This window comes from Hemitrygon akajei, chromosome 15 (genome assembly GCF_048418815.1).
Source record: "Hemitrygon akajei chromosome 15, sHemAka1.3, whole genome shotgun sequence".
Classification (NCBI taxonomy): Eukaryota; Metazoa; Chordata; class Chondrichthyes; order Myliobatiformes; family Dasyatidae; genus Hemitrygon; species Hemitrygon akajei.
The window spans coordinates 19,506,067-19,578,155 of NC_133138.1; positions in this window are offsets into that span (position 1 = coordinate 19,506,067).

The window sequence follows — 72,089 nt, forward strand, 5'->3', positions numbered from 1 at the left end:
GACATGGCATCAAAGGTTATGAGACTAAATGAATGAATGAAATTAATTTATTTTGGTCACTACAAACATAACAAAAAGCATCATTTACAATGATTTCATAGTACAAAATTACAACAAATAACATAAATATTCTTTAAAACAGACTGAAAGGGTGTAGGCTGAAGCTACAGCTTATTACACCTACCCCTCTTACTTATACAGCAACATATTTGGCATTAATCATCACATCAAAAACAAAAAAATTTCTTAATCTTTTAACACAAAATCCAATTCCAAATATCATTTATTTACATTACTCCCATTTATTTTAAATCATGTATTTTATATTTGTTCATTAAATAATTTTTAAATAATTTTTAAAACTTGTTAAGTATGGTGCAGGCTTTTAAATTCTTACTACAACTGTTCCATAGGTTCATCCCTCTGACTGAAATACTATGATTTTTACATTTGTTCTTATCCTTTGTTTTTGAAATATACATGTTCCTCTCAAATTGTGTTGACTTTCTCTCATTTTAAGCAACATTTGGATACTTTGTGGTAGCTGTTTATTTTTTACTTTATACATAATTTGTATTTTAAAATCTACAAGATCTCTGAATTTTAAAGTGTTGAGTTGAATGAAGAGTGGATTGGTTGGCTCATAATAACTTATTTACAATTCGTATAACTTTCTTTTGGAGTAGAAAAATTGAATTTGTATTCATTTTGTATGTATTTCCCATACCTCTACACAGTAAGTCATGTATGGGACTATAAGTGAACAGTATAATGTATACAAAGATTCTTGATTTAAGAAATCTTGCGCTTCGTACAGTATTGTAATAGATTTTGACATTTTTGGTTTGACATAATTTATTTGTGGTTTCCAGCTTAATTTACTATCTATTACCACTCCTAAAAATTTTGTTTCAGATACCTTATCAATTTCAACATCATTTATTCCAAGTTTACTCTATGAATTTGGCACACGGTTTCCAAATATTATGAATTTAGTTTTAGTTAGATTCAGTGATAATTTGTTAGTATCACTTCTTTTAGTACCATTTCTTTATAATTTTTAGTTCTTTCTCCACTGTATCCAAAAGTTGTTTCAGATGTTCCCCACTACTAAATATGGTTGTATCATCAGCAAATAATGTCTGAGAGACTATACGTATATCACTTATATACAAAATGAACAGCAATGGACCAAGCACTGAACCTTGTGGAGTCCCACAAGTTACCCTCAAAAGTTCTGAATTTGAGTTGTTTATCTGTACATACTGATATCTGTCTTCCAGATAACTACTTAACCAGTCATGTGCCACCCTTCTAATACTATATCTTTATAATTTTGTTAATAATAGTTTATGGTCAATGGTGTCAAATGCATTTTTTCGATCACGGAATATTCCGACTGTGCATTCATTTCTTTCTACAGCGTTTGATATTTCTTCTACAAAATCTGTTAATGCTATTGTAGTGGTTCTGTTTTTTCTGAAACCATATTACTATTCACCGAATATATTATGTTTTGTTATAAAATCTTTTAACCTTCTTACAAATATTTTTTCCAATATTTTGGAAAACTGTGAGAGCAAAGAAACTGGTCTATAATTTGAAAAAAACATGTTTATCTCTAGCTTTGTATATTGGAATGACCTTGGCCATTTTCATTTTATTGGGAAATTTTCCAGCAATCAAAGACTGATTACAAATATGAGTCAGTGGTTTCACAACAGTCAATGATGTTTTTAATTAAATACATATCATATCCATTCCAATCTGTTGATTTCTTACTCTTTGATTTATATACTATATCAATTATTTCTTTCTCCTCGGTTGCTCTAATAAACATAGTCTAAGTGGTTATATTGATAATATTGCTATTTACTCCATCTTTATTGTAGGGATCAGTAATTGATTTAGCTAATATAGTTCCCACATTAACAAAGAAATTATTAAACCTGTCTGCAACCAAATTACTATCTTTTATTACCATATCATTGTTTAAATTAAAGTAATATGGTTAAATTATTTTTCTTTTATCCTTTTTAATAATTTCATTTAAAACTCTCCAAGTAGTAGGGAAGAAGGCTAAGGAGGGGGGAGAAGGATCAGCCATCATTGAATGGTGGAGCAGACTCAATGGGCCAAGCAACCTAATATCACTCTTGCATCTTATGGCTTTATGGTCTTATAACAATGCAGGACTTGATTGACTATCGGGTCAGAGTAGTAGGGGGAAAGGGAATTAATGTAAACTTATTTCTACTGTTTTGTGACAGCTGCACATCCATAATGATGAAATCCATAATTTGTCATTTGCTGTAACCACAGTCACAAGCTCAGAGTAAGGCACAGAACTTCTACCAGTGGCTGCCAATGAACTCTTCAGTATCTTGCACTTCTACTCAGGAATATTTGCAATGTTTGGCTGTTTGTATAAGCTGTTGCAAAAGAGAAAGTCACTGAAGCTCATTTTTCAGATGCTGATTTTGACAGCACATATCATTTTGTAAGCAATATATGAAAACTGTGTTCAATATCGGAACCAAAGTAGATTCCACAGCCTCAATGTCTAGTTGGTTTGTGTCAGGCCTGCTCCTGCTAACACCTCAAGACCTGCACAAGCGGGCACCTCACAGTCTCCACACAGCCTTACCTACTACTTGTTCCAGACTCATCGCCTATCCACTCCATAATGTACTGGTTAAGCACAGGAGTACATTCAGCCAGAGACTCATTCCACCGAGATGTAACACTGAGCGTCATAGGAAGTCATTCCTACCTGTGGCCATCAAACTTTACGACTCCTCCTTCAGAGTGTCAAACACACTGAGCCAATAGGCTGGTCCTGGACTTATTTCCACTTGGCATGATTAACTTATTATTATTTAATTATTTATGGTTTTATATTGCTATATTTCTTCACTATTCTTGGTTGGTGCGGCTGTAATGAAACCCAATTTCCCTCGGGATCAATAAAGTATGTCTGTCTGTCTGTTAACCCAAGTACTCATCGGCAGTCTTTGTTCAGCAAGCAATCACTTAAAATCACGATGTAAGTGTATTGGTGCCTATGCATCAAGGGGACGTGAAAGCCATAATTGAAATGTCCATTTTATCACTGTGGCATCAAAGTTAGGATGAGGAAAAGAAGGACAGCATGTATATAAAATTCAGAGGGTGCTGTAAACTCAAGTGTGATATGGGTATAAAAGCTGGGAAGGTTATATGTACAATATTCACGTATTGTACATATCAAGTTGAAGAACTCCTTGTTCAGAATTACAGTACTATGCAAAAGTCTTAGACACATATATATGGCTAGTGTGCCCCAGACTTTTGCACAGGGCTATATTAATTTTATGTATTGGACAGTATTGCTGCTGTAAAACAAAACATCAAGTTTCATGATATGTGAATGATGATAAACCTGATTCTGAAATGGGTCTCTATTATGGACTGAGTGTGCAGAGGACCCCGGGAGAAGGAGAATCATATTTGGGAAAAGGGGAAGGGAGAGGGAAGCACCAGAGAGGCATTCTGCAATGATCAACAAACCAATTGTTTGAAATTGAATTACCTTGTTTAGTGTCTCACAGTTGGGTATGTCTGCACCTGCACCACCTTAAGCCCTTGGCACTCCCTGTCTGCCACCTGTCCCACACCCCTCCTGCGTTGCTCCATCCTCACATTCCCAGCATCCTTTGCTCCCACCAGATTTACAACCCCACTCTCCGCTCTATGTTGAGAATTGCAGTACTGTGCAAAAGTCGTTCTAGCATTTTATATGTGCTAAAGCCTCTACACAGCTCTGTAATATGCATAATGTGAGCATTTTGTATGGTGCACCTGTCAAGAAATTGTGCAGCATATATTGTTTGAATGCAGTTCCTATGAGGTGCAAAGGAAATATCTAATTACTAAATTGAGATATTTGGGACGGACGAAGACTAACATAGAAAGTTTGTGAGGATATTACTGTCCTCGTAAAGTATATAAGTGTGTATCTGAAAAGCAGTAGAATTTTCGATATCATTTGAGTTTTTTGGGATGGGGGAAATTAGTGGGTCTACTTCCTGTCTCTTTGCTCCACACTGCACCTCAGTAGGTAGTGGTGATGCACCTTAGGCTGGTCTAACAGCCACCATTAAACTTCACAACAACAAAAAGAAAAAGAGCAGTCATTGTTCACTCATTGAACCAGCCGGCCTGAACAAATTGTTCCAGGCTTTCACCCTCACAGCCTAAAGTTTACCTTGTTGCCTGTGATGTTCAGCTTCTATCTTCTTTTTTTTCTGGCCATCGTGGCTTGTTATTTTGCAGTCTATTATTACAGTTGTCGTTTACTGCTAAATCGTTCCCACTGCTCTGCTTTTGGGTCAAGCTTCCTCTAGATTTCCCAACTCATCTAGCAGAATATGCTCACCTAAAGGACGTCGTCCGATGACACGAGCACATGAACCTGAAGCAGCAAGAAATCATAGTCCATCTGTCTCCAACTCTCCCCCTCGATGCAGCAGCTCTATATAAGCCAAACTCCTCCCTCTGAGATCAAGCCTCCCATGCCCGCATACTTTGACGGATCTCCAAACTGATAACTCAAGTTTCTGTCCCAGTGTGTCTTACACTTCAAACTTCAGCCATCTCTGTATTCCACAAGGTCACCTTCCTCATCTCTCTCTTGACCAGGCAAGCTCTGATCTGGGCCACTGCCAAATGGGACAATAAAGCCACCATTTACAATAAGTGGGAAGTGGAAGAAGGAAGGCAACAGATCTGATAGTTTGCCTGTGTAAAGACTCACATTCTGTGCTAGATTACACCATGGAACTGAAGACCCTCGTGGTGAAGTGCAGTTGGAAAGATGAAGTGCTGCTGGCCCACCACCATCACAGCCACTTCAGAGTGCTTGAAAGACCAGCTGACTACTTGGGAGATGCCCAACAACCTCAAAAGCCTTATCGATCTGGTGCTCTGCATTGACAAGAGTCTTATGGAATGATTCTCTAGATTATTAACCCCATTTCTTCCCAGAACTATTTCAGGGTGCAGGACCCTCATCACAAATGCCTCCCAGAGCCTATGCTGTTACGGGGAGCTCCCTTAGCCACCACCTACCCCCACTCCCACCTGAGCTTGAGTGTCAGTGGAGAAGCAACTTGTAAGTTTACTGCGGAGCATACGCCCACTGCATTTGGGGTCTGTGGCTCCAGGTAGAGATGAGGAGTTTGCAATCTGGCAAGCTCTCCCAGCCACTTCTTCCAGCATCATAGACCATCCCACTGTCTCTGTCCTCTTCCACACTGTTAGCTCTAAACGCCCAGGAGGCTAAGGAGGATTCTGACACAATAGACAACTTTCTGGATCAAACTCTATGTACGCAGCTTGGACTCCGTACTGAACTTATTTCTCAGATTAATGGCCATTGATATCCCCTGGAATCTGGGATAGTCAGGGCGCACACGTGGCCTGTGCACATGAGGGCACCGTGAGTCCATCCAATTCCTTTTGATCGACTCACCCAATCACTCCTCACATCCTGGATTGCTACTTTTCTCCACTCGCAACCCTCACCTCGCCTGGTCATCTAGTGTGCTGCTGAGTTGGGAATCCACATGCCTGCAATCTCAGTTGACTTTGCCACGTAAATCCGTGGAGGTGAAGGAAACCCTCAGCCTTATCAAACTCCCACAGGAATATCACGACTTGGCCATCGCCTTTAGTAAACAGGAAGCCAGCACCTGCCACCTCAGAGACCACGTGGCTGCTCAATCAACTTCCCCCAGGGCACCAACCCTCCCTGAGGCCATCTATTCTCCCTCTTTCCTCCTCAGACCCAAGCCATAAATGACTACGTCACCAAGTTGCTACAGCATGGCTTCACTTGTCTATCCCAGTCTCCATCTGATGCAGGGTTCTCCTTTGTCAAAAAGAAAGATGGGGGTTTCATCCTGCATTAACTACCATGGACTCAACAAAATCACCATTAAGAACTGCTATCCTCTCTCCTTGATTGATAGTATATTTACAGCATACTATGTGGCCCAGATCTTCACCCAAACTGGACCTAAGGGATGCATACAACCTGATAAGCATTCACGAGGGGATGAGGGGAAGATAACGTTCATAATGCCCAATGGCCACTACAAGTACTCGGTGATGCCCTTTGGACTTTACATCAGTCCAGTCATTTTCCAAGCCTTCATTAATGAGATACACTGAAGCGTGCTACACAGGTATGTGTTCATCTATCTCAACAACATCCTCATCTTCTCCAAGGACCCCAAAGACCAGGCCTGTCACATTATTCTGTTGAAAACCAACTGTACTGCAAGTTAGAAAAAAGTTATTTCCTTCCTGGGTTATGTCCTTTCACCCAAGGTCATAACCATGAACCCCAAGGAAGTGTGGGCCATCGTTGCATAACACTGACCATGCACCCTCAAACAGCTACAGCACTTCCTGGGCTTCTACAAATTCTACCATCATTCATCAGGAAGTACAGCCAAGCGCCACTCTTCTCTCCTCCCCAGCCAAATTACCATCCTTGCCGATAGTCTGATCTGTTGCAGCAGACCACACTATTGAGGAGCTGAAGAGACACTTCATCACAGCTCCCATTCTCCGCCATCCAAACCACTACAGATTTTTAGGGGTTTAGAGGATGTATTTGACATACGCACTGGGGCCACCCTCTCCCAGTGAGGACTGGATGGGAAGACACACCCTTGTGCCGCCTTCTCGTGCAAGTTCAACCCTACACTCTGCCATTATAGATTAGGAGAGGGGGAGCTACTCACTATTAAATGGGCCTTTCAGGAATGGAGATACTGGCTGATGGGAAACACCAAGCCATTCCTGATCTGGACTGACCACCAGAACCTCATATCCATACCAAACACCCACCAACTCAACCCACATCAGGCTGGCTGGGCCCTCTTCTTCGAACAATTTAACTTCACCATCTCCTACCAGCCTGGTTTCAAAAACTTAAGGGCAGGCATCCGGTCACGACAGATCGACCCAGCTGAAATGGAGACCAGCCTTCAGCCCATCATTCCCTTCTCTCAGATCCTTGTCCCTATCATCTGGGACATTGAGAACCAAATCTACCAGGCCCAATAGCACAAGCCTGCTCTGGCCAACACACCTAACATCCGCAATTATGTGCTGCCAGCCATGCACTCTGATGTATTCCAGTGGACCTATTCCTATTCCTCACCCATCTCCAGCCATGCAGGCACACGATGGATTCTGGGTTTTCTGCAATGTTGGTTTCTTCTGTCACCCACCATGACCACAGATGTATATTAGTTCATCATTGCCTGCCCTCAGTGCACTGTGTCCAATTTCTTCAGGCCGCTGGGCTCCTGCAGCCCTTACCAGTCCCCTGACACCCATGGTCCCACATCACCATAGATTTCTTCATGGGTTTGCCACCTTCCAGTGAGGCCTCAGTGATCATGACACTGTGGTGGACCAGTTCTCCAAGGTGGCTGAGAAGGTGGTCGTGGTTCTCCAGCATGTAGTCCACCTCTACAGCTTCCCTTGAACATTGTGTTGGATCAGGGCCCACAATTCGTCTCCTGCTTCTGGTGACCCTTCTGCTTTCTCCTTGGTACCTCAGTGACTTCGTCCACTGGTTATCATCTGCAGACCAAAGGTCAGTCAAAAAGGGCCAATCAGCAAGTAGAGAAGTTCCTGCGATGCTTTGCTGCCTCTTTCCCTTCCACATGATGCAAGTATCTGCTCTGGGCCAAGCTACATACTTCCTCTGCCATGGGTATGTCACCCTTTGAAGTACTTCACAGTTACCAGCTCCCATTGTTCCCCATGGAAGGGTCCAAGGTCAAGACCCCATCCACCAGAGTCCTGGTTTGCCACTGCTGGAATGCTTGGAGGAGAGCACAGAGGGTCATCCTAGCCATCATCCCTGCCTATCTCTACCAGGCTAATTGCCAATGGTGCCCAGGTGGACTGCTCTGCCCTGAGGACCATGTCTGGCTGTTCACCGGAGATCTGCCCCTATGCATTGACCTTGCAAGCTCTCACCCAGTTGATTGATCACATTAATCCAGTCACATTAATCCAGTCACTTGCTGTCTCCAGCTGCCACCATCCCTAAGGATCACACCTAGCTTCCATGAGTCCTGTCTGAAGCCTGATGTTCATGGACCACTCAACCCACGTGAGCATGCAACTCCAGAACCTAGGATGGTAGAAGATGATCCAGTATACAGGGTCCGCTAGTTGCTGGATTCATGTCACTGTGGGCGGGGTGAGCAGTACCTGGTCAACTGGAGGACAGGTCTTGAATTCCATCCAACTACATCTTGAATTGATCACTGGTTGATAAGTTCCACCAGACTGGATCATCCTGGGCCATCGGGTGCCAGCTGTAAGGGTGGGGAGTGTCTTGCCAAGCCTGCTCCCGCTGACACCTCTCAGTCTGTGCATGCAGGCACCTCCCAGTCTCCACCCAGCTAATAGGATAAACCTGCAGCCTATTTAACCCTAGCTTTCATCCACTATCCTTGTTCTGATTGAACCAGCCAGACTCAATCAGTTGCTCCTAGATTTCATTCACTTAGCCCAAAGTTTATCTTGTTGCCTGCTGTTTAGTTTCTGTTCCCATGTGACTTGTTATTTTGCTGTCTATTATTAAAGTTATCATTTACTGCTCAATTGTCTCCCATTTAAATCTGTTTTTTGGGCCAAGCCTCCTCCACATTTCCTCACAGTTTATGTCCACACCCAAGAAAATTGAGTCAATTGTTGAATGGCACCATTTAGAGAGCATGTAAAGGAAAGAATGCTGAGAAGATTTAATAGCAGTACTGCTGACAAGGATTTGTGTGTGACAAGACTAGAGAAACCATAATAGTTCTTAGAGTAGAAAAGTTTAAGATATAGTACAATCACAGTCTATATGAACCCAACCATAGGAGGAGAATAAATCATTTATCATGCTGAGGACAAATATTTTTTTGCTATCCGATGTGAAAAACATAATACATGAGGAGGGATCTCACTGAAACTTATCGAATGTTGAAAGGCCTCGATAGAATAATTGTGGAGAGGATGTTTCCTGTGGTGGGAGAGGTCTAAGACCAGAGGACACAGTCTCTGAATCGAGGGATGCCCATGTAGAAATAAAATGAGGAATTTCCTTAGCCAGAGAGTAGTGAATCTGTGGAATTCTTTGCCACAGATGACCATGGAGGCGAAGTCATTGGGTATATTTAAGGCAGAGGTTGATAGATTCTTGATTAGTCAGAGCATGAAGGGATATAGGAGAAGGCAGGAGTTTGGGGCTGGGAGGGAAATAGGTCAGCCATGATGAAATAGTGTAGCAGATTCAATGGGCCAAATGGCCCAATTCTGCTCCAATATCTTATGGTCTTATCTGGTGGTGCACTACCAGGGTTAAGTTGGGTAGCCAGACTCTAGCTGATACTGAACTTTAATCAAAAATACGCTTCAATAGAATGAAAGGGGGAAGTTTTTTTTTTCTATATGCATTCAGTTAAAGAAAAGGAAACTTCTTGCTGGAGCTATATTTATAAGTTGTATCCCTGTTCAAAAGTCACTCTATGGCCTTTTCAGCAAAGAACTTTAGTTCAACGGGAGCTTAAATATAAGAAAGTCTGTAACAGGTAAAACAAAGATGTTAGAGCATTTATTGGAGAGAGAATGTGGTGCTCACTGCTATTTAGTATGTTTAAAGCAGTCGAGGCGTCAAAGTAGAATATTGATTCACTCATGATGAAATAGATGGATTAAGAGGCAGGTTTGCAAGAGACAATTACCTTGGGAGAATGCTCAGGTAGGACATAAATATCAATGGCCCAATTAGGATGAATGATCTGCCATGGCTTCAGAGATATTTTATACAACTGCAGCCACTATAACATGCAAATGACTAGCCTTCAAAAATGTAATTTTGTGCAGTAAATTGGTAAGAGATTTGAATAAATTGGTAAATGACCATAGGACATTACAGATGATCTTGATTCTCTGCATACTCAATAGCCACATCTACAGATATCCAGCAAGTATCAATGGGCAACAATCAAAGTCAGTATCTGGGTCATTTTCTCTATTATGGGAGTACAGATAATCTGTGTCAATGTCCCTATTGAGACCTTACTCATCTGCATCACAGTGTCATATGCATTTATCACTTCTTCCTTTTGCAGATAGTGGAAAAATATTGCAAAGGAGACAATCAAATGCATTTTACAATAAGAATCAATATTTGCTCTATTTATAAGATTTGCATTAAAATTCATTTTCCCATTTTCCTTTATAAGCTTTGATAGTTATTGAAGCCATTGTAGTCAGAAGCAGTAGAGAGTTGTGGCTGTAATAAGGCTTCCAGACAAACTATCAAATTACCTTCTACTTTTCCATTGACCTGCCAACTGCCATTGTTATAGCTCACAAGGATTATTTTGAATATTCTATATTCACTCTTTCAATAGTTTGCATAAAACTATTAGAAATTTTATTTCATGTAATAGACTTAATGTGTTAAATGGCAGTGAGTGACTAATTTAACTGATGTAATTAAATAGTTGGATTTGGAGAACCCAGCACATGTTGTGAATTTGAGCATTTGAACCAGAACCGGAAATGAGATGAGAATTGTTTTCCTATAATTTATCAGTGTATTCATTTGTTCCCTCCTGAAATGAACATTGTATTTTCAAACATCTAATCCTTTGTTTAAAATCACATTGCTTAATAGTTTTGGAGGAAGAACTGGTCCTTAGAATCAGTGCCTAAGGGGCCAAAACAGATGGTCTATCACATTTCAGGAGCATTGTGTCATATTTGTTCATTAATTTTAACTTTAATATTATTGAATACCTATTTTGTTTCAGTAGGACTACATCACACTTCTTTTCACACTATATATCAATGATTTGGATGAGGGAATTGATGGCTTTGTGGCCAAGTTTGCAGACGATACAAAGGTAGGTGGAGGGGCAGGTGGGTTGAAAAAGCAAGGTGTCTGCAGAACGATTTTGACAGATTGGTGGAATGGGCTCAAAAATCAGAGGTGCAAAGGGACTTGTGAGTTCTCATGCAGGATTCCCTAAAAATTAACTTGCAAGCCGAATCAGTGATAAGGAAGGCAAATGTAATGTTAGCATTCATTTCAAGAGGACTTAAGTACAAAAGCAAGGATGTAATGCTGAAGTTTTACAGGGCATTAGTCAGATTGCACTGGCAGTATTGTGAACAGTTTTGGGCCCAGATGTGCTGATATAGAAGTGTGTCCAGAGAAAACTCACAAGAATTATCTAACGAATGAAAGGGTTAACATATGAAGCACATTTAATGGCTCTGGGCCTGTACTCACTGGAATTTAGAAGAATAAAGGGCGATCTCATTGAAACCTATTGAATATTGAAAGGCCTAGGTAGAGTTGATGTGGAAAGGATGTTTCCTGTAGTGGGGGAGCCTTGGACCAGAGGAACAGCCACAGAATTGAGGGACATCCGTTTAGATTGGAAATGAGGAAAATTTTTTTGGCCAGAGGGAGGGTGGTGAATCTGTGGAGTTCATTGCCATAGATGGCTGAGCAGGTCAGTTCATATTTAAAGCGGAGATTGTTAGGTTCTTGATTAATCAGGGCGACAAAGGTTAAGGGAAGAAGGCAGGAAAAATGGGGTTGAGAGGGATACTAATTCAGCCATGATGGAATGGGGTAGAAGATTTGATGGGCTGAATGGCCTAAGTCAGCTCCTATAAACTTATGGTCTTGTAATATTAATACATGACACAAACTTCCTCTTCACAATTGATATTTTGTGAAGTCGGCATTGCAGTTGCAAGTAATGACCTATGATGTGTCCTCTGTTATCATTGTTGACCACTCATTCAACATAACTGAATTTTCCTTTTCATTTCCCTTTGCAATTTGTCATATCTTTACTTCAGTGGATGCGGCCAAGTCAATCACAGGTAAAGCCATCTGATGATGCAGACAATCAACATTCGTCATCGGGGACACTCACTAGCCAGGACAGGGGAATATCTTCACTCAACTTCACTTGCTCTATCAGAGAAATGTTCCCACAAACTATGGTCTCACGTTCAAGGACTCTTCATCTCATGTTCTTGATATTTATTGCTTATTTGTTTTATTATTTCTTTATTTTTGTATTTGCACAGTTTGATGTCTTTGTCACAGCGTCCAACACCAGTTGAATACCCAAGTTGGTGCAGTCTTTCATTGATTCCATTATAGTTATTATTCTAGTATGGACCTATTGAGTATGCCTGCAACAGAATGAATCTCAGAGTTTTATATGGTGACATATATGTACTTTGATAATACCTTACTTTGAACTTTTTGAAAAGAAATGACCTAAGCAGATAAAATGTAAACTGGATCACCGACCGATAATTTCTAGGTTAAGTGTCGAGCTTTTTGAAACGGGCTTTGTAATTCCACTACTTAAGAAAAGAGAAGGTGAGGAAGTAGGGAACTACCAATCCTTTAGCTGAACAACATTAGGATGGTAAGTGCTGGAATCAATAAAGAAGCATGTAATAATAGAAGGACAGGACAGAGTCAAAATGGATTCATGAATGGAAAATCATGTTTGATAAATGGCTTTTTGAGGAGATGACTCGTGGAAAGAATAATGGAAAACTATTGAGACTAGTGCACAGAGAAACAGGGGAGATATACTGAAATGGAATGAGAATTAGTTATTTGGACAGAACTTAGAGTTATCTTTCTCTGGTTAGCAGTCTGTGACCAGTGGGGTACAGCAGAACCCCACATAGGTATGTATGATCAATATCTATGATTTGTTTGAGGACACAAAGCAGCATATTTCCAAGGTTGCAGATGATAAGTGAGGTAATTAACACTGGAAGTCAAAAAGGCTAGAAAACAAAATTGTATTTTTCTCTGCTTCATTTAATACATGAAGTACCATGGGATAGAATGCACAGGGTTTAACCTTGATAATATTGCCAGTGAATCCTTATTGAAAGAACTCTATTGACTTATGGTTTTATAATTTGTATTTTTAAAGTGCTGTGTATTTACCATGATATAAATTAAATCTATAATTATTGAGCACACAAATACACAAGCTGATGACATGAATGTAAACAAAGACAGATGACCTGGTTTTCAGTTTGCACGAGTAAGAGCTTTGCCATCCTGGATTCTCCATTCCTGCAGACTTCTGACCCCTTCCCTCCACCCCCACTTGTGAGAGGAGGGGAATGGCACATGTTGTTGCCATAGGTACCTAGAATATTACTGACAATCAGCGCATTGTGAAATCTGGCCCAATGTAATTAGTTACTGACTGATCAGCTGAATATCCTGGCTCTCGTGGTCCTAGCCAAGCTCTGATATTTAAACCTGCTCTTTTCTGACCATGCCTGAAGATATAAATAAACTTGATGGGATACGTGACACAAACTGGAATGTTTTTGATCAGTAAGCATAAGAAAGTTCAAATTAAGTTCTGATAAGAGGGTTCTGACATGTTGGATTGAAGCCTCATGGTCATTTAATTTAAGTAACACGCACAAAATGCTGGAGGAACTCAGCAGGCTAGGCAGCGTCTGTGGAAAAGAGTACAGTCGATGTTTCAGGCTGAGACCCTTCAGCTGGACTGGGAAAAAAAATATTAGGAGTAGATTTAAAAGGGGCGAGGCGGGGAGGGAGAAACACAAGGTGAGAGGTGAAACCGGGAGGGGTGAAGTAAAAAAGCTGGGAAGTTGAGAGGTAAAAGGGGATGGGGAAGGGTGAAGGAGACCGGGGAGGGGTGCTGTAGCATTACCAGAAGTTCGAGAAATCGATGTTCATGCCATTAGGTTGGAGGCTACCCAGTCTGAATATAAGGTGTCATTCTTCCAACCTAAGTATGGGCTCATTGTGACAGTAGAGAAGGCAATAGATTGACATATCAGAATGGGAAGTGGAATTAAAATGGGAAGCCACTGGGAGATTCCACTTCTTCTGGTGGACAGAGTGTAGGTGCTCGGTGAAGTAGTCTCCCAATCTACACTGGCTCTCACTGATATAGAAGGAGCACCGGACACAATATATGACCCCAATAGACTCACAAGTGTAGTGTCGCCTCACCTGGATGAACTGCTTGGGACCCTGAATTGTAGTGAGGGAGGAGGAGCATTTCACCTGTGAATCTGTTGGGGTCGTATATTGTGTTCAGTGCTCCCAATGTGGCCTCCTGTACATCGGTGAAACCTGACATAAATTGGGAGAGTACTTTGCCGAGCACCTACAGTCCATCCGATAGAAGAAGCTGGAGTTCCCGATGGCCATCCATTTTAATTCCACTTCCCATTCTCATTCTGATATATCTTTCGATGGCCTCCTCTACTGTCACGTTGAGGCCAAACCTAGGTTGGAGGAACGACACCATATATTCCATCTCGGTAGCCTGCAACCTGATGGGATGGATGTTGATTTCTCGAACTTCTGGTATTGCTCCACCTCCTCATTCCCCATCCCCTTCTCCCTCTCTCACATTATCTCCTTGCCCATCCATTGCCTCCCTCTGGTGCTCCTGTCCCCTTTTCTTTCTTCCATGGCCTTCTGTCCTGTCCTATTAGATTCCCCTTCTCCAGCCCTGTATGTCCCAGCTCTTTCCTTCACCCCTCCCTTCCTGGTTTCACCTATCACCTTATGTTTCTCCCTCCCCTTTTAAATATACGCCTCATCTTTTTTTCTTCAGTCCTGCTGAAGTTTCTTGGCCCAAAACATCGACTGTACTCTTTTCCATAGATGTTGCCTGGCCTGCTGAGTCCTTCCCACATTTTGAGTATGTTGCTTGTATTTCCAGTGCCTGCAGATTTTCTCTTATTTGTCATTTAATTTGATTTATTTTGTGATACAGCGTGGAGTAGACCCTTCTGCCCTTTGAGCCATGCTGTTCCAGCAACCTCACAACTCCTATTAACTCTAACCTAGTCACAGAACAATTTACAATTACCAACCAATCTACCCACTATGCCTTTGGACTGTGAGAGGAAACTGTATGACCTGGAGAAAACCTATACATTCCACAGGGAGGACTTACAGAGGTCCTTACAGATGGTGTCGGAATTGAACACTGAACTCTGGAATGCCCCAAGCTGTAATAGCGTCGCATTGATTGCTATGCTACCATGGTGCCCACTTACAGACGTACATACATACATACATAATTACTTCACTGTCTGACACAATCAGGCAAGGAATTGATGCTCAATGTTCTGTGCTGGGGAAGGAAAAGGAATGCTCATATCTACACCTCCTTGAGTTAACTCCAGGAAATTGTACTCAGGAATTTAGAAAATACTTTGGCTTACCTTGGCAATCCAGTACTGTCTGAAAAAGGCTGTCCATTGGATTTGATACAAAAACGCAACCAAAAGAAAAGTGATAATGTGAAAAATGCTGCAGATGCTGGAAGTCCAAAATAAAAGAAAAGAGGCAGATTCTGCAGCAAGGGGAAGAGTGTTAACCTTTCAGTTTGATAACAAAAAATTAGAACTATTGAAGTGTCTTTCCTACCTGCTTAAGTGAGTGAAAAATATCGCGTGGCTCTTTTTAAGAGGGTTTCCCAGAGTTTACACTGAGATTTATCATTCAATCAGTACACTAAAATTGATCCATTCATTTATATGGGAAAAATTTTCATAAAAGCGAAAATCCTCTTTGTAATGCGAAAATAGGTTACTGATGTAGGTCTTTTGTAAAAGCGAAGTGGCATAAAGCGAACATTTGTAAAGCGGGGGACACCTGTATCTAACTTCTATGGCATAGAAGGAAGCCATTAAACCCAGTTCCCAGAGCTTTATTATCAACTACTTACCCCATTCCTGTGCTTCCTGCACAGCAACTATAATAATATTTTAGAAAAGGGATGTAGAACATTTTATGGTGACCAATTGTATTAGGCTAGAGTTCAATTTGGAGATAAGTTGTATGTAACACAGATAATAGTTGATAAAGAGAAAAGAGAACCAAAAATAGCAAAATTTCTGTTGAGTAGCTCTATTCTGCAATTTAGAGCAAAAGATGTTTTTGATTATTTCAGTTTCTCTGATTCATTTTATTTTGTAGTTCTATAGAAGTCAAATAGAAAGACCAAGAAACTCATGATGACAAAATATAAGAACTTAAAATTTCACATAATCAAAGCACAAATACCAGATGGTTGGGATCCCTACATAATGAATTTGACACTGCTTTCAGCCGAGTTAATCAAGAACATTTAGTAGCATATATCAATATTAATAAAATTACTGACACATCTCATTGACATCCTGTAAATTTGAAAAGATGTATGTCATCCTACTTCATCTCCATCAACTCTTCTCTCTGACAATGAACCAACAAAAAAAAAGCCTTTCTTCCTTCTGTAGGAATCATGATAACAAGTTAGAAATGCTTTATTGGAATTGAGAGAGCAAGAGCCAGTTGTCAATAAAAGAGTCCCAAAGTGACTATTTGCAGCTACTGTCTTGGGATGCATGACCGTAATCCATCAAGTTGATGCATTGTTGGCAGTTGCAGAATGAGATAGCTTTAAAGAAGCTTTTTTGTGCTCAGACATAATCATGAGCTGGAAATTCCTTTCATATAATTCCTCTCAGATGACAGAGAAGGAAGCCATTAAATCTAGTTTTCAGAGCTTTATTATCAATCTCATTACCCCTTCTCTCCACTTATTTTGCTATAACCTATCTTCTGTCATGTGTCTATAAACACTCTATCCAGCTGCACTGAAGTAATTTGAACAAGCCCTCCCCACCATTGAGCATACTTACAAGGAGAACTGCTACAAACGAGCAGCATCCATTATCAAGAGCCCCACCATCCAGGCCATGTACTCTTCTCACTACAACCATTGAGAAGGAGATACAGGAGCCTTGGGTACCACACCACCAGGTTCAGGAACAGTTATTGCCCTACAATTACCAGGCTTCTGACCTAGTTTGGATAACTTCACTCACCTCAACTCTGAACTGGTTCCACGCCCTACACACTCTCTTTTAAGGACACTTCAATTCATCTTCTCTGTATTTTTTTTTTATTTTCACAGTCTGTCTTTTGCATGTAGGTGCATGTAAACCTTTGCTTATGTATAGCTTTCATATATTTGATTATATTTCATTAGTTTCCTGTAAATACCCAAAGAAAATAAATCTCAAGGTAGTGTATGGTGACATTATTGTAATTTGGTATTAAACTCCCTTCAGCAGGACAATCCTGGTCAGTAAATAAGCACTTGGATCTAATTGGTCGCCTGCTTATTTTCTGCCAGATTGAAGATAAAATCCACTAATTGAATAATGTGTTTATAGAAACATAGAAAACATACAGCACAATACAGGCCCTTTGGTCCAGAAAGCTGTGCTGAAAATGTCCTTACCTTAAAAATCACCTAGGGTTACCCATAGCCTTCTATTTTTCTAAGCTCCATGTACCCATCCAGGAGTCTCTTAAAAGACACTATCGTATCCACCTCCACCACCATTGCCAGCAGCCCATTCCACACGCTCATCACTCTCTGCGTAAAAAAACCTTACCCCTGACATCTCCTCTGTACCTAATTCCAGGCACTTTAGACCTGTGCTCTCTCGTGCTAGCCATTTCAGCCCTGGGGAAAAAACTCTGACTATCCACACGATCAATGCCTCCCATCATCTTATACTCCTTTATCAGGTCACCTCTCATCCTCTGTTGCTCCAAGGAGAAAAGGCCGAGTTCACTCAACCTATTCTCATAAGGCATGCTCCCCAATCCAGGCAACATCCTTGAAAACCTCATCTGCACCCTTTCTATAGTTTCCACATTTTTGACCAGAACTGAGCACAATATTCCAAGTGAGGTCTGAACAGGGACCTATATAACTGTACCATTACCTCTTGGCTCCTAAACTCAATCCCACAGTTGATGAAAGCCAATGCACCGTATGCTTTCTTAACCACAGAGTCAACCTGCGCAGCAGCTTTGAGTGTCCTATGGACTCGGACCCCAAGATCTCTCTGACCCTCCAGACTGCCAAGAGTCTTATATTAATATTATATTCTGCCATCATATTTGACCTACCAGAATGAACCACCTCTCTCTTTTCTGGGTTGAACTCCATCTGCCACTTCTCAGCCCAGTTTTTCATCCTATCAATGTCCTGCTGTAACCTCTGACAGCCTTCCATGCTATCCACAACACCCCCAACCTTTGTGTCATCAGCAAATTTATTAACCCATCCTTCAACTTCTTCATCCAGGTCATTTATAAAAATCACAAGGAGTAGGGCTCCCAGAACAGATCCCTGAGGCACACCACTGGTCACCAACCTCCATACAGAATATGACCCGTCTACAACCATTCTTTGCCTTCTGTGAGCAAGCCAGTTCTGGATCCACAAAGCAAGGTCCCCTGGATCCCATGCCTCCTTACTTTCTCAATAAGCCTTGCATGGGGTACCTTATCAAATGCCTTGCTGAAATCCATATACACTACATCTACTGCCCTTCCTTCATCAATGTGTTTAGTCACATCCTCAAAAAATTCACCCAGGCTTTGTCAAAGCCAGGCTGACTATTCCTAATCATATTATGCCTCTCCAGATGTTCATAAAGCCTGCCTCTCAGGATCTTCTCCATCAACTTACCAATCACTGAAGTAAGACCCACTGGTCTATAATTTCCTGGGCTATCTCTACTCCCTTTCTTGAATAAGGGAACAACATTCGCAACCCTCCAATCTTCTGGAACCTCTCCTGTTCCTATTGATGATGCAAAGATCATTGCCAGAGGCTCAGCAATCTCCTCCCTCACCTCCCATAGTAGCCTTTGGTACATCTCATCTGGTCCTGGTGACTTATCCAACTAGATGCTTTCCAAAAACTCCAGCACATCCTCTTCCTTAATATCCACATGCTCAAGCTTTTCAGTCTGCTGCCAGTCATCACTATACAATCAGCAAGATCCTTTTCCATAGTGAATACTGAAACAAAGTATTCATTAAGTACCCCTGTTATCTCCTCCAGTTCCATACACACTTTTCCACTGTCACATTTGATTGGTCCTATTCGCTCACATTATGCTTTAATTCACAAGGAGAAAGCTAACTCGTTTGGATCCAAAATTGTCTGAATGGTACAATAAAAATATCTAATTTTAAAAATACTATAATTGAATTTTGTTATTACTTGTTAAGATAGACATTCTTCTTCATCTTCATTTTCTTTGGCAAACCTTTAAGATTGAAGATAACTTTCTTCCGCTGTTTATTCTGAGGTGACTAACATGGAACTCACTGAGCCTACCACAGATGGAGCAGGAAATGTCAAGTGCAATAAAAGGTAATAGTGGTGAACTCTTAATGCCATGTACTGAGAGATCTAAGAGCTTCTGAAAAAGGACTTCAGGTTCTTAGTGAACATTCCCTCTTTCCATATCATTATAGGTCCAAAGAAATTTCTGAGATCATCCCTGAACTTTTCTGTTGTCCACTTCCTCACATTTTGCTGTGACAGAGATCAGAACAGAGCATTTCTTTCAGCAGTCAGGTGTCGTGCATGCAAAAAAATGCGCAATAGGACTTCAGTGTTGACTATAATGGCCTAGTAGAGGATGCTGCCATTGGTTCATGGCAGAGGATATTGGGATGTTTACAGAGCTAGTGCTGGTGGTGTCACTACAGAACCTTAAAGTGTCTGCTGTAAATAGTTAATCTCCAAAACATTTATGGAGGCAGAACACAATAACAGTAGAAAATAGGGGCTAGAATAGGTGACCAGATCCCTCAGATATGACCCCTTACCCTATTCAATACGATTATGGCTGATCAACACTGGCTTCAAGTCCTTCTCTGTGCCAGTTCCCCATAATCCTCAATTCCTCCATCTTTCAATGATTTTATCAATCTGTACCTTAGTTCTTTCTAATGACCTGGTCTCTGCCATCTTCTGGAGCAGAGAGCTCAGCGATTCACTTCTGACAAAAATAAAAAGTTTCTATTCGCCTCAATTTTAAATGACAGTCAATGCATTAGTAAATTTTCTCAATCTGTCATCTATTTTATACCTCAATACATTGTCATTTCCTTAGTTCGGATTCAGGACCCTTAGTTTCTGTTTCTACAATTCAAATTTTAATCTTAATGAAGAATTCTATCATTAGATTGCTCTTCCATAAAACACCACAACCACCAAGATTATGAATTATTCCTTTATTGTAACTATTTTCTCTTGTGACTCTCCCGCTGTTGAAAGTACCTTAAAATCCACCCTGTCAAGTGCTTTTTGGGTCTTATATGCTTCTCTGATTGGCGAAGACTGAGCTCTGTGACCTGCGGACAACAAATGATATAATGCTAGCTTGAACTGAACTGAATATGTCTGGACTCTTGTGGTTTGGTGTTTTATATTCTGTGTTTTTCTCTGTTTTTTTGCGGTTAGCATGAATTGTTCTTTGTGTGTTGGTGGTTTGATGTTTTTCTTTCAATGGATTCCATGGTTTTCTTGTTTCATGACTCTCTGTGGGAAGATGAAACTCAGGGTTGTTTACTGCATATATACTTTGATAATAAATGTTCTTTGAATCTTGAATTGTCGAATAAGATCACCCAAGGCAGGGATCACTTATGCCAGTAGATGGTAACTATTGACATTGTTATCAGATCATAATAAAACTTAAAACATCCAATGTTTTGACATGAGTCTGCTTGCAATAGTTTTAATGTTTGATGTCAAACTATATCTAGTGACATTGGAGAAGCTTCAAATAATGCTGTCACCGTTTAAAGGACATTCGCATCCCCTCAGACTTAGCTCCTTGTATCTGCTGAGAAAAAATAAATAAAATAAAGCAGCAAGCAAAAATGTGTTTGGTAGGCTAGTCAGCCTGACTTCAGTGGTTGGAAAGTTGTTCGAATCTATTACTAAGGATAAGTTTTTTGGAGCACTTGGAGTACTTGAAGACACATGATAAAATAAGCCAAAGTCAGCATGGTTTTCTAAAGAGGAAATCTTGCCAGAAAAATCTGTTGGAATTCCTTGAGGAAATAATAGGCAGGAAAGATTGGCTGACTGGTAGGAGGCAAAGAGTGGTAATAAAGTGGGCCAGTTCTGGTTGGCTACCAGTGATTAGTGTTGTACAACAGAGATTGGTGTTGGGACAGCTTCTTTTCTTGTTATATGTCAATGATTCAGATGAAGGAATTGATGGCATTGTGGCCAAGTTTGCAGAAAACACTAAGATAGGTAGAGGGGCTACCCTGAGGAAACGGTGTCTGTAGATGGACTTAGACATTTTGGGGAAATTGGCAAAGATGTGGCAGATGGAATATAATGTAGTGAAGTGCATGATCATGTCCTTTGGCAGAAGGAATAAAGGTGTGAACATTTTCTAAATAGGGAGAAAATACAAAAAACAGAGGTGCAAAGGGACTTGAGAGTCCTTGTGCAGGATTCCCTAAAAATTAACTTGCAGGTTGAGTCAATGTTAAGGAAGGCAAATACAATGTTAGCATTAATATCTCAAGGGCAAGAATACAAAAGCAAAGCTGTGAAGCAGACAGACGAATGGCTGAAGAAGATGGACATATCCGGACTTCCCGGTAAATTCAAGACCTGGCTGTACCAATATGGCCTGCTGCCCAGGCTTCTCTAGCTCCTCACACTTTTTCTGCTAATTCTGCCCCTGTGTCTTAATGTTCCTCCAGACCATGGGGCACCACAATACATACATCAGACGTAGTACATAAAACCAAATACTACCACAAATAATTTACTATAATTCAAAATGCTTGTGAAATATGCAGTACTGCTCTCTGTAGTAGTGATAAACAGTAAACAGTTTGCGGTACTAGTTTAACAAACAACTAATGACATTTCCTAGAACATGGATCTAAAAAAATGTAAATATAAACAGAACGCAATAACTTGGTTTGCATGTATCACATATCATCTTTACTTTATTGTCACCAAACAATTGATACTAGAGTGTACAATCATCACAGTGATATTTGTTTCTGCGCTTTGTGCTCCCTGAAGTACAAATCGAAGTAAATATAATAAAAATTTAAATTATAAATCATAATTAGAAAATAGAAAAGGGAAAGTAAGGTAGTGCATGTCAGGTCCAGATATTTGGAAGGTACGGCCCAGATCCGGGTCAGGATCTGTTCAGCAGTCTTATCACAGTTGAAAAGAAGCTGTTCCCAAATCTGGCCATGAATAATCATGCTCCTGAACCTTCTCCCAGAGGGAAGTGGGACAAAAAGTGTGTTGGCTGGGTGGGTCTTGTCTTTGATTATCCTGGCAGCACCGCTCCGACAGCGTTGTTGAGACATTGAGAGCCCAGAATAAGGCACTGAGTTTGAGCTCAGTTTGTCCTTGGTTTCTTCAGTGAAGCCTGTAGGTCTGAATCTCAGTTAAGTCTAGGATTACATTCTTCATATCTCAAAGCTCCAATGTACAGACATTGTTCAGTAACCCTGCCCATCAAACAAATTGTGTTACAGGGATTAAAAAGAAGTCTCATGGCTCAAAATGAAGAGAGGAGGCAGTGACAAAGCTTCCCATGAAAATACATCAATTGTGGAGCCATTACATCTGAGAAATGGTGTGGATAATTCTGCTACTATGGTACAGCTTGCTAAAGGGAAAAAAGAGACACAGTTCATCATCTTTTAAAATGTTCGTACTTCTGGCCTGCCCCTTTAAATTTAGAAATTAGCAATGTCACTTCGCTATAGAAAGAAGATAGGTAAACATAGAAATTCTAGGTCTATTAATCTGATATCAGTTGTGGATAAATGAGTATGATCTGTTTTCTTGCAGTCTAAAAAATTATTTCCAGCTGGAATCATTAAATGTGACTGTGCTTCCTTTTCTGCTTCTGATACTCAAATGCTGGCAAAGATGGGCAAGTAGCCTGTTTGCAGGGTTCTGGCAAAATCTCTGTATAATCAGGCCCCTAAATAGCATACATAAATGTTAACTGGGGAACTTTTGTCCTTTCAGTTTAGGCACTCTTCATCAGGGAAGCATAAGTGGCCTCATCTCAAAGTCTTTCCTCTAATGAGAATGAACTCACCATCTGGTGAATAATAGTCGCAAACCGAAGTAGCATGGAGGAGAATACAGCTAATTTGTGTTATTTTATTAACAAAATATCGAATGCTGCAAACACAGAGCATTTCTACCAACAGCTGTATTGAGAAACGTTAAGTTTTAATACAGGCAATTCAACAGAATTCTCAATTCCCTGGTGCATTGATTCAGTAAATTATGATTCACACATTGAAAGTTGGATTATTGATTGTCATTTTTTCAGGATCTGTGCGTCATTGGAGCAGCCAGCAATTATGCTTACCCTAATTGCTCCTGAACAGGATGGCTTGTATGGCCATTTCAGGCCATGAGACTACTGAACTCCCTGCCACCCCCCAGGTCTCATCACTTATAAAACACCAGTAGCTTTTTACTGTTTTCTTTTTAACCTGTGTCGTAAATGCACCTTATGCTAGATATCAATCTTCTGGAACATATTTTGCTATTAGTTAAGTTATTTTTGGGGATAATATTTTGGGTGTTGTGTGAGAAATGTGTGTACTCTCTTTTGCCTCTTTGCCCAGATGAATGTTGCTTCATTTGGCAGTATTCATGTACATGATTGAATGTCAAAAAACTTGAACTTGAACTTGGATTACATTTAGGTAGGCCTGGGTAAAAGCAGCAGGTTCCTTTGCCCAAAGGTTCAGAAAACTATAGGCTTTTAATCCAATATAATAGTTTTTGGTCGTATTTTTATAGTCCAGACTTTTAACAGAATTTAACTTCAACAGCTGTCGTGGGCAGTGAGATGTAAAATCAATACCTCTGGATTGTTAGTTCGTGCCTCTGGATTACCAGCCTGTGACTTAACTGCTCTTCCAACACCACAACAAAAGCATTCTGACAGCAGAAATAAGTATTATGGTAACGCTAGCACAAAAGTGATAAAATAAATTCCAAAGTTTTACATTAATTAGTTACATTTCCATTTCAAAGCACAATTCTTAATTAGTCCCTTGGAAATACTTAAAGAATCAAAGCAAAAATAGTAAAAGACAGCATACGGATGTAAAAATATTTTTAATTAAGTAGAATTAAAAAGAAAATCTGTGTTATTGTTCTTGGGCTTATTTAGAAGAAAAGCTGTTGGAAATCTATTGATGTCTACAATCATAACATAGAAAAAGCATTTGAATAAAATGCATGTTTTATCTAAATATGAAACCAACTAATGTTCTGTATAGTTGAACTTTGATTATCTGCCAATTTTAATAAACTCCATCATTATGTCAATAATTCAGTCACTATTCTAAACAGAATTCCCACATGCAATGATAATCTGGTGTTTTTCTACAGAAGCATAAATAAATTGGTTTCATATTATTGATAAACCCATCTTCAGTAAAAATTTTTGCTAAACCCTTTCTCTTTTTTATATTTTCCTGTTTGTAATCATAACAAAATTGTGTGGGAAAACATCATTACATTAATTTCACAGATTATTTAATGAACAGTGTTATTAAGAGTCAAGCTTTGGTTCTATCTCCTTTCAATGAACAAGATCCAAGTACATCTTCTTAAAAAGGCTGTTTCCTCCAAAAGTAAGCACGAGATAGAATTTACGAGGAAATCTGCAGATGCTGGAAATCTAAGCAACACACACAAAATGGTGGTGGAACACAGCAGGCCTGCAGAAACGTCGACAGTGCTTCTTCCTATAGATGCTGCCTGGCCTGCTGTGTTCCACCAGCATTTTGTGTGTGTTGATGAGATGGCATTTTGATGTTTTCAGTAGGCACTTCTTTGTTACTGCCTTCATTAATGATGAACCAAGCGGTTACATCAAATTAAAGCATACTTTTTCACGTTTAACATGAAGATAGATAGATAGATAGATAGATACTTTATTCATCCCCATGGGGAAATTCAACTTTTTTTCCAATGTCCCATACACTTGTTGTAGCAAAACTAATTACATACAATACTTAACTCAGTAAAAAAAAATATGATATGCATCTAAATCACTATCTCAAAAAGCATTAATAATAGCTTTTAAAAAGTTCTTAAGTCCTGGCGGTAGAATTGTAAAGCCTAATGGCATTGGGGAGTATTGACCTCTTCATCCTGTCTGAGGAGCATTGCATCGATAGTAACCTGTCGCTGAAACTGCTTCTCTGTCTCTGGATGGTAAAATAACTTAATTTTACCTTTGATGTGGTGAGCCTTTGTGGACATTACTTGTGCCTACTTTGCTACAGGCATCAAAATTTACCACTAATTTTATTTAATCCATTCTGGATGCATACACCAATGGCAAGGTCAGAATTTATTGCCAGTTCCTAATTGTCCTTGAAAGTATCAGAGTGGACTAGTTTCTTGGATGAACTATTTTGCTTTTGTAAGTTCAGCTGTAATTCTGTTAACTACCATGGTCAGGATTGTTATGTACCAACAGCAATAGATATGAAAATTGAGTCAGGTTTTTATAAATAAACAATGAAATTTATTAACTTCTACACAAAAACATAGAAAAATAAACAAATGACTAACTTAAATGGAAGTTAACAGTGTTATGCGTCTATAGTTATCCAATAGTTGAACTTAGAGAAAGTTCTTAACAGATCTTACTGAAACACAGTCTTAAAGTAGTAGTTTAAGAAGTCCAGATGATTCATAAAGTAAGTGAGAGGAGCGACTTCCCGAACCAGCGATGAGCAATTCTTGAAGAAAAGACGAAACTGTTAACGCAGATCCCAGCCGAGAAATGCCTTTTCCGAAGAGATCATGAAGAATAAGATTTCTCAAAGTAACTGACCTTTCACCGGAGGTGGTCACCACACAACACCCAAGACCATGCGGGGATAAACCAAAAGTGTGTGCCACAATTCACTTCAATCACGTTCGAGACACACAGAACGCTATTGATTTGTACCCAATTCTTTGGGTGAGAAGCTGGTAATTCTTCACTCTCTCTCTCTCTCTCCTACAATTACGTAACCACTGACTGTGACTCCCCAACAAAACAACTACGCAACAAACTACAGTCTCCCCTTTTATACCAGCTGGACCATGCCATCACGTGACATCACATCACCCCACTATTATGAGACAATTACATCATACCGATATCACGAGACAATTACATCATGCTCACGAGAAACTCACGGGACAGGTAACAGGATGTTAACCAATTGTGAAGAAGAGACTATTTTTGTATGATCCAAACTGTATATTAAATACAATATATCATTAATTGTAAACAATCATATAAATATTTGCAAAACACACAATCCTTATATCCTAGAATAATAAAATTTCAGTTCTTATTTTTGTAAATTAGTTCTATTTCTGCCTGGTTAATAGAGCATTGATTTAATAAAATATTTCTCAAGCGATGTGCTGCCAAATCAGTGCCTTTAGACAAAATGCTTACTAATGTCAGACCACAGAAAGAAGGAAATATTTAATAACTTCAACAAATGTAATAAGGCTAGGCAAGCAATAGCTGCCATACTGGTCAGACCTCATAATTAAATCAAAATTGTTTTGATTCTGTCTTCTAATATTGTAATGCGTAAGTTAGGTTTAAAGTTTGAAATTGGAAGTCTTTATTTATTGTCATTTCAAAAAAGTTTAAATGATATATAAAGATGAGGGGCATTATAAGATAATGAGGGGCATTGATCACATGGATAGCCAGAAGCTTTTTCCCAGGGCTGAAATGGCTAACACAAGGGGGCATAGTTTTAAGGTGCTTGGAAATAGGTACCGAGGGGATGTCAGGGGTAAGTTTTTCACACAGGGAGTGGTGGGTGCATGGAATGCACTGCTGTTGGCGATGGTGGAAGCAGATACAAAAGGGTCTTTTAAGCGCCTCTTACATAGGTACATGGAGCTTAGAAAAATAGAGGGCTATGCACTAGGGGAATTCTAGGCAGTCTCTGGAGTAGGTTATATGGTTGGCACAACATTGTGGGCCGAAGGGCCTGTAAGGTGCTGTAAACGTCTATGTTCTATGTATATATGCTGATCCTATACAAAACAGTCAGTGAAATCTTTCTCTATATACAGGATTAAGTTAGTGGCAATTTCATTTATTTTCAACAGTGAACCTTCTGCAGGAACATTTTAGGGTGAGGATGAGGTAAAAATTATTAATACTCTATTTCTATTGTTTCAGAAATTGGAAAGATATATTAGTTTAATTTTAAGACAAGGAATGGTGATTTTGAAGGCTAAGGTTAGCAACAAATGTTATAAAATGTGTTGAACATTTTGATAAACACAAGAAATTCAGCTGAGACCCGATAAAGGGTCTGAGCCTGAAATATCAACTCCTTATTCCTTTCCTGACCACTTTCTTTTCCTGCAGCACTTTGTGTGTTTAACATTCTTATTTAGATATTGGGCAGACAATACCAGGTGCAAGTAAACTCTATCAGTTTACTTCTTTTACATCCAATATTGTCTTTAACTTAGTTAGCACATACAGTATGTTGAAGTAGAACTATTGATATCAGGCTGGTGTTTTTATGATAACTGGAAAAAGCGAAATTGTAAATTTATTTTACCCAGTAAATTGTTAGGATCTGAATGAACAACCTAACATAATTGCTACATTAACTCTAAAACTGGACCATATATTTGAGCAGAAGATATTTGCAAGGTTATAGTGAAATACCACAGAAGCAAGATCAACTGATTAAATGTTGCAAAGGCTGAATGGATGTTTTTGCACTGTAGAAGCCTATTTGGTGTTGGTTCCTCACAATAGAATCATTGTATGTATTGTAATAATGGCTGAATTGATCACTGCAAACATCATATATATATATGCATAATGCGAATGGATGCTGCGGAGATCCAAGGAATAAGTAAGCTGGAGCAATCTGGTTCTCTTTTGTACTATATCAAGGGATTTATATTTAGATCTTAGAATATTCTCAATTCATCCGTAAAATCACTTGATGCTGCTTAGTATTTTACCTGATATTTGCTTCCCACAACAGTTGCTCAAACACTTGTTATGTTCTAGGCTTTGTATGTGTGATAGAACCATCATTATCTTTTTGCCAATCATGGTGGAATGTGCACCAAGCAGATTTTGGTAGCAGAAAACTGATGTTGGAAAAGTGAAAGACAGGCTCAATCTTGGAAGCCACTTGTGCCACAGACAGCTGTGGAGGGCAAGTTATTGGATATATTCAAAGCGGCTGTTCATAGATTCTTGATCAGTAAGGGCATCAAGCATTAAGGGGAGAAGGCAAGAGAATGGGGTTGAGAGGGTTAATAGATCAGCCATGATGTAATTGCAGAGCAGACTCAGTGGGCCAAAAGTCCTAATTCTGCTTCAGTGCCTTATGGTCTTATGTCACGGTTTTAAAAGCGTGAGGAGTTGGAGCAACACACAAGGCAGGGCAGGTACAAGTTTTCTTTTTCCTCCTCCTTCTCAGGGATTCTGGCGACTGTAAGAATGTAATGAAAGATTATTATCCTGAAACATTAACTCTAACTCTATCCCCACACATAGAGCCTGGCCTGATAATTCCAGAATTTTTAATTTTGTCAGATATTTACTTACAAAGTTGACACAGAGGCCTTTCTGGGTCCAGACAAAGGTGTAATTGTTCATTCTTTACATCTTTTTCATGATCGCAAGACACTGCTGAATACTAAGAATACCCAGTAGCACAAGACTACCCCAATAGCATGTTGTTGGATGGTGACGAAGCTGGCCTCATTGCAGGTAATTTTGCAGCCTACTTCAGTGACCAAGGGAAGAAGGCGTAAGAGGTGGTGTGTGGACATGGTGCACAGTCCAACAGATGGTGCAGGTGATTGTCTTGTCTTGTGACCGTAAGACCTTGTTGGACATTGGAAATGTAGAGTCCAATTGACTGGTTCATAGGCAAGACCGACAACAGGGGAGCTGCATGGCCTCGGTGAAGGCCTGGACCAGGACCTCATAAGGCCATAACACTATAAATTATAGGAGCAAAACTAGGCCATTCAGCACATCAAGTCTGCTCCTCCATTCTATCATGGATGATTTATTATCCCTCTCAACCCCTTTCTTTTCTTTAATCCCCATAACCTTTGATGGCATCACCAATCAAGAACCATTAATCTCTGTTTTAAATATACTCAATGACTTGGCCTCCACAGGAGTCACAGCAATGAATTCCACATATTCACCACCATCTGTCTAAGGATATTCCTCCTCAACTCTATTATAAATGGAGGTCCCTCTATTATGAGGCTATACCCTCTGGTCCTTGACTCATCTATCACAGGAATCATCCTCTCCACATCCACTCAATTTAGGTCTTTCAATATTCGATAGGTTTCAATGGCATTTCCACTCATTTTTCTACACTCCTGCCTGTACAGGCCCAGAGCTATCAAATGCTCCTCATACGTTAATCCTTTCATTCCCAGAATCATTCTTGTGAACCTCTGATAAACCCTCTCCAGTGCCAGCGCATACTTTCTTATACCAGAAAAAGGTATATTGGGAGATGGAAGATCCAAGGTCTTTGGGCGCAGAGCTCGGAAAAAGTGATGCAATGTTCTTTCAGCATTGTAAGCCAGCAAGTTGTTTGTTATGTCTCCCCTCTCACTGTGAAATAGAGACATTTCTTTCTCCCTTATTAGGGAGAGAGAGAGAGAGCCTGTAGTATGTTGAATGCCAGGTGAACAATGTAGTCTTTGGAGTTCTGCAAGTCTGTGTCTTTGCTGCTGCCTTACTCACACTTGGGTGCTTGGTGGCGGGTGTCGATGCTTTTTTTATGCTTTTTTTATAGAGAGGGGATTGTTGCTTGCTGCCACTTATATGTGAGAGGGAGGGAGGCTGGTGGGACTTTGGGGTTCCAACATTTAACTTTTGTTCATTCTTTGGGGGACCTCCTCTGTTTTCATTGATGGTTGAGAAGAAAAAGCATTTCAGGATGTATATTGTAAACATTTCTCTGATGTTAAATGTACCTTTGAAACTTAGAAACTTTAAAACTGCTCACAATACTCCAAGTGTGGTCTGACCAATGCCTTGTAAAGACTCGGCATTACATTCTAGCTCTATATTCTAGTTCTCTTCAAATGAATGCCAACATTGCATTTGCCTTCCTTACCACCAACTCACCCTGTAAGTTAACCTACCCAAGGACTCCTAAGGCCCTTGCACCTCTAATTTTTGAATTTTATCCCCATTTAGAAAATAGCCTATGCCATTTTTCCTTCTATCTATGTACATTACCATACATTTCTCTAGACTATATTCTATCTGCCAATCCCTTGCTCATTCTCCCAATCTAAGTCCTTCTGCATACTCTGTTTCCTCAACACTACCTGCCCTTCCACCTATCTTTATATCATCTGCAAACTTAGCAAAAAAAAGTAATCAATTCTGTCATCCAAATCATTGACATATTACGTGAAAATTACATATTACGCCCCTGTTGGAACACCATTAGTCACAGCAGCCAACCATAACTGGCACCCTATATTCCCACTAATTGATTCCTGCCAGTCAGCCAATCTTTTATCCATGCTAGTACCTTTCCTGTAATGTCATGGGCTCTTATCTTGTTAAACAGCCTCATGTGCGGTACTTGTCAAGAGCCCTTGGAGAATCCAAATGGACAACATCTACTGAAACTCCTCTGTCTATCCTGCCTGTTATTTCCTCAAAGGATTCCAATAGATTTCTCAGGCAAGATATCTCCTTAAGGAAAACCATGCTGACTTTAGCCTACTTTATCATGTGCTTTCAAGTACTTCTAAAATCTTATCTTTAATAATGGACTCCAACATCTTCCCATCACTGAAGTCAGGCTAAATGGCATATAATTTTCTTTTTTCTGTCTCCATCCCTTCTAAAAGAGTGAAGTGAAATTTGCAATTTTCCTGTCCTTCATACCATTCCAGAATCTTGTGATTCTTGAAAGATCATTACTAATACCTCAACAATCTCTTCAGCAACCTCTTTCAGCACACAGGGGTGTATTCCATCTGGTCCGGGTGACTTATCTATAGTACATTCAGACCTTTCAGATTCCTAAGCACCCTCTCCTTTGTAATAGCAACTACGCTCACTTCTGCTCTCTGACACTTTCAAACTTCTGGCATACTGCTGGTGTATTCCACAGCGAAGACTGACACAAAATACATATTAAGTTCATTTGCCATTTCTTTTTTCTCGATTACTTCCTCTCCAGCGCCATTTTCCAGCTGTCTGATAACCACTCTTGCCTCTCTTTTACTCTTTAAATATCTGAAAAAAAAATATTGGTATCCTCCTTAAACTATTGAACGGCTTATGTTAATTTTTCATCTTTTCTCTCCTTATGGCTTTTTAGTTGCCTTCTGTTGATTTTTAAAAGCTTCCCAATCCTCTAACTTCCCACTAATTTTTGCTATATTAAATGCCCTCTCTTTTGTTTTAATGCTGTCTTTTTTGCTTATTTTCATGCATGATCAATCTGCAGACTATGATATTCAGGGACCTGGGCTATATTAATGTTTTTTATATTGTTTGTAACCGCATGTTTTTCTGCTGCCATATGTTGGGCGGCAAGGTGGAGATATGTCTTTGACAAAGGAAGTGTAACGCACTCCTTTCCTCCACAAGCCTGCAGGTCACCCGTAGGGAAGGCATAGCACCTGCTTAGCCCTCCAGTCAGGGTCACCTGAAGCCATGAGAGCAGGTGGTGGAATGTTGAATGAACAGCTGGGGCACATCATACTTCCTGGCGCCAGGCAGACGATCTCTGAAGAGTGTTGGTAATGGCTGGGGTCACCTGTCTTGTAGACATTGTCCAGAAGAAGGCAATGACAAACCATTTCTGTAAAAATAAAGACCACGATCGTCCACACCATGCAACACGGCACATAATGAATAATATAGGCTATATGTGCTGAGTGCTGTGTGTGATTGTTAGTACTGCATTTTGTACCTTGACCCCGGAGGCTGATTTCATGTGTGTGGTTGAATGACAATTAAACTTGAACTTTAAGTACATTGAGTACATAGAAACATAGAAAACCTACAGCACAATACAGGCCCTTCGGCCCACAAAGTTGTGCCGAACAAGTCCCTACCTTGGAAATTACTAGGCTTACCAAAAGCCCTCTACTTTTCTAAGCTCCAAGTACCTATCCAAAAGTCTCATAAAAGACCCTATCGTTTCCACCTCCACCATCGCTGCCGGCAGCCCATTCCACGCACTCACCACTCTCTGAGTAAAAAACTTACCCCTGACATCTCCTCTGTACCTACTCCCCAGCACCTTAAACCTGTGTCCTCTTGTGGCAACCATTTCAGCCCTGGGAAAAAGCCTCTGACTATCCACATGATCAATGCCTCTCATCATCTTATACACCTCTATCAGGTCGCCTCTCATCATCTTATACACCTCTATCAGGTCACCTCTCATCCTCTGTTGCTCCAAGGAGAAAAGGCCAAGTTCACTCAACCTATTCTCATAAGGCATGCTCCACAATCCAGGCAACCTCCTTGTAAATATACTCTGCATCCTTTCTATGGCTTCCACATCCTTACTGTAGTGAGGTGACCAGAACTGAGCACAGTACTCCAAGTGGGGTCTGACCAGGGTCCCATATAGCTGCAACATTACCTCTCGGCTCCTAAATTTTCGATTCCATGATTGATGAAGGCCAATACACCGTACGCCTTCTTAACCACAGAGTGAACCTGCGCAGCTGCTTTGAGTGTCCTATGGACTCGGACCCCAAGATCTCTCTGACCCTCCACACTGCCAAGAGTCTTACCATTAATACTATATTCTGCCATCATATTTGACCTACCAAAATGAACCACTTCACACTTATCTGGGTTAAACTCCATCTGCCACTTCTCAGCCCAGTTTTGCATCCTATCAATGTCCCACGGTAACCTCTGACGGCCCTCCACACTATCCACAACACGTCCAACCTTTGTGTCATCAGCAAACTTACTAACCCATCCCTCCAATTCCTCATCCAGGTCATTTATAAAAATCACAAAGAGTAAGGGTCCCAGAATAGATCCCTGAGGCACACAACTAGTCATCGACCTCCATGCAGAATATGACCCATCTACAATCACTCTTTGCCTTCTGTGGGCAATCCAGTTCTGGATCCACAAAGCAATTTCCCCTTGGATCCCATGCCTCCTTACTTTCTCAATAAGCCTTGCATGGGATACCTTATCAAATGCCTTGCTGAAATCCATGTACACTACATCTACTGCTCTTCCTTCATCAATGTGTTCAGTCACATCCTCAAAAAATTCAATCAGGCTCGTAATGCATGACCTGCCTTTGACAAAGCCATGCTGACTACCCCTAATCATATTATACCTCTCCAAATGTTCATAAATCCTGCCTCTCAGGAATTTCTCCATCAACTTACCAACCACTGAGGTATGACAAACTGGTCTATAATTTCCTGGGCTATCTCTACTCCCTTCTTGAATAAGGGAACAACATCTGCAACCCTCCAATCCTCCGGGAACCTCTCCCATCCCCATTGATGATGCAAAGATCATTGCCAGAGACTCAGCAATCTCCTCCCTCACCTCCCACAGTAGCCTGGGGTACATCTCATCTGGTCCCGGCGACTTATCCAACTTGATGTTTTGCAAAAGCTCCAGCACATCCTCTTTCTTAATATCTACATGCTCAAGCTTTTCAGTCTGCTGTAAGTCATCCCTACAATCACCAAAATCCTTTTCTATAGTGAATACTGAAGTAAAGTTCCTCTGGTTCCATACGCACTTTCCCACTGTCACACTTGACAGGTCCTATTCTTTCACGTCTTATCCTCTTGCTCTTCACATACTTGTAGAATGCCTTGGGGTTTTCCTTAATCTTGCCCGCCAAGGCCTTCTCATGGCCCCTTCTGGCTCTCCCAATTTCCTTCTTAAGCTCCTTCCTATTAGCCTTATAATCATCTAGATCTCTAACATTACCTAGTTCTCTAAACCTTTTGTAAGCTTTTCATTTCTTCTTGACTAGATTTATTACGGCCTTTGTACACCACAGTTCCTGCACCCTCCCATAATTTTCCTGTCTCATTGGAACGTACCTATACAGAACTCCACACAAATATCCCCTGAACATTTGCTACATTTTTTCCGTACTTTTCCCTGAGAACAGCTCTTTACAATTTAGGCTTCCAATTTCCTGCCTGATGGCCTCATAATTCCCCTTACTCCAATAAGACGCTTTTCTAACTTGTCTGTTCCTATCTCTCTCCAATGCTATTGTAAAGGAGATAGAATTATGATCACTCTCTCCAAAATGTTCTCCCACTGAGAGATCTGCCACCTGACCAGGTTCATTTCCCAATACCAAATCAAGTGCAGCCTCTCCTCTTGTAAGCTTATCTACATATTGTGTCAGGAAACCTTCCTGAACATACCTTACAAATTCCACCCCATCTAAACCCTTTGCTCTAGAGAGATGCCAATTGATATTTGGGAAATTAAAATCTCCCATCACAACAACTTTGTTATTATTACACCTTTCCAGGATATTAATACATCTTTCTAGGATTGCATTTGGTGCCAACCTCCAATTGGGTCCTTCACAAAAAAAATTACAAAATTGGACAAAGGTTATTAGAGCCAGCTCTATGGTGTTTCCTCACAGAACCTTGCTCTGAAGTGGAACCGGAGTGGCTTCTGAGTCCTTGCCTTACTGATGACTGGGAAATGCAATCGATCTTAAGGGAACTCTCCGTATGGCAACTCCAGAGCAGCTGCTTGAGAGGCGACCATAGAAATGATGAAAAATGAGTATATGAGGACATGCTATCCCTGCGTATGGATACTCCTCAAATGATGCTCTGTCCTCATTAAGTCCCAAGCCACAATTCCACAGCTCAATGGGGCACTAGTTGAAACAGGGCTGTGAACCTGTGATGATGTTTAAGTAAACCTGAGCATTAAATACTGAGGCCAACCAGTGCCAGCCATTGTAGAAGCCAAGAATATAATTTTACAGATCCTTTAACTGACAACCTTATTACCAATCAGGATAATTATTGGTATAGGATATACCAATGTATATGATAAGCTTTCTATAAAGCGTATTTTGCGTATCAGGAGAAGGTGGGAGTGGAGGATGCTAACACGTATTTGCTGCACAAATCACTCTCTCACCTAGAGGGGGTCAGTTGTGCTGTGAGGATTACATTCCTTGACTTCTCTAGTGCCTTTAACACCATCCAGCCCAAAATCTTAAGGCACAAACTAACGGAGATGGGAGTAGGCTCTCACATGGTGGATTGGATAGTGGACTACTTGACAGATAGACCTCAGTATGTGCGGTTGGGAGACTGTAGGTCTGACACGGTGGTCAGCAGCACAGGGGCGCCGCAGGGAACCGTACTCTCTCCGGTCCTGTTCACCCTGTACACATCAGACTTCCAATATAACTCGGAGTCCTGCCATGTGCAGAAGTTCGCTGATGACACGGCCATAGTGGGGTGTGTCAGGAATGGACAGGAGGAGGAGTATAGGAAACTGATACAGGACTTTGTGATATGGTGCAACTCAAACTACCTGCGTCTCAATATCACCAAGACCAAGGAGATGGTGGTGGACTTTAGGAGATCTAGGCCTCATATGGAGCCAGTGATCATTAATGGAGAATGTGTGGAGCAGGTTAAGACCTACAAGTATCTGGGAGTACAGTTAGACGAGAAGCTAGACTGGACTGCCAACACAGATGCCTTGTGCAGGAAGGCACAGAGTCGACTGTACTTCCTAAGAAGGTTGGCGTCATTCAATGTCTGTAGTGAGATGCTGAAGATGTTCTATAGGTCAGTTGTGGAGAGCGCCCTCTTCTTTGTGGTGGCGTGTTGGGGAGGAAGCATTAAGAAGAGGGACGCCTCACGTCTTAATAAGCTGGTAAGGAAGGCGGGCTCTGTCGTGGGCAAAGTACTGGAGAGTTTAACATCGGTAGCTGAGCGAAGGGCGCTGAGTAGGCTACGTTCAATTATGGAAAACTCTGAACATCCTCTACATAGCACCATCCAGAGACAGAGAAGCAGTTTCAGTGACAGGTTACTATCGATGCAATGCTCCTCAGACAGGATGAAGAGGTCAATACTCCCCAATGCCATTAGGCTTTACAATTCTACCGCCAGGACTTAAGAACTTTTTAAAAGCTATTATTAATGCTTTTTGAGATAGTGATTTAGATGTATATCATATTTTTTACTGAGTTAAGTATTGTATGTAATTAGTTTTGCTACAACAAGTGTATGGGACATTGGAAAAAAGTTGAATTTCCCCATGGGGATGAATAAAGTATCTATCTATCTATCTATCTATCTAAAGTTTATGGGTTGTACTATATTGCTTCATTTTTGCTGACATTACTGGGAAGTTGTCGTGCATGACCTGTGATGTCAGCAGGTACACAATATACACTATGACAATATCAAACTTGCTCATTGATGTGCTTTGACTATTTTCTCAACAGCCACAATATAACCCAGTAGTATGATCTGATCAAAGTAAGATCACTTTCATGCATGATTAGCATGTGAAAAGCATTTACTAAAATATTCAATTTTGAATATTTTATATGTCTGTTTTAATGAAAACAGAAAAAAAAATCCATGGAGACAATTTTGGTTAAGATCAGCGTGAGTTAGAGAGAGACTGGCTTCTGCTGTTCTTGACAATGCTGTTGATAGCAAAGCAGAAAACAGATGTAAACATCTGTGTTATTTCTCCTTTCCTCTTGCTGATGGAATTCACAATTGATTCTGGCAACTGATGAAGTAGGTAAACATGAACTCATGCAAGGATTCAGGAGAGAGGTGCTCCTCTCGGTTAATGCAATCCTAGTTTGATATATTGTTCACTCTCAGCTACACTGTGTAAAGAGATTGAATGGTTTTTGCTCTTTGAAGAGAGCTTCAGGAAGGCAGAGCTATAGGTTAACACTAAGCAGATCTTTTCAGTTAATAGTGGGAATCCAACACACTGTCACTGCTTGGGTGAGCAACTATCAGACCAGTTCAATGAAAATCAAGCAGTCTCTATAATGGTTAGTGATCTTCTCCATGAGAACACCTGTTCTACATGAGTGAGATACATTGAATGGTTGAGTGGTGCCACAACAACAACCTTCCATTCAACATCAGTGGGAGCAAGGAGTTGATTGTGGAGTGCAGGAAGGGGATGTTGAGGGAATACAGACCTGTCCTCATCAATGGATCAGCAGTGGAAAGGGTGAGCAGATTCAAGATCCTGGTTGTCACACTCTGTGAAGATCTATCTTGGGCCCAACATATTGATGCAATTACAAGGAAGGCACATCAGCACCTATATTTCATTAGGAGCTTGAGGAGATTTAGTATGACACCAAAGACTCCAGCAAATTTCTACTGGTTTCAAAGTAGTAACATTGCCGCCTGGTGTAGATTGGAAGAAATACAGAGGGTTGGAAACTCAGCAGCTCCATCACAGGAACTAGCCTATCCCAGCATTGAGGGCATCTTCAAAAGGCAATGCCTTATAAAGGTGGCATCCATTATTAAGGACCCCAATCACCCATGCTGTGCTCTCTTCTTATGATTCTCATCAGAGAGGAGGAAATAAGACACACAATGTTTTAGGAACAGCTTCTTCCCCTTGGCCATCAGGTTCCTGAATGGACAATGAACTTCCTACATATGAACACTACCTCACCATTTCTACCCTCTTTTTGCACTACTTAGTTACATCTGCTGCAAATTAAGAAATTTCACGACACATGTCAGTGATATTAAACCTGATTCTGATCCTGAATTTCCTGCTCAGGTTGTGGAGGGGAACATTATCTATAAGCCAGGCAATCATCAGGATGGTGCTCTGATAGTGGTCTGTGCGCTGTTCAATGGGTTACCTAGGGACTGTGTAAGTTTGAATTGCAGAATACATGTTTATTCCCCAGAACGGAGCTGCATCATGTGTGGTAGACAATTCATAGAAGTATCTAAAGAAATATCTCAACGATTACCAAGGACTGTAGCAAAATGGAGACACGAGACTGCAGATGCCAGAACCTAGAGCAAAGAGAATTCTGCTGAAGGAATTCAACTCACTTTGCTTTCAAGGGTTTAAATATGGGGCTGACCCTTTTTTTTGCCACAGACTTGGTTTGTATTTCTGTCTTTATTGTGTCATCTCTTGTGGGCCTACTATTTTTTCCCTCTTTTTGAAGGTATGAGAGAATGCTACTTGAAGAAATGGTTTGATATTTCTGATTTCATATTGCCATGTATCTTTAAATAGTAGCATCCTTTTAAATTTCTTGATATTCTTCTTCACACTTTGTCTGTCAGTGTACACAGCAGCCTGATATTAATCACTTAAATACAGTAGTTGACATTCCCAATATCAGATTGTGATACTATATGCAGTTAACCTACCATCTGAAAGGGGTTAAATATTGATCCAAAAACACACACAAAATGCTGGTGGAACACAGCAGGCCAGGCAGCATCTATAGGGAGAAGCACTGTCGACGTTTCCGGCCGAGACCCTTCATCAGGACTAAATATTGATCCTATTGCCCACTGCTTTCCTCAAACACTTCCTCATATAGAAATTAAAAATAAAAACATATTCTGCATTCAACATCAATTATGCTAACAACTCTGTCCATATAGTTGTGAAAATACGCAGAACCAAGTTATCAGGAAGTAACACACACAAATTGCTGGTGGAACGCAGCAGGCCAGGCAGCATCTATAGGAAGAAGTACAGTTGACATTTCGGGTCCAGATCCTTCATCAGGACTAATGGAAAAAAGAGATAGTAAGAGGTATGAGAGGGGGAGGGGGAGACCCGAAATGATAGGAGAAGATAGGAGGGGGAGGGATGAAGCTAAGAGCTGGGAAGTTGATTGGCAAAAGGGATACAAAGACCCAAAACGTCAACTGCACTTCTTCCTATAGATGCTAAACACAACGAACACTGCAGATGCTGTGGTCCTGACGAAGGGTCTCGGCCCAAAACGTTGACTGCTCATTTCAACGGATGCTGCCCGACCTGCTGAGTTCATCCAGCTTGTTTGTACGTGTTCCTATAGATGCTGCCTGGCCTGCTGCGTTCCACCAGCATTTTGTGTGTGTTGCTTGAATTTCCAGCATTTGCAGATTTTCTTGTGTTTGCATTATCAGGAAGTGTTTTCTTGCCATGGGTGTGTGGCTGAAATATGACACCACTAATAGCTTTAGAGATATTTGTTCCTGCATCCTTGGCAGTCTCCATTTTGTAAGTTCAATACAAGGATGGAGATTTTTGCCTGATAACATGTTAATGTCTAATTTTATATACCTTGTCTTAATCCTTTATCCTTTTAATTATTTTTTCTCTCTCGATTTCATTTGGGACATATTCATGAATCATATGCAAAAGTCTTAGACTAAACTAAGATATATGAGCTTTTCAGTCCACAGAATCATGGACTGGTATTTATATTATCAATTGAATATGCACATGCCTAGTTCAAATGCCTTTGTGTTTTAAAACATTATTGATAAGAAATTGGACATTTTTATATGCTCTGCAGTCAAACTTTAGTTTAAAATTGGAGACCAAGTGAGATGGACTACATTGATCATTTTCATTCTGATTTTTCTTCAACTTATGCAATTAAGCATGGACGGATTTGGATGTATCAGGAATTTCCCAATGACATCGGTGTTCTCTTGCCCATGATCCCTGGCCCTATCTCCAGCTCCTGACTTTCTTCACGTGCTCTGCACTGGGCAAAATGTGTGAAAGAAAGGTCCCATGTGTCCAATAGTCTTGCTCATCCGTACACAATGTCTGGTTCCACATTCATAGTCAATTTCACAGGAGAAGAACGTTGAACAAAATATTCGTAGCTGGGAGAACTGTAGAGTTAATACTCCGTTAGAGGCAATAACAAACTGCTGGAGTTTTGTGGAGGTGTCCACAATAAAAAGAAAATACAATCAGGAAATTGGAAAATAACTGCAACCTACTTGATTGTTTTATTAAAGCAGCAATCTTACAGTTAAACACCAGGGCTAAAAATTAAACTAATCAACAATTATGATTGTATGAGGCACATTTTTATACACAGAAGAGTAGTTTGCATGTGAGAGCGTAGGCTGTCTGGAATATGCCAGCAGGGGAAGTGATGGAAGGAAATATGAAACCAAAGTTTATGAGGCATTGAATCAGGCACATGAACAGGCAGGGAATGAAAGTATGTAAGACCACGTGTAGGCAGATGGGATTAGTTTGGATTGGCTTTGTGGTCGGCACAGATGTCATGGGCCATACATTGAACTGCAGACATTGCTTCCAAGCAACATAAAAGACTAAATAAAACTGAACAAACATGAGGCCTGCTGTTATAATTTCAGGGTGCTTCAGACAGTCTGCTCCAAATGCAGGGAGTCACCTGTTGCTGAAGTAGCAACAGAGACAGCTGAAACTGAGTCCAAAAAAAAAAGCAAACCTGATGACATTCTAAGAGTCTGTGACATTTGTTCCTATGTTTTATTGTTCTGTGTTCTGTGTATATTTAAATGTAATGCCCTGGTTCATATATTTTACTGTTATGCTGTACGTATTTCAATTTGTGCTGTCCTGTAAGAGCTGTTTGTTCTGCTTTCAGCCTCTTTGGGTTACTGTTGAAGGTAAAGAATGTTGTGGAGTGTGTGCCATCCAATTAGCGGGAGGCTTTTCTTGGTGAAGGTTGGTCTTGGGCTTTTTGTCCAAGAGGGATGAAGAGGGGAGATGCCGGAGAGAACCGGTCATAGCATACGATCCGGTAGGAGACCCGTTTGTTTGAGATGGATTGTGAGTGACTTTCGGAAGGTGGTGTGACATTTCACACTGACCAAGGTCCCGGCGCATGAGTGACAGGGAAGTTCAAGATGAGCTCCAACTTGTGCACATTTGACTGTTTAATTAGAATGGGCCCTTTTCTTGTTATTCTTTACTAACCTTTTAGTTAAGATTCATAAATATAATTCCTTTAATCATATGCAGTGCACTGTGTTATTTCATGGCATTAATTTGTAACAGGGTAGCGAATTACACAGCATCCATACAAACTGGGGGTTTGGGCGGCTTTCGCCCCAATCTCACATGTTTGGCGGGGCCGGAGATCATCTCCCCTAGACTTACTCAGCTGAGGAAACCAGAGCTTAGCTGAATTAATATTTATTTATCAAAGTCACATCTCTAGAGCCACGATGCTAAGCTACTCTAGAGACTCATGCTTAGGGACAAGCAAAACTGTCTACATCCCAGCACAGCTACAAGAAGGGGCAGAGGGACTGCACTAATGCCAAGTGATGAAAAGTGCCTTCCTTGGCCTGTCTTAACTTTGGCACCTAGAAAGAAGTAGTGTATTTCACTCCTACAGGGGCAATGTGTGAAGTTAAGCATGAGTTAAGCAAAGGAATTGGTCCTCATTTCTATTCACTTCCTGTTGCAGTGAGTAGCTGGAAGTACAGTACTTTTTGACTGTACTTCTTTCCATTGATGCTGCCTGGCCTGCTGAGTTCCTCCAGTACTTTGTGTGTGTTGGCTGGAGATACTGTACATTCTGGTCAGCTAAATTGTTCTTTGTTGTGGTGGACAACAGGTCGATTCAGCAGGTCACCAAACTGAGTTAGGTCAGGTGCAACATGAACTGATCAACTTGATATGCTATTACCTTTATCTAAACATACTGAACTTTTAAAATCCCGTGATCAATATTTCAATATTCCAATATAATTCCAACATTCTGGAATTATGTACCTAAATCTATTTTAGAAGATCATGCTTCAGATTTCTACTCTTTGACAGCAGGATATAGCACAAACAACATTATCTTCCAATTTTCTGAATATCTGAAGAGAAACCCTTGGCCTCAGCCATTCTTGCCGGTGTATCATGGCAACAATTTTAATTAAATGCTTGCTTTGTTATGAATGAACTTTTAACCTCTCACTGATTTCAATACAAGGTTTTAAGGTCCAATTGAATTCACTGCTATAGAATCCCTCTTGCTTACAACTTAGATGTATTTACTGCTGCTCCCTTATGGGAAACATTACTGACTTCAACAGAATAGAAATCAGACAAGGTATGAAATGGATTGCAGTTTGCCTTTCTGCCGGAAGCCTATTTCACGGAACAGGTATCATTGTAAAGTACCTTGAATGTACCCGTCCGTCAGGATGAAAAATTTAACGTGAAGGTCACATGCACAATTTTTATTCTGTGTTATATGGTTTAGCTCCAATGTTGCCTCAAGGAATGTACATGATTAATATTACATTCTCGGTTCACGAAAGCCTTTTAAAAGTCATACTCTGTGCCAGTATGCGAATTGTTAGAGGGAATGGTGAGCAACTTGTGTATTAACCAAACAGTATGTGGCACAAATGAAGCTATGGGTCATTGAGAATCGAAAGAGTGAAATCAATTAACCGCAGCACACATATTAACTAGCAATTATACATTCCAGCTGGACACTTTTATACTTCATTATAAAATCTACCTGACTCTGAAGTAAACTTCCCCATGTAAACATTCAATTGTACCTCAGAAAATGCTTCAAAACAACAGAAAATTCAAGACTTTCACATAGCATTGATCAAACGTAAGACCTGCTGTTGTAATTTCAGAGTGCTTAAGACAGTCTGCTACAAAACAGAATCATGTTTAGCTAAAGAGCAATAGAAGCAGCTGAAACTCAGTAAGAATATGCCAAAACTTAGCAACTAAAGATTCCAAGAGTTCATAGCATACCCTGTTGGCAACAAACATGGAAATGGCAGGGAAATTATATTTAAGAGCTTAGGTAGGATGATAGAAATTTGCCGAAGGGGCACCAAGAGGGTAAAATCAATTAACGACATCACTCAAATTAACTGATAATTATGCATTTCAGTCAGAAACATTTATAGAAACATCTATGTTGCTGGGGAAGAGATCTCTAGTGCAATCCCACATTTCTGCACCTGGTCCCCAGCCTTGAAGATAACAACACTTTATTTGCACATCCAAGTAATCTTCAAATTCTATTTGCATCCTCAAGGTGATTGGCTTCGTATCATCTCCTCTCTAATCCTTCTATCAAATGCTTTAAAGTAATGCTTGTGATGATTTGCTTCTTTCCTAAGAGAAATTGGTATTTATGTCCACTGTTACAATATCTTATAATTCTATGCACTTCTATTGAATCTTCTCTCAGTTTCCTCTGTTCTGAAGAAAACAAGTCCTGACAATCTAATCTTTCCTCAGAGCTAAAATGTTGCATTTCTGGCATCATCATTGTAAACATCCTCACATCCTTTCTAGAAGCGATCACAACCTTCCTCTAGCTGTCAAGCTCTCTAGCCCTGGTCTGACAAACGTTTTCCAGTTTTCCTTTATAAGGAGCCTGCTGATCATGTGGATAGTCAGAGGCTTTTTCCCAGGGCTGAAGTGGTTAACATGAGAGGGCACAGTTTTAAGGTGCTTGAAAGTAGGTACAGAGGAGATGTCAGGGGTAAGATTTTTTACGCAGAGAGTGGTGAGTGCGTGGAATGGGCTGCCCACGGCAGTGGTGGAGGTGGATACGATAGGGTCTTTTAAGAGACTCCTGGATGGGTACAAGAGCTTAGAAAAATAGAGAGCTATGGGTAACCCTAGGTAATTCTAAGGTAAGGACATGTTTGGCACAGCTTTGTGGGCTGAAGAGCATGCATTGTGCTATAGGTTTTCTACATTTCTATGATCTAACAACTGCTGATGGAGGACCAGCAACTCGATGAAAAATCCCCCTTATTCTTCCCCAAAATTCACAGGTCTTCTAATGCAAGATGTCATAAGGTTAGAACAGAAACAGGCCCTTGAGCCCTCCTAGTATGTGCAGAACTATTTATCTGCCTAGCACCTGGACCCATAACCCTTTATGCCCCTCCCATCCATGTACATATCCAAATTTCTCTTAAATGTTGAATGTTGAAATCGAACCTGCTTCCCCCATTTCTGCTGGCAGCACATTCCACACTCTCACCACCCTCTGAGTGAAGAAATTCTCCCTTATGTGCCACTTAAACATTTTACATTTCACCCTTAACCCACAACCTCTAGTTCCAGTATCTCCCCACCTCAGTGGAAGAAGCCAGCTTGCAGTTACCCTATCAATGCTCCTTATAATTTTGTATACCTCCCCCAAATCTCCCCTCATTCTTCTATACGCTGGGGAATAAAGTTCTAGCCTACTCAACCTTTCCCTATAACTCAGATCCTCAGGTTCTGGCAACGTCCTTGTAAATTTTCTCTGCACTCTTTTAACTTTATTTACATCTTTCCTGTAGGTAACCTACCCACAATACTCCAAATTAGGCTTCAACATAACATCCCAACTCCTGCACTCAGTGCTTTGATTTATGAAGACCAATGTGCCAAAAGCTTTCTTTATGACCTGATCTACCGGTGATGCCTCTTTTAAGGAAATGTAGATCTGCATTCCCAGATCCCACACCTCAGTGCCCTACCACTCACCATGCAAGTCCTACCCTGGTGTGTCCTCCCAAAGTGCAATGCCTCATACTTGTCTGCATTAAATTCCATCTGCCATTTTTCAGCCCCATTTTCCAGACAGTCTTAAGTCCCACTGCAAGCTTTGATAGTCTTCCTGACTGACCAATATACCTCAAGTCTTGGTGCCATCTGCAAGCTTGCTGATTCAGTTAGCCACATTATCATCTATATTGTTGAGATAGATGACAAATAACGGACCCAGCACTGATCCCTACAGCACACCATTAGTCACAAGCCTCCAGTCAGAGAGGCAACCATCTACTAGCACTCTCTGGCTTCTCCCCCAAAGGCCAATGTTCAATCCAATTTACTACCTCATGTTGAATGCCAATCCACTGAACCTTCTTGATCAAGCTTCCATGCAGGACCTTGTCAAATGCCTTGTTAAATCCACTGCCTTGTCTTCATCAACTTTCCAGGACTCTTCCTCAAAAAACTTTAAGATTGTTTAGACATGACCATGCACAAAGCTATGTTGACTATTTCTAAAGAACCCTGTCTATCCAAATACTTATATACTCATTCTTTGATTATTGTTATAACTAGCATAATTTAAAGTCCAGGGCTATGTGCTGAGAGACATTCTGAAGCTGCAAGACTTTAAGGAAAATGACCACATTTTGTGGCCTCCTACCACTGCAAACGTTGCTACTGGCATCAGTGTTAAACCCTGAACAATTTGCTCAAGCTGTGTAGAAATAATAACTGCTGCTATGATGATAAGTAATTGAAATATCATGATTTCCAGTGTAAATATTGACAAATATTCAGTATTGTATACATTTGAAATGTTTATGAATGTAGTAATTTTTTTGCAGAAATCCGTATCATCTTAACTATCTAAAATGTATGGATCTATTTCTTTTCGAACAATGACTCCCCTTAGCACTACCTATGGACTGTTGTCTACATGCACATTCATCTGTCATCTAAACCAGTGGTCCCCAACCTCCGGGCCGTGAAGCATGCAGGGGTGCAACGGTAGCCGGAACGCACCCAGCACATCTTTAAGAAAAAAGCCGAAATAAACAAGCTAATTAATTAGGTGCCGGCTGGCACATAAATGTCAGCCCAGATCAGAGGTGTTACATACCCATGGGTATCTTGTACATGTCACGTGACCGTGATGTAATTGAAGCTATGCTGGACATGAGGTAATGGTCTTGTGATATGGGAGTGACGTCATTTTCCTGCCAGTGAGAGGTCATGTGATAGGTTTTTTTTCAACAGGGTATAAAAGGGGAACCCCACCCTGTGATGTGGGCAATTAGGTGGTTGAATTCGCCACCGACTCCATGCTGTTGCATATTCCGACATTATGACGCAGTTTCGTTCAAAAATGGAATTTTACTTTCTGTTTTAAGTCAAAGGTTATTGACATTAAGTCAAAGGTTATCGCTACAATACTGCCAGTAAAGTCAGTGGAGAGTGAAGATTCGTCGGAGTTCGGACATACTGAAGGATTTGGAAAGTTAATGTCGACAGTGAAACAGATTCGACCTTTATTTAATCTTCGCACGAGGAAGTAGTAACTTGTGTCCGTGATAATTCCTGCTTCACCAAAAAAGAGCCGTGAGTTGGATACAAAGTTCCGCCAAAGAAAGGTCAGCGCCTTTTAAGCTGTTTATTTCCTTCGATCGTAAATCCTCCGGGAAAAACATGCTGCAGCTGGGATCAGCAGTAACGCGACGAAAGAGAATTTAACATCTTTCAAGAAGTCTCTCCTTTTTTAACTGACTGTGTAAAACTTTGGACCTTCGCATTACTACTTTAAGAACTGTTTTCACATTACCGCTTTAAGAACTGTTCAAGCTGCTGCACAGCAGCTGACTTCCGGTTAAGTTAGTTGTTTGTTTACTTTCAGGTTTTCTTTTGCAATGTTTAATAAATGTTTATTTGTTATAAAAAATACCTGCCTCAATTATATATTCATTGTTGCTGATTTGTGACAGAGGCGATTGCCAATTTCACTTGCTCTACGCAATCGGCAATCGCCTCTGATCAGCTTCGTCTATAATTTCAGAGGCTGACTACAACAGACTGTTTTCTAAGATACCATTAGAGAAGACCTACCAGGTGCAAAGTGTCCCCTAAAAGCAAAGTAAAGTGAAGGTGATATATAGAGGCCAAACATAGTAGTTAGAGCTGCTCAATGCTAATGAGAACTATGTGTAACTATGTGGTTTTGTGCAGGTCTTGTAGCTTTAGTTTCTGGTCTTGTTTGTCTGATGGATTTGGAGCTCCTTTCCGGGGAACACGCTAAGACAGTAGCGCAATATTAATACGCAGCAGCCTCTCCGGACTCTGGATTGGGGATTGCCAAATGTTATGTGGATTTTATAGACAATAGACAATAGGTGCAGAAGTAGACCATTCGGCCCTTCGAGCCTGCACCGCCATTTTGAGATCATGGCTGATCATCTACTATCAATACCCAGTTCCTCCCTTGTCCCCATATCCCTTGATTCCCCTATCCGTTGATTCCCCTATCCATTAGATACCTATCTAGCTCCTTTTTGAAAGCATCCAGAGAATTGGCCTCCACTGCCTTCCGAGGCAGTGCATTCCAGACCCCCACAACTCTCTGGGAGAAGAGGTTTTTCCTTAACTCTGTCCTAAATGACCTACCCCTTATTCTCAAACCATGCCCTATGGTACTGGACTCTCCCAGCATCTGGAACATATTTCCTGCCTCTATCTTGTCCAATCCCTTAATAATCTTATATGTTGCAATCAGATCCCCTCTCAATCTCCTTAATTCCAGCGTGTACAAGCCCAGTCTCTCTAACCTCTCTGCATAAGACAGTCCGGACATCCCAGGAATTAACCTTGTGAATCTACTCAGCACTTTCTCTACAGCCAGGATGTCCTTCCTTAACCCTGGAGACCAAAACTGTACACAATACTCCAGGTGTGGTCTCACCAGGGCCCTGTACAAATGCAAGAGGATTTCCTTGCTCTTGTACTCAATTCCCTTTGTAATAAAGGCCAACATTCCATTAGCCTTCATCACTGCCTGCTGCACTTGCTCATTCACCTTCAGTGACTGATGAACAAGGACTCCTAGATCTCTTTGTATTTCTCCCTTACCTAACTTTACACCGTTCAGATAATAATCTGCCTTCCTGTTCTTACTCCCAAAGTGGATAACCTCACACTTATTCACATTAAACGCCATCAGCCAAGCATCTGCCCACTCACTCAGCCTATCCAAGTCGCCCTGAATTCTCCTAACATCCTCATCACATGTCACACAGCCACCCAGCTTAGTATCATCAGCAAACTTGCTGATGTTATTCTCAATGCCTTCATCTAAATCATTGACGTAAATCGTAAACAGCTGTGGTCCCAATACCGAGCCCTGTGGCACCCCACTAGTCACCACCTGCCATTCCAAGAAACACCCATTCACCGCTACCCTTTGCTTTCTATCTGCCAACCAGTTTTCTATCCATGTCAATGTCTTCCCCCCAATGCCATGAGCTTTGATTTTACCCACCAGTCTCCTATGTGGGACCTTATCAAATGCCTTCTGAAAATCAAGGTACACTACATCCACTGGATCTCCCTTGTCTAACTTCCTGGTTACATCCTCGAAAAACTCCAATAGATTAGTCAAGCATGATTTACCCTTGGTAAATCCATGCTGGCTCAGCCCAATCCTAGCACTGCTATCTAGATATGCCACTATTTCATCTTTAATAATGGACTCTAGCATCTTCCCCACTACTGATGTTAGGCTGACAGGATGATAGTTCTCTGTTTTCTCCCTCCCTCCTTTCTTGAAAAGTGGGATAACATTAGCCATTCTCCAATCCTCAGGAACTGATCCTGAATCTAAGGAACATTGGAAAATGATTACCAATGCATCCGCAATTTCCAGGGCCACCTCCTTTAGTACCCTAGGATGCAGACCATCTGGACCTGGGGATTTGTCAGCCTTCAGTCCCATCAGTCTACTCATCACCGTTTCCTTCCTAATGTCAATCTGTTTCATTTCCTCTGTTACCCTATGTCCTTGGCCCATCCATACATCTGGGAGATTGCTTGTGTCTTCCTTAGTGAAGACAGATCTAAAGTAATTATTAAATTCTTCTACCATTTCTCTGTTTCCCATAACAATTTCACCCAATTCATTCTTCAAGGGCCCAACATTGTTCTTAACTATCTTCTTTCTCTTCACATATCTAAAAAAACTTTTGCTATCCTCCTTTATATTCCTGGCTAGCTTGCGTTCATACCTCATTTTTTCTCCCTGTATTGCCTTTTTAGTTAAGTTCTGTTGTTCCTTAAAAATTTCCCAATCATCTGTCCTCCCACTCACCTTAGCTCTGTCATACTTCCTTTTTTTTTTAATGCTATGCAATCTCTGACTTCCTTTGTCAACCACTGTGGCCCCTTTCCCCCCTTTGAATCCTTCCTTCTCCGGGGGATGAACTGATTTTGCACCTTGTGCATTATTCCCAAGAATACCTGCCATTGCTGTTCCACTGTCTTTTCTGCTAGGATATCCATCCAGTTAACTTTGGCCAGCTCCTCCCTCATGGCTCCATAGTCTCCCCTGTTCAACTGCAACACTGACACCTCCAATCTGCCCTTATCCTTCTCAAATTGCAGATAAAAACTTATCATATTATGATCACTACCTCCTAATGGCTCCTTTACTTCAAGATCGCTTATCAAATCCTGTTCATTACATAACACTAAATCCAGAATAGCCTTGTCCCTGGTCGGCTCTCGTACAAGCTGTTCCAAGAATGCATCCCGTAGGCACTCTACAAGCTCCCTATCCTGGGGTCCTGGGATTTTCTGGTATAGTCTGTTTTGTCATACGCTTTTGTGATATCATTCTGGAGGAACGTTGTCTCATTTTTTAACTGCATTGCATTTGTGGTTTCTAAATGACAATAAACTGAATCTGAATCTGAGAAGGTGTTTGAGAAGGGGAGTGGTAAACTCAAAGGCATGAAGGCCAGAATTGAAATTGTTGAAGCAACAACGTCAAGATTCTATAAAGTGTGCCCAGTGCCTTATGGACTACGTCATAAAGTGGATGCTGCTCTTCAGAACTTGGAGATGTTTGGAATTCTCTCCAAGGCCGAGTGGAGTGATTGTCCCGGAAGGGGAAGTCCGGAGCCATGCACATATGTGGGGATTTGAAAGTCAGCATCAACCCACTGCAGAGTACTGTGCAGTATCTCCTGCCACAAATAGAAGACATTTTTGCATCTTTGGCAGATGGGGAGAGGTTTTCAAAGATTGACCTGTCACAAGCCTATCTGTAAATGGACATTGAGGAGTCAAGCAGGAAGCTCCACACAATCAACACTCACAAGGGACTGTTCCAGTATAACCATCTTGTCTTTGGTGTCGCATCAGCTCTAGCAATTTGGCAAAGGGCATAAGACCATAAGACAAAGGAGCAGAAGTCGGCCATTCGGCACATCGAGTCCGCTCTGCCATTTCATCATGAGCTGATCCAATCTCCCCTTTAGTCCCATTCCCTCGCCTTCTCACCATAACCTTTGATGCCCTGACTACTCAGATACCTATCAATCTCTGCCTTAAATACACCCAATGACTTGACCTCCACTGCCGCCCGTGGCAACAAATTCCACAGATTCACCATCCTCTGGCTAAAAAATTTTTTCCGCATCTCTGTTCTGAATGGGCGCCCTGCAATCTTCCAGTCATGTCCTCTCGTACTGGACTCCCCCACCATGGGAAACAACTTTGCCACATCCACTCTGTCCATGCCTTTCAACATTTGAAATGTTTCTATGAGGTCCCCCCTCATTCTTCTAAACTCCAAGGAGTACAGTCCAAGAGCGGTCAAACGTTCCTCATATGTTAACCCTCTCATTCCCAGAATCATTCTAGTGAACCTTCTCTGAACCCTCTCCAATGTCAGCACATCCTTTCTTAAATAAGGAGCCCAAAACTGCACACAGTATTCCAAGTGAGGTCTTACCAATGCCTTATAGAGCCTCAACATCACATCTCTGCTCCTATACTCTAGTCCTCTAGAAATGAATGCCAACATTGCATTCGCCTTCTTCACCACCGACTCAACCTGGAGGTTAACCTTAAGGGTATCCTGCACGAGGACTCCCAAGTCCCGTTGCATCTCAGAACTTTGAATTCTCTTCCCATTTAAATAATAGACTGCCCGTTTATTTTTTCTACCAAAGTGCATGACCATACACTTTCTGACATTGTAATAGAGCTAGTAATAGACTTAGTGCTTCAAGACATCCCAAGAACACAATATTTCCTTGATGACATCATTGTGACTGGCAAAAATGACGAATAGCATATCCAGAATCTTGGTACAGTGCTTACCAGGCTGAGTGAGTATGGTCTGTGTGGAAAGAGAGAGGAATTGAGTTTTTCAAGAATGAAATGGACATGTCATTGATAAACATGGCTTACATAAGTCACAAGAGAAGAATGAAGTAGTGCTAAAGTCACCCAAACTGGAAAATGTGTCACAACTCAGGTCATATTTGGGCCTTGTAAACTATAACCACTGGGTTTTCCATTACTGTAGTGCTGCACCCATTGAATGCACTGTTGCAGACAGGAGCAAAGAGCATTCAAAGAGAATAACATCAGGTTAACTGCACGCACATTATAACCCATCCCTGCCCATCAGATTGGCATGCGTTATGTCCCCTTATGGCATTGGAGCTGTTTTGTCACCCACTATGAAAGATAGATCTGAACATCCAATTGCATTTGCTTCAAGATCACTGACAAACGCAGAATGCAGCTATGTGCAAATCGACCGTGGGGCCCTTAGTCTAGTATGGGGAATAAAGAAGTTCCACCACTATCTCTACAGACAAAGGTTTATGCTAGTGACAGAGCACCAGACCCTTGTGTCCATTTTCAACCTCAGGAAGGGAATCCTAGTGATGTCTGCTGCCCAGTTGCAACATTGTGCACTGTTCCTCAGAACCCACTCTTATGACATAGAGTTCAAGGGTACCAAACAACACAGCAATGCTGACAGTTTGTCACATCTTCCACTGTTGGCAACTGAAGAAGAAAAGTCTTCACACCATGACCCAGCAGAAGTGTCCTACAGAGCGTTGGTGGACCAGTTGCCAGTAACAAGTTCTGAAATACAAAGAGAAACCAGGACTAACCCAACATTGTCAAAAGTCTGACATCACCCTGCAAGGATGGCCAGCTCATGCTAATCCTATGATTTTGGAATTCTCATTGAGATGAGAGCAACTATTGGTATGTCAAAGAATGCTGATGTGTGGATCTCGTGTTGTGGTTCCCGCTAAACTGCATACCAGAGTGTTAGAGTATCCACATGAAGAACACCTGTGTACAGTCAAGATGAAGAGTCTCACCTGGATCTACTTGTGGTAGCCGGGAGTAGAGCAACAGATTGAAGACTTGGCCAAAAGATCTTCGGGATGCCAAAAGGTTTAAAATGCACCCCCACAAGCACTATTGCACCTGTGGGAGAGGCCATCATCACTATGACAAAGAGTACATATTGACTTTGCTGGGCCATTCATAAACTCCATGTTCCTGATTGCTGTGGATGCTAATTCAAAGTGCCCAGAGGTCATACCAATGAAGTCAACCACCTCAGCAAAGACTGTCTTCTCTCTGAGGACTATCTTCATCAGAAATAACTTATCAGAACAAATTGTGACAATAGACCAGAAGATACATAAGAGGAGTTGAGACTATTCATGAAGAAAAATTACTTCGGACATTTCAGGTCAGCTCCCCACCACCCAAAAATGAATGGGTTAGCTGAAAGTTTTATCCAGACCTTCAAGAAGTCCATTAAAGATATGGAGACAGAGGAAATTTCTCTACAGCACAAGGTAGATAATTTCCTTTTTGTGTTTGGGATTCTGTTCATACAGCGACAAATCAAACGCCTGAAATGCTGTTCATGATCAGGAATCTGAGATCTTGCATAGTCCTCCTGAAACCAGACCTATGGAGGGAAGTGCAGAATAAACATTTCAATTAATTTCCAAGTGAATCAGCAAGGAGCTTCAAGACTGGACAGGAAGTCCTAGCATGCAATTACTGAGAGGACAAGTGGATGCCTGGTAGGATAGCTACAAGAACTGGACCACTGATATACACAGTGGATGTTGGTGAACAGACATGGAGACATAATGTGGACTAGATACTGGATGCTCAACCAAAGAACACACCTGAGTTGATTGCATCCAACAAGATGACACATTCCAGCCTCTGGACTTAACTCTCAGTGATGATCATGTCACTGACAGCAACGTGACACCGGGAACTGAGGACGTTGTTTTAGACAAGACATTTGATGCCGCTCCATAGGTCCAGAGGTGCTATCCTGAAAGAAACAGAGCACCACCCAGAAGACTGAACCTTTAGTACAGTGAAGTTAGTTATGGGCTGTTATTGTGAAAGCTTGTTTATTTGGAACATAGTTTGTGAAAGGGAAATTGAATGTTTTGTACATGCACAGTTTTACAAGGGGTGATTGATAAGTTCGTGGCCTAAGGTAAAAGGAGTCAATTTTAGAAAACCTAGCACATTTATTTTTCAACATAGTCCCCTCCTACATTTACACACTTAGTCCAGCGGTCGTGGAGCATACGGATCCCTTCTTTGTAGAAGTCGGCGTCTTGGACCTCCAGAAGGGGTCCACAGCAAGGGTGATTGATAAATCTGTGGCCTAAGGTAGAAGGAGATGAGTTATTAACTTCAAATTTTCTACATTTTCACTCAAAGAGTTGAACTGCACGTGCATGTAACAAGAGCTGTATAACTCATCTCATTCTACCTTGTGCAAATAGCTGTGTGACTTTCACTAGGCCATCTTCTTTAAAAATTGGCTGAGATATCAAGAGTAGCTCCATTCCATTGGAAATATCACATTCATCCAAGAGGACAGACACATCCTTGGTTTAATATTTCAACTGAAAGACAGTGACTCATTCTCTTCCAATTTGATCTTTTTGTTTTACTTTGGGGGATGTAGTTATCATCGCCAAGGCCAGAACTCATTGCACGTTCCCAATTCATAGCCTTTGACTATGTACTGTCAATCACTGTTGTTCATCCAGTGAAAATGCCCAATAATGATATCAGGCAATAGTTTCTGACATTTAGATCCAACGACATATATCCAGGTCAAGATAGTGTGCGTTTTGGAGAGGTATCTGCAAGTGGTGGTGTCCCATGGTGCCTGCTGCCTTCACCTTTCAAGATGGTAGTGGTTATAATTTTGTGAGGTGTTGTTGGATATATCATTAAAGCATTGCATTTCAATCAATGCAATTCAACATGTTAAAAAGACACACAAAGTCAATTCGTGGTGTTTAGGACCAGAGCACTGGAGTCTATTATTCATTTATAAATACGAATTTAGTTACTGTATATTCAGTCATTATTCTGCCCAGACCTTCAATGATCTTCAGAAATTGATTAATTAGATTTTTTCCCTCTCTAACGTGACATTTTCCTGCAGCTAAGTAGCTATGTGACATAAAGCTTGAAAAATGATGGACTGAGCAATGACAGGCAGCAAACCATTTCCAGTTACTCAATGAACACAATACATTTTACTGTGTTTGCATGTGATTCACGTATTGCTTTGAGCTTGTCTAGTAACACGAAAAGACCTGGCCTCTGTTGTTTTGAGTTCTCTGCCAAGCTGAGACCAGTCCCTATATAAATGATTTATTTTTTTCATTTACTTTCCCTGTTCTTTCCCCTTATTTCTTTACCTGTTTTCTCATTGGTGTCTCCTTTTTTCTTTCATTTTCCAATGGTAGGATATTGAGTGTTGAAAAAGAATCAACAATGTGCTCTTATTCCATAGAACTGTCGTCGTTTTCTATAGATTCGTATGAAAGTTATTTAAACCACCCTGAGAGAAACTTTGAAAGGTTTCTTGGCATGTTCTAATTTCAATCCATCCATCAAACCTGCTGACATAACCTTCATTTCATTGCAGAGGAATGTGTCTTTGGCTATTTATTTTATCATTGCGTGTAATGTTTGAAATTCTCCTAATATTTGCAGCGTGCCATCTCGTAAAAAGACTCATAGTGTACCTGCATATTGTTGTTGGATATTTTATTGTGTTGATGGCTCATGAAAGAGACATTAGCCCATGACTATCTGAATAAAATGCAATGATTCATCAAATATGATGCCACCTTCACCTCTGCACCCCTCTTGCTAATGTGTTAGCCATCCCCTACACCTAAACACTGGCTCTAAAAGAATAATAATTTACTTGGGCTATGTCTCAGCCTGAGAAAGTCACTGGGTTGTACCTTACCCTGGGTTATATTTATAAAAAGATTGTCGGAATTCTGTGGTGCAGTGGTAACTGCACTAGAGGTAGAAAGGATGGCTCAAAGTTGTGCAGTTTTGCTGTTTCTTTCATGACCTCGATGGCTAATTTTGATGCAATTCAACAGAAACTTGATCAGAGAAGACTGTTAGTTGGTACAGGTGTATCTGTAATGTAGGAAGCTTTTAAAAATGAGATAGAGTTCAGGAGCAAAATGTTCCTGATAGAGTGAAAGCCAAGGCTGGTAGGATTAAGCAACTCTGGTTGATGAACAACTTGGATATGGTCAGGGAAAGGAAAGAGGCAAATAAGTAACTGTGATCAAACAAAGGATGTAAGGATACTCTTAGGCAGTAAATCAGAGGGCAAAAAAGGGGACATTAAATAACTTTGGTAGATAAAGTAAAAGGGAATCCTAAACTCTTTTATAATTTTATTAAAAGCAAGAGGATACTAGGAAGAGAATCAGTCCCCTTACAGCTCAGTATGGACATCTATCGTGTGGAACCATGGCAGATGACCAAGGTTTTAAATGAACCTTTCTCATTTTATTTACCATGGAAGCTACAAAGTGTACAGCAATGTCCAGAAGCTTACAAAAGTGGAAGTGTTGATAATCCTGAGGCGTGCAATGGCTAATAAATCCCTAGGGCCTAACCAACTGTATCTTAGAACCTGTGGAAAACAAGGGAAAACATTGCTGGGGCCCTAGCATGGGATTTTATGGTTTCCTTAACCTCAAGTGAGCTACCAGAAGACAGGAGGGTGGCTGACATTGCAACTTTATTTAATGGCTGAAAGGACAAGCCATGGAACTATAGGCCAGTGAGCCTAACATCAGTATTGGGAAAGTTACTGAAGGAATTCTGAGAGACAGGATATATCTGCATTTGGAAAAGCAAGGACTGATTAGAGATTGTTGAGCATGGGAAATCAGGTTTCGTGAATTTGATTTGAATCTTTGAGGAGGATTGATGAGAGCAGGTGTCAGATGTTGTGCACATGGACTTCAGCAATGCCATTGACAAGGTACTGCATGGCATTATAATCCAGAAGGTCAGATCACCTGAACAACTGGATACCAGGGTAAGCAAGACAACTGGATACCAAAATTTCGCAAAAAAGCGTAATTTCTTGGTGACGCCAAAAGCAGAATTTCCCAGTGGCAAACCACTTTAATTCCTATTCCCTTGTCTACTCAGACATATTGGCCGATGGCCTCCACTCTTGCCATGATGAGGCCACTCTCAAGGTGGAAGAGCAGCACCTCATATTCAGTCTAGGTAGCCTCCAGCCTGATGTCATGAACATCGAATTCTCCTTCTGGTAATTTTTTTTTTCCACCTCCTTACCTCCTCTTCTATTTCCCCATTTTGGCCTCTTATGTCTTCTCCCCCCTCCCCTGTGGCCCTCCTTCACTTTCTCTCATGATCCAATCTCCTCTCCTATCAGATTCCTTCTTATCCAGCCCTTCACCTTTCCCACTGACCTGGCTTAACCAATGACATTTCCCTTCTTCCCTCCCCTCACTTTTTTATTCCAGCATTTTCCTCCTTCCCTTCCAGTCCTGAAACATCAACTGTTTGTTCATTTCCACAGATACCACCTGCCCTGCTGATTTCCTCCAGCAATTACTGCCTGCTACTCTGGATTTCCAGCATCTGTAGAATCTCTTGTGTTTATAACAGAATACAAAAAAAATAAGCTTGGTGGAAGGCATCAGAGGGTTGTTGTAGAAGGTTGTTTCTTAGATTGGAGTCTTGAGATCAGTGATATGCCAAGGGGTCTTGCTTTGTCACCTAATGTTTTTCATACATGTTAATGATTTGGATGAGAATGTAGGTAGCATGATTTCTAGGTAAGCAAATCACCTCAAAATTGGTGGTGGAGTGGAGAGTGGTTGCCCAAGGCTACAGCAGGATGTGAATCAACTGGAAAATGGGCAAAGGAATGGCACAACATGGAGGGCTGAAGAGCCTGTACTGTGTTGTAGTGTTCTATGGTTCTATGGAATGGCTGATGACATTTGACTCCAGCAATGGTAAAGTGTTGCACTTTGGGAATTTACACCACGTCAGGACGTTCACAATGAATGGCATGGATGTGGGGATTGTTGCAGAATAGAAAAACCTAGAAATAATAGCTCAGAGAGATCTGGGAATTCTAGTTCCCTGAAAGTGGCGACATAGATAGACAAGGTGATGAAGACAACGTATGGAAAGCTTGCCTTCATTGGTGAGGGCACTAAGTTCCAGAGGTGGGACATCATGTCATAGCTGTATAAAACAATAGAGAAACCACACTTGGAGTATTGGGTGCCATTCTGGTTGTCATTCTGTAGGAAGATTAAACCAGACAGGGTGCAGAAAATATTTTCGAGGATGGTATTGGAATTGGAGCATTTGAGTTACAAAAAGAGGCTGGATAGGATGAGACTGCCATCCTTGGAGAAAACACAGATAAGACTGATCTTTTAAGGTTTGTAAGATTATGATTGGCATATAGATAAGGTAAATGGCTACAGTCTTCATCTCATAGTAGTAGAGTCTAAATCTAGGGGACAAATATTTAAACTGATGAAAAAGATTAAAAGGGGACATGAGAGGAAAGTTGCTTTTTTTCTTCACAGGGTGGTGGATATATAGAATGAGTTGGCAAAGCAATGGCATAGCCATCTACATCTGCAAAATTTAAAAGACATTTGGACAGATAGAAAGATAGGAATAGATTAGAGAGATATGAAGCAAATAAAGGCAATTGAGATTAGCTCAGGTAAAGACATTGGTTGCCATGGCCAATTTGGGCCAAAGAGTCTGTTTCTGTGTTCTATTACTTTATGATTTTATGACTTCAACACCTCAAAAATTTTTGACACCCAAGAAGTGGTTGTTTAAAGCATAATCACTGTTTTACAAAGCCCAATAACTAATTTAGACACCAAAGGCTCTCACAAACAACAATGTGAAATTACTGTTTAAATTGCTTCTGGTGGTGTTGATTGAGAGATTTAATATTGCTCAGGGTACTAGGGGTGGTTTGTATTCTCCTAGTAATATCACATAAGATCTTTATGTCCACTGGAGAAAGCAATGAGTTACTTGCTCTAGTGCCTCAGTTGAAGTACAGCTATATCAATTCTCCTGCATTTTAGAGTCGACTTGGATGGTATAGTTACATCTCTAGATTGGGCAAACTACACCAATGATAACTGGACACTTTTGTGTCAGTGCCATTATCCCTTTGTTAGCCTTTATTGTGAACCTTCTATGGTTTTTACAACAATTAGTGCATTTCCTTGGTCTTATTTCAATAATCCTACTCTTGGATGACTTTTTCTCTTCATTCTAGGCTTAAAGGATATTTAAAACAGAGCAGTAAATCAGATACTTAAGTTTGTCCCACTCAGTATCTCTTTTGAGTAACACGATGAGCTTTGTCAGTAGATTTCAATGCTGGTGGTTCTCTTCTATTAAACAAAGATAAGCAATCAAAACAAGCATTATTATTAAAACCAAGCTGAATTGTACTAGTGAGACCTGATGTTTGTTGCCTCAACTTGTTTTAGCATCTATTGAGAAAACCTTCTGGCATTGACTTATTCATCATCTCCTTTGAAACATTCAAACCATTTTTATAACTGCCTCCCATTCCCCTGTTTGCTTTTAGTGTCTTCCACTATTTATTCATCAACATTGATGACAATTGTCCTTGACAACAGAACAGTAGTTTAAGCAGTTCTGTGTACTTGTCCTACAGTCACCCTTCATTGCTGTCTGTGTAGCTTCCTCCGCCTTGGAATATATCCAAACTCGTTTGTCATGTGTGGCACTATCCCTGAGCTCAGTGTTTCTTATGGGGTTCCTCTTCTCTGTTGACCTTTCCAACTCAAGTTCTTCATTTACCTTGATTATTTCTGATTTTATTTTCATTCTCTGCAAGTTTGCTAATGTCATTGCTGATACAGTTGACCTTTTCAATTGTATTTTTTTTGTTGTTTCTTTCTCTGTAATACTACTACCATTATCAAACTGATGTGTTTCACAAAATACATTAATTATAATATAAACCAATAATTCTGTATCATAGAATTAATATAAAATGCTGAGGGGACCAATTGGCCTTAAAGTTAATAGTGTGAAGGCCATTAATCTCTAGCTGTAGAGAGTTGTGTAAATAAGGGCTGCAAACTGAGTTAACCAGGAAATTGCCAAGACAGGGCCAACTACTCATTTTCCTGGCTTTTAGTCTGCCATCCTTCTAGTTCTTCAGGACCTGTGCTCTCTGACATTCAGAGAAATAGACAAAGTATTAACATTTATGTTGTCATAAAAGATCGTAAAAGTTGTTGGAAAAATTTTCACAAAATTAAAATAAAACTGAGTTAATAAAAACTGGTTAGAAGTAAATAAAAATGTTACTGAAGTAGATAATAGACAGTAGGTGCAGGAGTAGGCCATTTGGCCCTTCTAGCCAGCACCGCCATTCACTGTGATCATGGCTGATCATACACAATCAGTACCCCATTCCTGCCCTCTCCCCATATCCCTTGACCCCGCTATCTATAAGAGCTCTATCTAACTCTCTCTTGAAGTAAAATAATTACAGATAATTGTTTACAATATTTCTGCCGAACTGGGATATTGATTGTAATAAATACGATATCTGGTCCTAAACCACTTTAATGCTCAGGTATCTAACATTAAGTGACTCCTCATGGAGTCCACTGACTGAGTCCAGTGACAGATATAATCTCAATCCTTCATTCAATAGGTTCTTGACCTAGAAGACCTCCAGTAAGACAGGGACTTGAGACCTCATGAATAGTTGAACAAGCCCATCTCTGGCTGCAAGATTTACCCCTTCATGTTCAAGATTGTTTAATGTCATTACCAGTACACAAGTGTAAAGGAAAACAATATAATTGTTGCTCCAAATCTGATGCAGCACAAATAGACAGTAAGATAAAGAACATAATAATAAAAAGACACAATAAATATGAATACATAAAATACCAGGTATACACAGATGATTGCATGTTCATAAAGTGACTCTAGGCATAGGTACATAAGGTGACTGACAGGAAATGATAAAGTAGTGGTGGCTGTGGGTGTGGAGGGGTGGGTTAGTGGGTGGAGATATTGATCATCCTTCCTGCTTGGGGAAAGTAACTGCTTTTGAATCTGGTAATCCTGGCATGGATTCTACATAGTCTCCTCCCTGATGGGAGTGGGACAAACCATCTATTGTCCTTCATGATATTACTGGCCCTTTACTAGCACTTTTCTGTATGTATGCCCCTGATGGTGGGTAGGCTTGTGCAGGTGATGCATTAGGCAGTTTTGGCTACCTGTTGTAGAGCCTTTCTATCTGTTGCAGTGCATCTTCTGTACCAGACAGTGATGCACCATGTTACGGAGCTCTCTACCGTGCTTCTGTAAAATGACGAGGGTATAGATGTGCATAGTCCAGCTCCCTTCAACCTCCTCAGAAAGTAGAGGCATTGGTGAGCTTTCCTGATTATTTACTTTACTTTATTGTCACCAAACAATTGATACTAGAGCGTACAATCATCACAGCGATGTTTGATTCTGCGCTTCGCTCTCCCTGAAGTACAAATCAAAGTAAATATAATAAAAATTTAAATTGTAAATCATAATTAGAAAATAGAAAAGGGAAAGTAAGGTAGTGCAAGTCAAGTCCGAATATTTGGAAGGTACGGCCCAGATCCAGGTCAGGATCTGTTCAGCAGTTCACAGTTGGAAAGAAGCTGTTCCCAAATCTGGCCGTACAAATTTTCATGCTCCTGAACCTTCTCCCAAAGGGAAGAGAGACAAAAAGTGTGTTGGCTGGGTGGGTCGTGTCCCTGATTATCCTGGCAGCACTGCTCCAACGGCGTGCAGTGTAAAGTGAGTCCAAGGATGGAAGATTGGTTTGTGTGATGTGCTGGGCTATGTTCATGATCTTCTGCAGCTTCTTCTGGTCTTGGACAGGACAACTTCCATACCAGGTTGTGATGCACCCTAGAAGAATGCTTTCTACGGTGCACCTATAAAAATTAGTGAGGGTTTTAGGGGACAGGCCAAATTTCTTCAGCTTTCTCAGGAAGTAAAGCCGCTGGTGGGCCTTCTTGGCAGTGGACTCTGTTTGGTTAGACCAGGTCAGGTCATTTGTGGTATTCACCCCGAGGAACTTAAAGCTTTTGACCTGTTCCACCTGCGCACCACTGATGTAGATGGGGTTGTGCGGTCCACTACTTCTGAAGTCAACAACCGATTCCTTCGTCTTGCTGACGTTGAGGGATAGGTTATTGTCTTTGCACCATGCCACCAGGTTCTTCATTTCCTCTCTGTAGTCAAACTCATCATTACCCAAGATACGGCCTACAATTGTGGTGTCATCAGCAAACTTATATATTGAGTTCGATGGAAACTTGGCTACACAATCATGGGTGTACAGTGAGTACAGCAGAGGGCTGAGTACACAGCCTTGTGGGGCACCGGTGCTCAGAGTGATTGTAGAGGAGAGCTTGTCCCCTATTTTTACAGCCTAGGTCCTGTCTGTGAGGAAGTTGAAGACCCAGCTGCAGATCTGAGTGCTAAGACCCAGATTCCTATATATATAGGATGTGTTCTGGGACAATGAGAGGTTGTATGAGATGTGCACTCCCAGGCATTTGAAACTGCTCGCTGAAGACGATAACCATTTCCTTTGCCTTGTTGACATTGAGGAAGAGGTTATTTGCCTGGTACCAGGCAGAGTATTTTTATTGAAAAATAATTAGCAGAATGGAATATTACCCATTACTAAAAATAATTTCCAATCCATGGGGGGCCAATTATATTCTTTTCCATTGCATTCATTGCTGGATCCTAATAAAAGCATGACTAATTGGTGAAGAATTATTCATCCTGGATCACAATTTATATAAAATGCAAATTGGAATATTTTGTGCACAATGATTCCAATTAATTAAACCAGGTTGTTCAGCAATATTAATGAGATGTTTGTGAATAATTTTGGAGAAACAATAGTTAACAGTGTTTAATTGCTCTCAGTGACGTACACCTGAACAAGTAGTCGTCCAATCTACGTCAGGTCTCACTGATGTATAGGAGGCCACACCGGGAGCTCTGAACACAATAAATGACCTCACCAGTCTCACCCGTTTCTCTGAGCACTACTCCTTTAACATCGAAATCCAGTATCTGGTGATATTGGTATCATGACTTCAAGTACCCCATAACTTGAGTTCAGTCATGATCATAGAAATGGATGGAATATTTTGAAAGCTCTGTGACAGGTTTTGGTGTTGTGTATACCATAAAATAGACATTAGTTTCTGCATTATGAAGAAGATATTTTGCAAATTCTACTTTATATATCAATAGTTGCTGGAAATGATAATCTCTGTAAATTCTGTGCAAGATTAAAAGAAGCCATTTAGCATATAGAGTATTCCAAACCATATAGAATACTCAGAAGCATACAGCTCTCATGAGTCAACCGATCAATTAACTTCAGCAGATGCAATGGATGCAAAGTCCATTATTGTTAGGATAAACCATATTCCTGCTGACACCATGTTAAGCAGTTGCATGTTAAGTCACCAAGCAGCAAATGGTGCCTTTGCAATTAAATTATTAGCAAGGTTATTCCTGCAGAGAGATAGAGAGAAACAAAACAAGCCCTCCAAAATGTACACTGAGGTTGTGGCTTTGAACATTATTGATAATTATAATTATTTTATGTGATCTAATTGACAGTAAATGAGGGGATCAAATAAAAAGAAGTAGCAATTAATACGCTATGGTCCACTTTTTTGGAAGTAAATAACAATTTAATATTGCCAACTGATCTAGGACTTGTGGTCAGTGGTGAACTCGTTGTTCTTGTTACTGAGCACAGAATAAGGGTTGAGTTCAATTTGTGGCTATTGGGATGCCAGGAGGGTGGGGATAGGTTCACAGATGGCTGGTGAACTTTCTGATGCACAGCTCGATGAAGTGATGACTGTAGCAATGAGCCTCAGCAGCCTCTTACAGGCAATGCTTATATTGGGATTCATTGCTTCTTTCACTGAAGTAATAATTATGAAATTCAATACTTTGGCTTTTTGGTGTACCTTAAATGGGCCCTATCAATTTTTAGATAGGTAGACAAGCTAATCTTAAAATTCTTAAAAGCATATTACCATTTAAATACACACAAGTAATACTAAAATATATCAATCAATATCTTACAATCAAATTCCAAGCTATAAATTTGTTTAAATCTTTTTTCAGCAAAACAATCTGTACCATGTAAGTACAAATTATATCAAAGTATCATCTACAAGCACGATTAATAATTGCAGAAGTAAAATTACAAAGTTTTGTGCGAAGTATAATGCATATCTGTCCTGACAACTAAAGCATTAAACAACTGTAGGAGAGGAAGATTACCAAACTGATTTCAGTTCTGCCTCTTTTAGGACTATCGTTTTAGCTATGATTTTATTTTCTGATTGAAAAACATATCAAAGTAGTTCAAGTAGAAGTTTCCTAATGTTCAATTGAATTGTAACGTTCATTGCTCTGATCATGCAGGTTCTAATTATTCATCTTAAAACTATTCTTTAATGCTTTCCCACCCTTCCCAAGTTCTACTTAGCTGAGATCTCTGCATGCTGAGTTATCTTCCTTGCAAGTCAAGTACATCCTCATCTGCTCTAATCAGAATGAGTGTTTGTGTAGCTTCCTCACCTGATCACTTTCTCTGTTTTCAAATGTCTACTAAGTCACTAGACTGACATTTCCACCTTTCCCCGGTAAGCTTGTCTTTCTTGCTCTCTACTTGTGCCTTTGCTTCATCACATCAATTCCCTTTATAAGTCCATAAGATATAGAAGCAGAATTAGGCCTTTTTGCCCGTCAAGTCTGCTCCACCATTCCTTTGTGACTAATCGAATTTCCCTCTCGGACCCAGTCTCCTGCCTTTTCCATGTATCCCTTCATGCCTTGACCAATCACGAATCTATCAACCTTTGCTTAAATATACATAAATATGTGGTCTCCACAGCTGCTTGTGGCAAAGAATTCCACAGATCCACCACTCTACATCTAAAGAAATTCCTCCTCATCTCCATTTTAAAAGGACGTCCCTCTATTCTGACACTGTGTCCTCTGGTCTTAGACTCTCTCACTGTAGAAAACATTTAAAAAAATTATGTTTTACAATTTACAGTACTTTTATCTGAGAAATCATTTGTTTCCACATACTCTGATCCTCCAATACAGGTTCATAATTGGGTTCTTATTTCTTCCAATTCAACATCATACAGATTATAATTTTGTTCATTTTGTTCATCAAGGCAAGAGAAGTAGAGGCCTGTTGAATATTTTTTCAACGTTTTCTGCATTCCCATTTAGAGTTCTTCCCTGCAAATCTTGATGCTGGCAGTGACAAGCATGGGGAAATTTCACCCAGAAATTGCAGTCATGGAGAAATGGTATCAGGGTAATGAGAATTCAACAATGCTGGCTGATTATTGTTGGACACCTAAACGAGAAGCCTCAGACGCTGGGTGCAAATGAAAGTCGTCAACAAAACATTTTTAGCTTAGTTGAAGTTTTGCAAAGCATCATCACCATTATGCAATTAAATGCATTATATTCAATAAATGTTTATTTTCCTTTTCTCCAAATTCCTACATGATGCAAGTAGTCTGAAATTATATTTGTTTTCAGCTTCAAGTAGTCTATCATAACTAAAACAAATTCTGAAAAACAACACTTTTGAAAAAATTTGCTGTCCAGTGTTATCAGTCTGACACCAAAACGAGAGTTCATGAACCTTCTGCAGTCTTTTGATCTTAGTCTGCATGTCAATCAGCCGAAAAGAAGGGAGGCCGCACATTAGATTTAGTCATATCAAAATGACTTAACATTAATGCAACACAGATCCTAGATATCAGCATTTGAGATCATTATTGTATTTTCTTTAGTGTAACAATATCTGTTACTAGAAGTAAAGAGGAGTGTGTTGTTAAGAGACTTTTTTGATACCACAGTGCTTCTAGGTTTTCTAATATTCTGAATTTAGTGTTTATTCTAACACAGCCTGCACTGTAAATAATAAGAAAATTTTAATGCTAAACTGATGGCAGTCGTCAACATAGCAGCCCTGAAAAACTTGTTAAGAAATCATATACTGTTGTAATACCATGGAAAACTCAAACAGTATGTAAACTCAAAACAGAGTGTCATAAGGATGAGTGTGAATAGATGAAGATTAAACTAACAGTTCACTATGAAATCTTGAGAGCTTATATAACTAAATACAACACAGCAGGTCAGCTTGGGAAACAGTCAAACTTTTCTAAAATTATTAATAACTGTGCAAGTAATCCAAGAGCATTGTCTTCAACTATTGTTTGTCTATTGAACCCAGCTCCATTGAGGGAATAATTGCTGAAAGTATCTGTGGCCAGAAGTGAGAGTTTAGCTGCATTTCAATTTCAATGCATGTGTAGTGTTCTCGCTCAGGTGTAAGAGAACGCTGAACTAAACACCGAGGTAAACCGTTGTCAATGAAAACAGGATCGCAGTAAGATTAACCGTTTACTGTTCACTCTTCCACATTAACGTATGGTGAAAACTGTTGATAAAACAATACAAGATTTGTACAGTATTTGTTTCCTTCTTGATATCACATTTACATCGTAAATACTTGCAAAAGTAAACTACAACAACTACATTACATTAAAATGCAGCATACAGTCGGAATCTACCTACGCCATTGACTGCTTTAAATACACTTCAACACAAACTATCCACAACTCTTTAACTAACGAAAACATAAACCTTATCAACCATCATTACTTTTAACAGAATCAGCATTAACATTTTAATTCAACACATCGATTATCTCATGAACTTACGGCATTGCTTCACTGAGTTTCTAGTGCGAAACTTTTCTTGCGCTGATCCTGCACATGTGAGCCCCCTCCTTCCCATTTCTCCAAACCGGTATTTTCCCACAAGACGCGGCGAAACCGGATGTGACGTCATCGCATGCCGCGATATATCACAGACAACGAATTTACTTTAAACAATCCTAACTTTAACTAAAAAATGCTAACAAACGAATTATTAAAGCAAAAATATTATAAACTAAACAACTGCCATAAAGGTAACACAGCATGCCCTCTGGTATTAGACATTTCATCCCTGGGAAACAGACACTCTCTGTCTACTCTTGTAAATCTTGTAAACATCTGTCACATCTCCCCTCGGAGTCCTCTGATCAAGAGAAAACAACTGAAGTTTATGCAGCCTCTTGTGATAGCACATGTCCTCTAAACCAGGCAGTATCCTGGTAAACCTCTTCTGCACCCTCTCCAAACATCCTTTGTGTAGATAGCCAACCAAAACTGTATGTAATACTCCAGATGTGGCCTAACTAAAGTTTTATAAAGTTGCAACGTAACCTCCTGACTTTTGACCTCAATGCATCAACTTATAAAAGCAAGTATTCCATATGCCCTCTTAATCACTTTATCGATCTGTGTCACTATTATGTTTGTTCTTGATAAAAGACAAACTTAGCGTGGGCAGACTAGCACATACTTATTTACAGAATGGCTTCAGCTCAACACGAGCATGGGCAATCATCTCACCAACATCACTTCTGGTTCCAGGTGAACCGCCTGCAATGCACACTAAGAACTGCAGTTCTTCATTATGTACACATATAATAATGCATGTTCCCACTTTAAAGAAAAACAAAAACACAATACTGTCTGCTCATAAATCTTCAAAAAAACAATAATGCGTTCCAACACAGATATTTATATTAACTTCAATTGTAATAAGCAAATACAGTCTGCTACTTTCAATCCATCTCTGTGGTGGCTTAATAATCTCTTTCAGTCAGCTATTTGTTTGCACGATGTATTGCTTTCATCTGGTGTGTTCAGTCTCTGAGATGGTTTAATGATCCCTTTTGGTCTGCTATTTGTTTCCATAGATGTCTCACTATCATTTGCTGTATTAATATTAGTGTATTTCTGATAACATTGATCAATATTTTCCTTTCTTTCAGATCCTTCTGATTCTATCTGTTCATCTCTGTTCTTGTTCTTGCTGCGTGACCATAATTCATTCCACATGCCTCAGAATGGAGCCCTGGTTTACATCCATGTGATCAGCGAGTCAAGAAATGCAGCTACAATCTGCGCAAAGTCATCAAGGCAGTGAAGCAACAATACAGAGACAAGATTCAGACTCAACTTTCCACCAACAATACACTCAGCTTGTGGGAAGTCTACGCACCATCACAGGCTTAAAAGCGAAATGCAGTGGAGTTTCCAGCATCGATGTCTCTCTCCCAGACGAGTGAAATCCTTTTTTACACTTGATTTGATATTGTCAATGCTGAGCCCCTGAGGAGTCTTGCAGATGATGCAACCAGCAGCTTAGTCATTTTTGAGGCCCAAGTGTGCGTGTGTTTCCAACGGGTGGACAGTCGCGAGGCTGTGGGACCGGATGGCATCCCAGGGCGAGTACTCAGGATGTGCACGGCACAACTGGCAGGTGTGTTTACAGACATTTGTAATCCCTCCCTCTCCCAGTGTAGAGTGCCCTCCTGCTTCAAAACATCCACCGTTGTCCCTGTACCTAAATAGCCCAAGATAACATGTCTGAACGACTGGCGTCCTGTCACACTCATCTCAATAATAGATAGATAGATAAATACTTTATTCATCCCCATGGGGAAATTCAACATTTTTTCCAATGTCCCATACACTTGTTGTAGCAAAACTAATTACATACAATACTTAACTCAGTAAAAATATGATATGCCTCTAAATCACTCTCTCAATAAGCAAATGCTTTGAAAGGCTGGTCAAGGACTACAGCTGCAGCTTGCTACCACCCACACTGGACCCCCTACAATTCGCCTACCGACACAACCTATCAACAGACAATGCAATAGCTGCAGCTCTACACACTGTCTTTACACATTTGGAGAAGAGGGATGCTTATGTGAGAATGCTGTTCTTGGACTACAGTTCAGCATTCAACACCATAATTCCTTCCAGGCTCGACAAGATGCTCGGAGGCCTCGGCCTTCACCCTGCCTTTTGTAAATAGATCCTGGACTTCCTGTCAGATCACCGGCAGGTGGTAAGAGTGGGCTCCCTCACCTCTGCCCCTCTGACCCTCAACACAGGTGCCCCTCATGGCCGTGTACTAAGCCCCCTCCTTTACTCTCTGTATACCAATGACTGTGTCGCCACCCACAGCTCCAATCTGCTAATTAAATGTGCTGACGACACTACACTGATTGGCCTAATCTCGAATAATAATGAGGCAGCCTACAGAGAGGAAGTCATCACCCTGACACAGTGGTGTCAAGAAAACAACCTCTCTTGTAATGTCGCAAAACAAGGGAGCTGGTTGTGAACTACAGGAGGAATGGAGACAGGCTCACCTCTATAGACATCAATGGATCTGGGGTTGAGAGGGTGAAAAGCTTTAAGATCCTTGGCATAAACATCATCAAGGATCTCACATGGTCTGTACATATCGGTTGTGTTGTGAAAAATGCACAACGGCATCTCTTTCACTTCAGACGGTTGAAGAAGTTTGGTATAGCCCTCCAAAATCTGAGAACTTTATACAGGGGCACAATTAAGAGCATCCTGATGGGCTGTATCACTGCCTGGTATGGGAACTGTACTACTCTCAATCGCAGGACTCTGCAGAGAGTGGTGCGGACAGCCCAGCGCATCTGTAGGTGTGAACTTCCCACTATTCAGGACATTTACAAAGACAGGTGTGTTAAAAGGGCCCGAAGGATCATTGAAGACTCAAGTCACCCCAACCACAAACTGTTCCAGCTGCTACCATCCGGGAAATGGTACTGCAGCATAAAAGCCAGGACCAACAGGCCCTGAGACAGCTTCTTCCACCAGGCCAACAGACTGCTTAATTGATGCTGACACAACTGTATTTCTATATTCAACTATTCTGTTGTACATAATATTTATTATAAATTACGATAGTTGCACATTGCACATTTAGACAGAGATGTAACATAAAGATTTTTACTCCTCATGTATATGAAGGATGTAAGTAATGAAGTCAATTCAATTCTTTGTAGAAGTCCTAACTGATTCTGTCTCAGTTCGCAGAGCTGCTTCTGTCACCTGCGTATCATGGATAGCAACTCCACCCCTCCTGTTGCTTTGTGTTGAACTGGTGCTGTCATTCTGACCTTTGGGTCTATATGGTTTCCCCATCTTCCTTTGTAATTTTTCTCTTCCACTTCGGAGAGGATTGCGGAGAAATTTTGATTTCCATTCTTTAACTGAAAGTCAATGAGAGACAGATTTTGAACCAAAGCTGCATGAGGTGGAAGTAAGACTGAAGACTTCTTCAGCATGATCAGTCTGTTTAGCAATGGCATTCTGACTGCCATGCTGGTGTAGCCAGTTCAGATGTCTATGGGAAGTGGAGTTCTTGTCCTTCTCTTGCGTAATTTCTCCAGAGATGTCTTGGATGCTATTGCAGGTTTCTTGAGTTACATAAGGTAAGCATCCAACCCTTCAAAGTCATCTGCATACTCTTCCATGAGTGTTGTATGGTCATCTTTGGTCTGTAAAGCCACTATGAAACCTCTTTCCTCCAGTTTAAGCTTTTCAATATGCACTCAGACCTAAAACTGGCTGTACTCACTTTGAACAGTCAGTAGCTGTGCTTTTAGGTGCTGTCCTTGTACTTGAAGGTTAATACACAGTCCCTTTTTACTGGAACCTTCTCTCCAGTATACTTTTAACTTAATTGGGTAAATCTTCCTCTTCATGTTGAGAGTCTTGTAATCATCCATGGACAACAGATTCACCTGGGCTCCAGTGTCACACTTGGATGGAATCACTGTCTGGTTCACAGTCACTGGAACAATCCATTCTGGTTTACCAGCAACAGCAGTCTGTACAAAGACATCCTCCATTTCCTCAGAAACTGTGTGTACCTTTCTCTTGGTAGTCCCAGCTTTGCAACACTTCACAAAATTATTCTTCTTCCCACACTTATTGCAGGGCTTTCCACCAGCAGGACACATCTTTGGAACGTGACTACCTCTGTATATGCTGCATTTGCTATCTGAGCCTGTCTCTCTGCTTTGCTGCGACTTTGGAAAAGGGTTTGTAACTCTGCCCCTCTGTTTTCACAGCATAACCTGTTGTTTCTGTAGTGTGCAGCTCCTTAGCTTGATATCATGTGATCTCCACTGTCCTACACATATCCACAGCCATTTCCAGCTTTAAATCTTATTCATGTAACAGGCTTTCTCTGAGTTCACAATTTGAAGTTCTGCAAACTACTTTGTCTCTAATTAGTGAGTCTCTCAAATCTGCAAACTTAGTGTGTGAAGCTCGGCTAAGTATTGATGAAAGCTAGCATCTTGTTTCTGGTCACAGAAAAAGAACTTGTATCTTTCAAATGTGATGTTTTTACTTGGGACAAAATACTCCTCAAATTTTGTCATCAGAGTGCCCAATGTCACGACTACCTCATCAACTTGGAAGCAGTTATAGATGTCCAAAACATCTTCACCAATTATCTGTAGAAGGGTAGACACTTTCAATTTTTCCTTCACCCCTCCGGCTCTGCTCACCACTAAATATATATTGAATCGCTGTTTGAAGCAGTTCCAGTTATCAGTTAGATTGCGGGTAAAACTGCTTAGGTGCAGGTGGACTTTGATTATCCATTTTGGGCTATCATCTGAATCTCTCTTGTTTAATTCAGTGAACCACCGCAGCTTCAGGACAAAATGTGCTCTTGTCCATCAGCTTCTCTCCGTTGGAATCCAATGTCTCTTTCTTAATCGCTTGTGGTACATTTATTTCCCTTGTTTAGTTCTCATCCCATTTCTGACACCATGCTTTGCCTGTCCTTGATAAAAGACAAACTTAGTGTGGGTAAAACTAACATATTTATTTACAAAATGGCTTCAGCCCGACATGAGTGTGTGTAACCAGCTCACCAATATCACTTCCAGTTCCAGGTGAACTGCAAGCATTGCACACTGGAAACTGCAGATCTTTAATACGTACACACATAATAACACAGTTGCCACTTTCAAGGAGCTACCAACTTGGATCACAAGATCTCTCAGCTCAGCAACACTGTTAAGAACCTTGCCCTTAACAGTGTACCATCTCCTTGTATTTGCCCTACTGAGGTGCAAAGCCTCACATTTATCTGGGTTAAACTCCATCTGCCATTTCTCAGCCCATATCTGCAACTGATCTAAATCACACTGTATTCTTTATCAGTCTTCTACACTATCCACAAGTCCACTAATCTTAGTATCATCTGCAAATTTACTAACCCTACCCATCTACATTTTAATCTGGGTCATTTATATACAGCACAAACAGCAGAAGTCCCTGTGGAACTCCACTAATTACAGACATTCAGCTGAAATAATTTGCTTCAACTACTATCCTCTGCCTTCTGTGAGCAAGCCAGTTTTGAAATCAAATTGCCAAATTGCAGTGAACCCCATGCATCTTAATCTTCTGGATTAGCTTTCCATGAAGAACTTTGTCAGACACTGTGATCTAAACTCCTTTACTAAAGTAAGTTTACCTGAACTTCGAGAAATAATTACTCAGCTAAAATCCTCCTTGATCTTATCCCCACAGGCTTTTTAAAGAAGTTTCTGACATGCTATCGACAGTGTACTTGACATGGTTAATTACTCACTAGTTCCTGGCATTTTTCCGAATTCCTTAAAAACTGCAGTAGTTAAATCCCTGCTTAAGAAAAATATTCTAGACTGCTCTGTTTTGGACAATTTTAGATCTGACTTTTCGAAGTAAAATTTTAGAAGTAATTTTTGACATTTAAATGATTACTTGAATAAAAATTCAATTCTTGACAAGGATCAGTCAGGTTCTGGATCAAATCGTAGTACAGAAACTGCTTTGCTTAAAGTAGTTAATGACTTCTGGCTTTATGCTGATGCAAGAAACATATCAGTTCTTCTTCTCTTGGATTTGAGTGCAGCATTTGATGCCATAGATCACAGCATTCTCATTCTTATAAACCGCCTTAGTCAATGGGTATATCTTTCTCGTACTACCTTAAACTAG